This window comes from Lacerta agilis, chromosome 7, assembly GCF_009819535.1.
Source record: "Lacerta agilis isolate rLacAgi1 chromosome 7, rLacAgi1.pri, whole genome shotgun sequence".
NCBI classification, from domain to species: Eukaryota; Metazoa; Chordata; class Lepidosauria; order Squamata; family Lacertidae; genus Lacerta; species Lacerta agilis.
The window spans coordinates 57,323,778-57,395,866 of record NC_046318.1 but is presented as its reverse complement, the minus strand read 5'-3'; positions in this window follow the sequence as shown (position 1 = coordinate 57,395,866).

The following is a 72,089-nucleotide window of genomic DNA, read 5'->3' as shown; positions in this document are numbered from 1 at the left end:
TTGACTTTTTTTCTTTCTTTCTTTTGCACCCCCCAGTGCTGGACATTTTTACTCTAACACAAAATAGCCATAAAAGAGAGTGTTTTGATTTGCAACTGGCAGATGGTGTTGAGCAGGATTTTGCTTGGAAACGTTTGCTTCCCTCTCAGATCCAATATAGAATATGTATATTAGAGTGAGAGAGAGAGAGAGAGAGAGAGAGAGAGAGTCAGAAACTATGGCTTGTAAAACAGACTTGCGCAGAGAGGGATGGGCATCGGTTAAATTTCAAATGGAAACTTCTATCCAGCCTCCCGCTCCCTCAAGAAGCCAAAAACTTTTCATGGGAAAGACTGCCTTGTAAAGCAGCTTTGCAAAAGATAAAATGTTCATGATTGTTGCCATAACATTATGTTTGGTTGCATTTGCAAAAACCAAATGCTGCAATTCAGCTTGGCTGCTCCGACACGAATGCCTGAAATGGTGTTTTAATGTTTGAAGTTTTTTTTTTTTGCTTTTATTTATTTCTTTATTTTTAAAGTCAGAAGGCTTTTTTCGGGGGGGGGGGAGCATGTTGATTAAAGCCTGAAATGGCCTCACTTTTCTTGCAACAAAATCCTAATGCCAGTTTCAGCTGGAAGGAACCTTGGGTGGATTGTTTGTTCACTTAGTAAGGACCTGTGGCAGAAAGCAGGGGGAGCAGATAGAATTTTTAAAAAAGGGCGGGGGTAGAAGCATCAGCTCAAGGAGACTGTTATTTGTTCAGCTCACACTGCATAATTTCAATATTTGTAAAAAAAAGAAGAAGAAGTAAAACAGCTAGACTACAGCCAGTTACATTTTTATAGCCCTGACAGTTAAGCTCAAGAAGAACACATTATGGGTTCAACGTGATTGATGCTTCAAAGTGTTCCACCTTTTCATGGTGGCTTTTTCGTTTTTCTTCTGGTCTGAGCTGCACAGTTAATGCAGCAGAGAAACACTGCCTGCCCCCACCCCTGCAAAGAGAGAGAGAGAGAGAGAGAGAGAGAGAGAGAGAGAGAGAGAGAGAGGGGCAGGTAGAATCAGTATCATTGCTAAACAATCTCATCCATTTTAAATCAAAATGATGCTATTATGAAGCCCTGTTTCGTGGCAATTCCTGGTTCCTTGAGGTTTTGACAGCTTTAATAAATAAATAAATAGATACCCAGGGATTCATTCCCCCCCTTCCTCTTTTTTTAAAAAAGGAGCAGGGCAATAATTTCATATCTGATTATGGAATTTTTATCCTCTTGCAGCTCTCACGGCGGTGCAAGGAGAGAGAAGAGGACAACATGATGCTCCGACTCCCTCCCACCCTTTGCTTTTATAGCACCAGTAGTGGAATTGTGTTTTCGCCTCTGATTCCTCACTGCGCGCCATCTTTTTCTTAAAAGGCTCTCTTCTTAAAGTTGCATACTGTCTCTGTTGCTCCTGTGGTGTGTTTTTCCCTTTTGAATGTTTGTCTTAATGTCCTTCTTCCACAAGGCAGGTGCTCCTTTGCAGTACACCGTTTCCCATCCCCACCCCCCCTTCTTATTTCTTCCAGCCCACTAGCCCAGCTTTTAAAGAAGCATAAGCAGAGATTTGTCTCACAGCCCAGCCAGGGTGAAATCTGATTATCGCTTAGGTTTAATCCTGGGCCGACCTGTCTCACTTGCCTATCCTCTGCATGGGATGTTTTGGTGCTTGAGTTCATCTTAAGACTTTGAATAGCTAATTGCATGCCTACGTGCATAAATATATGTCTGCATGTACAACGACGTGTAGTAAGATTCTTTGGGTCCCATAAATCCAGATGAGGAAATCTGCAGTGAACGTCTTCCTTGAAAGAAAGGAATTGCCAAAGGGAAATTATTTCCAAGTGTCCTCTCTTTGTCTCCATTTACTTTTCAGGTTATGTTCCCTCATTCAGATTCTCCCCACCCCACCCCTACCCGACATTGACTCACAGACACTGATTCTATTCTATATTGTTTAGCCTCACTCGGAAAGAGCCATTTCTAGACATGGCGAAGATTTGTTTGCTTATAAGACTGTGTTCTCCTGACAGCCATGCTGGCTGAATCGCTTTCTGAATGCTTTAACATACATAAAAATGCAAAGTGCCTGGAACAGGAGTCGAATAGTAACATTATTAAAATACCCTCTAGGGGTCATATGATGCAGGATTGCCACAGTTAGCAGAATATGGTTGATCTAAGCTATCAGTCAGGGTTAGGAGGTTGGTTTTTAAAAAAGAAAGAATCCACCACCCACCCTTACCATGCTTGATAATAAGATACTGTGAGATGTTTAGGGGCAGGGTGTTTTTAATTGAAAGCTAGGGTGCAAATTGCAGAGGTTCAACAGTTCCTCTCTCTCTCTCTCTCTCTCTCTCTCTCTCTCTCTCTCTCTCTCCCCCTCTCCTAAAGATGCAAATATCAGTGCAGCTCAAGTTACATTTCAAAAATAGATACTGAAAACCAGCTTCCAACCTTGGTAGCTTCTGCCTAAATGATTATTACTCTCACAGGCAACCATTTTGGAAAAGCAACCAAGGAAGGTGGTGTCCCATGGAAATGTACTATATACATTTTCTCTGCACACAAACACACAAAAATGATGTTCCTCCATAGTGAGTCAATTGTCTATCCCTGTATTGTTAAATGCTTACAGAGGCATATAACCCTTAAGTAGAATATGTGTTACTGTCTTATTATCCTTATATTATTATTATTATTATTATTATTATTATTATTATATTATTATATTATATAACTACCCATCTTAAGGGTTGAAGCCATATTTGGAGGAAGTCTTGGAAAGAGGTGCAATTTCCCTCAAAACTGGCCACTGCTCCAGAAGCGCAGCTCATGAGGATCCCATTCAATGAGCATCATTAGTAGCACAAAGACGAGGTTGCTTTCCTGTCCTGAGAACTGCAGCCCAGAAGTCTCAGAGGAATGATCAGTCTCCCCTACATCATTGGAGTCAACTGGTGTTGAAGCAGGCAAGGCTGGAGAAGCTTCTCTCACCAGAGGCAGAGGTAGCCACGCAGATAGAGCTGCTGAGGTTTTGAAGCTTAGACCAAATTTATCTGTTCCTGAAGCAAATCATTTGAGGCTGCTCAGATGACTCTTCAGCAGAGCTTCAAATGGAGCTATCCAGGGTGCTGTCTGTTTTGCTGGGAATTTGCCTCACTGAAGCCTGACTTCTACTTGTCTTCTCAGAACCTGGACCTTGCCTTACCTTGATGCTGTATTACTGGAGCTTAGCCTAGGACTTGATTGACTTTGCATTACTTCCCATGCCAGAACCTGCTCTGCAACACCCCCTTCCTGCTCAGGCTATACGTCAATATGGCTGAGTTGCTTTCATAATATAAAACCAGATCTTGTTCAGCCACAGAATAATTTAGTAATGCCTTCTCCCATACAGACCTGCTTGTACGTTAAGATCTATAGGGGAGGCTGTCCTGGTGATGCCCTAATTTTGGAATTCTGCTCCCGCTGAAATATGGGTGGTGCATTTCCTGATCAGCTTCAGACAGCGGCTGAGGACAGAAGGCAGGAAGACCAATACTAGGTGGAGCCAGAGCCAGTGACAGGCAATGACTTTCTGACTGAAACAAGGGAAGGAGGTGGGTGTTGGTGAGGGCAGACTGAGGTTGGTGGGTGCTAATTTGTATGTGTGAGGTAGTCCCAAGTCCAGTCCCAACAATCTTCAATAAAAGGAACCCAGTCAGCATGATAGGAAATCACTTCTTCCCGAGGTTGAGTTGCCATCAGCCAGGGTAAATGGTGGTGGCCTAGATGGATCAGTGTGTTGGCGCTGCATAAAGAGTTTTATATATTGGTCATATGTACAAGAAAGAAATGTCACGTATGAGGTTCGTGTTCATCTGGTATTTTATAAACACTGGAATAATTTGCACAGTATTCAATGGCAGGATTCCTAGAATGGAATGGAATGAAATGAAATACAGCTTGGGCAGGGGGATCTCTGAAATGTGATATTATGCTATATTTTATGGGGGTGATAGGAGTTGTCTGAGTAATGTGCTTATAAAACGAGGCTGTTGTACACCAGCAGTTCAGCAAGAAAGATGGAAAGAGAGATCAGGGAGTTAAATCCCTCAAGCAAAACTTTTAACTGTCTTCCCTTTTCAAAGGCGATCATGGGGACTTAGGGAAGGTAGGAGAAGCTAGAATTACATAATGAAATGTTTACTTATGAAGCAGCACACATACACAGAGAGAAACTTTAATTACAGTAATTAAATATTGTGAATTATTTAACTTTTATGAATCTCTAAGTTTCACTCGCAACTGTTGAAGTTTTTTTTTGTCAGTTCTGAATTCAAGCATTACTTAGGGGAGTTCATTTGAGACATATGTAAGTACACACACACACACACACACACACAGGCCTTCTCAAAATTATGCTCCATCCACATGAGCTGATGGAAAAACCAAATGCCTACAACAATACAAATGGTTTGCACGGGGTTTCCATTACAATTAACTGAAATCCACCTCGCAGGAGTATGTTGCAGCTGAGCAAGTCAGGTTATTTTATCTTCATTTGCAACCCTTGAGCACACTGATATTGGTGATCTCCATCTCCCAAGCCTATTACACATGTAATGATCCTCAGAGACAGTGTGCATGTTGAATTTTAACTGGGTTGATCAGGAGCCAAACCTCCACTCAGCTATGAAGCTCATGGGGTGATGTTGGACCAGTCACTATCACTCAGCCTCTCCTACCTCACAAGGTTGTTTTATGAAGACAAAATGGGAAAACTGATATTCACATAATCCTGAGCTCAGTGGACTTGAAAATCAAACTGAGCAAACATTCAGCACCATGTTTTAGGATCACTCTTTTTAAAAAAATTAAAGACAAAATTATTGTTGGGAGGGGTGGGCTGTTAGGCTGTATGCCCGAGTCCCTTCTAACCCCTGGATCTAGCAAGGATTCAGTTCTTGGAACAGCCAGGCCAGGTTCTTGGTAACGGTCCTAAGTGTTGGTTGTTAGAGTAACAAAGGAAGTGGCTCTGTGCCTCAGGGCAATGGGTGCCCCTGCTCCTCATTCAACTGTCTGGTAGTTAGAAAAACAAGTCAGAGTTGTGTGAGAGAGACCCTGAAGCAGACGGCAGAAAGAGACATGCTTGATTTTTGCTTGAATCCAAGGCTGTGGCTATGGGAGAATCAAGAACTTATAGGGGTGTTAATCCTTTGAGGCTCTGAGTTGTAGGTTCAGGTTGTATATAAGTGCAAATAAACCATATACAGTGGTACCTTGGGTTACAGACACTTCAGGTTACAGACACTTCAGGTTACAGACTCTGCTAATCCAGAAATAGTACCTCGGGTTAAGAACTTTGCTTCAGGATGAGAACAGAAATCGCACGGTGGCAGCGTGGCGGCAGAGGGAGGCCCCATTAGCTAAAGTGGTACCTCGGGTTAAGAACTCAATTCGTTCTGGAGGTCTGTTCTTAACCTGAAACCGTTCTTAACCTGAGGTACCACTGTATTCTAATGACACCACAGTCTCTGCTGCCCCTCATTCTGAGGAAACTGAATCCCGGGTAAGTGCCTGGAACCCCTGGAATCTTGCACCCCTCGGAGATGGGGGTTGCATGCAATAATATGGTCTGCTTGAAGATGAAGATAATATAACAGGCAAGTTTTAAATTTTTGTCTAAGATATAAATACAGAAGATGTGAATGCCTAAAACATTATTGTGTGCAGGGACAATGGCAGGGGGGAATAGAGATAGGCAAATCTCTCAATTTTGACTTCTCCCAGTTTCTCATTTCCCTCAATCTTAAACTTAGTTTTTCACATTTCCACATCAGTTTGCATTTCCCCCCTAAAAAAATTCCTCATGAAAATTCACCAATATTTTAATATTTATATTTTTGTACATATTATTTGCAAGGAATTTCCCCATCATGCAAGGGATTTCTGTATATTAGTTTCACTAATATATGCATATTTGTGCACACTTTACCACTACATATTTATTTGCATACACAATAATTTGTTAGAGGACTGAATTTCAAAATTCAGTGATGTGTGAATGTTGACAGATGGCTGTGTTTCAGATCACGTATTGTTTCAGAGAGTGTAAATCAGGTAAATTCGCCTTTAAATGTGAAGTGAATCATCTCTCATCTATAGCGGCCAGTTTTCAGTTCACCCCCCTGTGATGTTCTGTAGGGTGCCGTGAATACAATTTCCCCAGGTGATCTAAGCTGGGGAGAATGTGAGTTTGCAGGACAAAAAAAATCTGTCTTCTTCCCTACCTTCCAAATTCTCTGCAAGAATCACACAAGGCACACCCAATGCAACCACTGAGTGAGGTACCACTTTCTTATTCAACTCAATGCTGCTCATTTGGATGACAAGGAGTGCGTTTCACCAAAATCTTCAGCACATCACCTGCTTTTTTCCTCTTTGAGCATTGTCAAATGCAAAGGCATTTCAGTAGTTGAGGGTTTAGCTCATGCTAAACTAGACTGTAATGTGTGGGCTTTTGTGTGGGGGGGGGGTTAGGCACAGTGAAAGGAAAGAGTAACATTTGTTTCAATGGCAACGCAATCGGAACAGTTCACGTGTATAAAAACAGGGAGGGGGTCATTAACTGTGAAGAGCTTAAGCAGCTTAAAGAATGACTGATCCACAGTGTTTGGTATTGTGACACTAGATTGGATTCTAACAGTGCAGTCGATCTGGTAACATATGAGCGCCTTGATCGTTCATAACACCAAATAAACCAATTTTCTCCATTCCCAACTTTCAGAGATTCCGGTGCTTGGACCTGAACTCTAGAACTGGAATCTAGGGGGCATTCAGAAACAGGAAATACTGTGCACGTTTTCCTGATTATCATGCTAGCACTTCTGTCCCCTTTTCTAAAGTTCCTCTCAAACTGCAGTATCTGTTGTGTTATGGAACTGAGGCTTTTTGATTGATATACTGGCATGTCATGCCCAGTGAGCGTGGTGGGACACAACAAATGCCATTGGACAATGCTGTCCACACTTTCTGTTCTCCTGTGACTCCCCAATGAAAACAGCAGGAAATAACTTGTTGCCAGCATACCATTCCAGATCTCATCTATACCCTCCACCCCCCAATGATTTTCTGGGTTGAGGGGGCTCCAAATGGGGTTTTTCTGGAATCAAATAACACAGAAAAGAGCCCTAAACATGGGGGCTATATCACATTAGTTTTCCAGAAGTGGCTTTTATATCATATGAAAGGTCACATGCACAGGGAAGGTGTGTTTGATGAGTGGGCACAACACATGGGAATGGGAGAGGGTGGCAGAGATGGCAGAAAAGAATCTGGCTCATATTTTAATCTAAGACAGAGGTTCTTAACCTTTTTGGGATCATGGATCCATTTTAGAATTATGTGAAAGATAAAGACCCTCCTCCCCAGAAAAATGTATCTAAACACACACACACACACACCATTTCCCATACAATCTATTTTATTGCATTGGAAATAATATTTTTTTGGTGCTTGGTTCATGGACATCTGAATGCAATTTAGGTGGAACAACCCTTAATGTAGCCATTCAGTCACTGAAAAAAGTACTTAACCAGGAATACTAACCCCACTTACCTGGAAATAAGCCCACATTCCAGTCTGGGCAAACCTTCTATAGGTGATATGACAGTGGTTGGTGGGGCCAGAGACAAGCCAGTACATTGCATGTGAAATTTACATTTGTACAGAAAGCTAGTTTTCGCACACACACCTTTACCAGAAAAAGCAATATGTTTTTCCAGGGTTCAAAGATGTAAAAACACTTGGAGTGCAAAGTATGGCCTTTGGGAAATTATAGTGGCAGATCGTAACATGTTACCATGCCTGGTTTAGATTTTAGATTTTAAAATGGAAGTAGTAAGACTATTGGTCTTTCTTGGAGAAGGAATGTGTGATAATCTAGATTAAGAATTTAGCTAGGATAAATCACTAGCCAAGGGTGAAATGAATTCTCCTTTCCAAAAAAAATTCTTAGAACACATAACTGTATTGTCTTCTTCACCAAAAGACCAAGATACTGGAATCTATAATTGGAAGGATTTTATTTTAAACTGAGAGAGACCCGGGCGGGGTGTGGGAGAGAGAGAGATGAGAGAGGAGAGAGAGAGAGAGAGAGAACTTCTTTTTTGTTAATTATTTCCTCGGCTAAAAAGTCTGCTGTGCTGACACAGGAAAATTAGAATAATCTATTTGAATGCCAAGATTTTAATTCATGCACAAAGACTGTACACATATTTTCCAGATATTGTTGGATAATTCACTTTACTCCAGAGAATGCATTCCCCCTTTGTCCCTTATCTCAGCTTTTCTCTTTGACCAAGATACCAAAAAGAACAGAAAAAATGCAATCACAACATGGTGTGATATCAATATAAATGACAAAAGGTACAATGCTGACATATACTAAAAATATATAATTACACAAAAGGGGGAAGTAATACAATTGTGTGAAAATCCTTCCTTCCTTCCTCTTTCTCGCCTTCTCTCTTTCCTTCTGCTAAGAAAATAATAGTGAGGACACATAGAGTAGATTCCAAAATTGTAAGGAAGACATTCCCCCACACGATAGGTTTCTCATATCCTCTCATTGTAGATCTTTGCCATTCCCAAATGCCGCTCTTGAGAGTCAAGGGACCCTCGGGTAGGCTTGAGATGTGGCACTGGGAGCAAATTATATCTCTCACTCTAGCTCCCCACACCCAACTCTCATCCTAAAGAGAAGCTCTTCGATGATTCAAGTGGCTGCACTAAGGACATGGGTGGCGCTGTGGTCTAAACTTCTCCCATATGGCCGAGCACTTCTGACATTATCTTTATGGTGTATCAATAATGCGATGATTCCCAGGTGACAAATGTCCCAAGAGAAGTGGGCCTCACAAACCATTCTTTAACATCATTCTGAACATCCTTTTAGTCATTACTCAAATATATTTTCCTTTTTAATTCTTAAAACAAGGCAGAGGCAAAGTAATAGAACAATGCCTTTGCAAGATCCCTGTGGGTTTGTTGCTGTTTCTGCCTTACAAGTATGCGTGAGGTCCATATGGGATAGGAGGCATATTTGATTTCTTCCTAGAGCTGCAGTCCTTACAAAGCTAGACTCAAGTTTATAAATCTGCCCATCCAGTCTGATTAAGTTCATCTAGCTTGTATCTTGCTATATTAATCCCTTGTGTTTTACCAAGCAATCCCTACATCCAACTGGCACCATCTATATACCGCAGTAACTACATGGAAGCTTTTCATAATGCAGAGCTCTGGTGGAGTAACCTATATTTAACATGTCAAGGCTTATTTGGTTGATGCTACAAATTCGTTCCATAGTTGCTGCATTACAGAACTGTTTTAAAACCTGATCTCAAGCTTTTTTAAAAAATAGCAATTGCCACTAACAAAATAAGATCAAGATGTAAAATAAAAAGTTATGTGTGGATATTTAGCACAGAGGTCATGAACAACATTCATATTCATGCTCTGTCCATCTCTCATTGTGGGCTGCATGTGTGTGTGTTTCATTACAGACACCCATAAATCAGGTAAGCTTGGAATGCTTGGTTGTAGACTATCTTGGAGCAATTCACTTTATTTTGCCCAAATTGTGTGGAGAAGGAATTGCACTTTGTATTAGGGCTCCACACACACACACACACACACACACAATGATCTGCCCTGTGGGCTCCGTCTGTGGCCCCATGCAAGGGAAGCTGCTCGCTAAGGAGCAGCACCATCACAAAACAGGATTGCAACCTTCTGCTTAACAGCTGTGGGGTGCTCCTTCCTGTATTATAGCATCAGGGTGCTTCCAGACCATTCTTTGACATGCTCTTAGTTGGCAACCCAATGAAGATTTACCACACCTCTGGAAAAACTGCTGAAATTAGATGGCTTGTCATGTTGCCATGGATTTTAGCTGACTTTCAAGCTGGTCAGATAGTAATGCAATCACACTCTCTATTTTCCAAACTCTGAATGGATTTACCCAACATACACTCATCACATCCAATTTCTCTAGGTAACTATGTTCTCAGTTCAATTTAGGCGATTCTGGGCAATATAAGCTTTATTCTGTAGGGTTACAAAACTGCCATCAAGTTAAAAAAAAGGGGTCACCAACACTAGCCTTGTTAGCATGCCAAGAATAAACAGCGATGGTTTGCTCGTGTATTTAACCACTTATTTTTAATTTGCTAATGGTCAAGCATGACATAGTTTTCTGGGTGATGTAGAATAAATTGTTTAATGGACAGAAATGGACAACCCAATGTAAACATGATGTGGATGTATTTATTTATATAGTGCCGCCAGTGTGCATGACACTTCAGAGAGTAAAGGCCACAGCCCTGTGCCAAAGCATTTGCTTGGCAGGTATCAGGTCCACAAGGTTCGATTCCAGGCATCTCTAGGCAGGGCTGGAAATGTCCCCTGTCTCAAACCCTGAAGAGCTGCTGCAACCTCAGTGTGGAAAGTACTCACCTAGCTGGACCAATGGGCAGTGCTCCTTCCTAAAGTACATCCCAGCTGTGTGCCAACCCCCAAACAGAAGTTTATTTCACATGCCAATATTACTTTTGAAACAGGGTCTCAGCCTTTAAAAATTAACCATAAATACAAATCTATCTTCCTTTTGGTAAATGTTGCTGGGTTCCCTCCCCATCTCTATATTTTCATACATGGTAAGGACAGATCTTTGGTATTTATTGTACAGTAAGAAAGTCCCTACTGAAACACTTGATTTTACAAATCCCACTGAGCACTGTTTTAATCAAACCAGAGCTTAATTTCCCCCTCACAATGTTTCTTTTAATGTTGTAATTTTATATTCATTACACAAGGCTGTGGAAGTAAGAGCAGAACTTAATTAAGTTGCACACTACAGCAGTGTTCCACAGCTCCTTGGGCACAACAGTGGGCTTCATGCATACAGCTTGTTGAACATACGAATGTGGGATATTTTATCCCATGTGGTACCCTTCTCATGTGGTACCCTATGCAGAATTCATCATGCGAAAGGCTGGACTGGATGAATCCCAAACTGGAATTAAGATTGCCAGAAGAAATATCAACAACCTCAGATACGCTGATGACACAACCTTGATGGCAGAAAGTGAGGAGAAATTAAAGAACCTTTTAATGAGGGTGAAAGAGGAGAGTGCAAAATATGGTCTGAAGCTAAACATCAAAAAAACTAAGATCATGGCCACTGGTCCCATCACCTCCTGGCAAATAGAAGGGGAAGAAATACTTTCTTGGGCTCCATGATCACTGCAGATGGTGACAGCAGTCACGAAATTAAAAGACGCCTGCTTCTTGGGAGGAAAGCAATGACAAACCTAGACAGCAACTTAAAAAGCAGAGACATCACCTTGCTGACAAAGGTCCGTATAGTTAAAGCTATGGTTTTCCCAGTAGTAATGTATGGAAGTGGGAGCTGGACCATAAAGAAGACTGGTCGCCAAATAATTGATGCTTTTGAATTATGGTGCTGGAGGAGACTCTTGAGAGTCCCATGGACTGCAAAAAGATCAAACTTATCCATCCTTAAAGAAATCAGCCCTGAGTGCTCACTGGAAGGACAGATCCTGAAGCTGAGGCTCCAGTACTTTGGCCACCTCATGAGAAGAGAAGACTCCATGGAAAAGACCCTGATGTTGGGAAAGGTGGAGGGCACAAGGAGAAGGGGACGACAGAGGATGAGATGGTTGGACAGTGTTCTCGAAGCAACTAGCATGAGTTTGGCCAAACTGCGGGAGGCAGTGGAGTATAGGGGTGCCTGGCGTGCTCTGGTCCATGGGCTCATGAAGAGTCAGACACGACTGAACAACTGAACAACAACAAACCCTTTGAAATGGCACCATGTGTTGATCATGTCCAATAAGGGACACTGCAAGTCTTTTCAGATCAGCTTCTCTTATTCACGAGTCTTTCTACATTGGTGGTGGCTGGTGCCAATTCAGAGTGGGTAGGGCAGAAATCAAGGAGACCAGAGCCAATGACAGACAAAGCCAACTTATTCTAGTTTTGCCTCCCCCCCCCCCAACTGCCTCCAACTTTGCTATGAATTAGCCAGTCACTGGGGACATATTCACTACAGAAAGCTGGAGTCAATGGTCAATAAAAGAGGTGGAGAAGCAGGGAACAGTGAGAATATTTGGCTTCAGTCCTGCACAGAATTGGAGTCAATAGGATTTAAGCAGTTGAACTGATGTGCAGGATTATTGCCTTTCTGAATAAATGGAGCTGCAGGGAAAGCCATACTTTGAGGCCCTTTTCATAGCTGATCTGTTACATCCCTTTCTTTCTTTCTTTCTTTCTTTCTTTCTTTCTTTCTTTCTTTCTTTTCTTTTAGGAATGTCTTATCAGAGACCCGTTTTGCAGCATGGGATTCGCTTTGATACTATGTCATTCAAACCAATACAAATTTTCTGAGCTAAGTCTGCAAAGTGATATGGGATCTCTCCCTCTCTCAATCTGCAGCCTGCATCATTATATCAACTCTACAGTTGTAGCACAACTTAAAGTAACTATAAACAGTAATGTTTTCAACTTATAATATCCTGAATAGGCTTCTTCTTTTTTTATCTTGTAATAGGTAAGTGCGGATCACCCCATAACCAGAGTGTAATGAAATTGTCAACATTCTCTTCATTTCTTCGTTTCCTGACAAATGGTGTGAACATATCACCTTTTTCTCCTAATGGAAAACCTAACTGGAATATATCAAAATGCTATTAGGTTTTTCATTTTCTACCACAATTTAATGCTGGAGAATGCATACAACCTTCATGCGTGCACTACTGTAAAATATTCCTTGTCCCCGATAAAATGACTGCAGTGGGGGGTGGGGTGGGGATCAAGCAGAATCGTTCTCTTGTTTTGTATTGCAATTCCTTTGTTGCACTCTCTCCCTCTCCACCAATTTTCTTTTTTAATTTTCTGCAGGGGGATTTCCTTGTCTTCACAATGGCACACAGATTTCTAATTTTTCTGTGTCAAGAAACATGTGTGTCTAATTTAAGTGTGTGTCTAATTCAAGTGTTTGTGGAGTCAATGGGACTGGCAGAAGAAGGAGAAATTTAGTCATTAAGAAGACAAGCCACCTTTTTAGCATATGGGATGAACAAAAAATGCAATTGCCATACATTACAGAAGCTTCTTATTGAAGTATTGTGAGGAAATAAGAGGGATCAAATCCCTATATTCTCCAGAGAAATCTATGCATCCTATTCACTCTTTAATTCATTCTGTCCTGGTTCTTACCAATAGTGGGACCTACAATAAATCCACACTTGCATGCATAACATCCACATGTCAGTGTAAGAGACAGATGAAGAATTTCCTTTGCCTTTCCTTCTCCTCTCTGATAGGATTGTACAATGTGATATAGATGCATAACTTGAATGCTGTTGTTATTAAGGTATTTGGGAATGTACATGTCATAGGGTTGTGGGTCTCTGCTGGTATATGGGTTGGATAGCATGGTTCTAACGTGTTCATTTCTTGCTCACATGCTAAATATTCTGGTGAATCACTTGATAGTTATACAGGATGTAGGAGAAACTCAGTTCAGATTGCATTAAAAGGCAAATCTAACTAATGCACACCAAGCAAGCCAAAATCCAGTCAAACCTTCAAAAATTGCACTTCTTTGAATTTTACAATGCAGTTCTCCAGCCAAGTAATATGCACACAACAGCATATACTAGAGTAAAGTATGCATAAAAATGCAACATTGGAAACAAAAAAACCAACCCTGTATATTAGGGCAAATTCAAACAAAAAATGTTGATGAGGACTTTTTAAAAAACCCAGCAATTTGATGTGGAAATGTGGAGAACTCAACCTAAGACTGGAAAAATTAGAAACAAAAAGAAGCTGAAACTGACAGATTTGTCAATACCTGCTTGCTTATTTATTTATTTATTTGTTTGTTTGTTTATAGCATTTGTACCCTGTTCTTCAACCAAAAAAGCTCCCAGAGTGGCTTACATCCAATCAAAGCAGTTCCTACCTGCAGGCTTACAATCTAAGAAAAAAATGACACACAAGGGGAAATGGACAGGGAGGGAAGAGGAAAATCAAAATCAAAAGTCAGGCACCAATCTCAGGCACCAAACAGCTGGTCCTACAGTGACCACCTGGCACAATCCAGGAGCTGGATGTGCTGGATGGAGCTGGGCCTTCAGCAAAGCTTTTCATTGTTGTTGAAGATGCAGCTAGCAACTAAACTCCAATGAGTGTTTGAGATGGCTGAAAATCCTCCATTTTTATACCGAATTGGCTTGATCATTCTGGGCATTCTAGGAAAATTCTTGGAAGAATCTCTGGGAGTGACAATCCAGAGTGTTCTTCTAAACTCCAAGAGAAGGAGTCTGAAAAAGCTACTCTACCATTAGCAGTCTGGTGTTGCTGGCTTCCCCTCTGCCACCATTCTCTACACTTTTCTCAAGTTGCCATGTTGTGAAGGAAGAGAGGAACCAGCAGCAGAGAAGACTGGCAAATACTGAAGGCTCATTCTAAATTCTTGTGGCCCTTGTTTACTGTGAAGTCTTTTCAACGTTTTCAGAGCTAAGGATGAGCCATAGCTCAGTGGCCAAAGAGAAACTTTGCATGCTAAAGATGCCAGGTACCATTCCTGGCATTTCCAATTAGAACTGGGAAAGGCTTTCATCTGAAACCCCTGGGAACTGCTGCTAGTCATTGGGAAAAAAACTGAACTAGATGGACTGATGGTCTGAGTCAATATAGATTATTAAGCTTGATTGGCATTGTCAATATTTATTCCTCATGGACTCAGTCTGAACTATTTGAGACAACCGGTGTGGGATATGCTCACAATGCAGAAAGGTCCTTGCATATAGAAAACCAGAACCACCAGAGAGTGGTCTAAGTTTTCTCCCTGAGATTCTAGTTCACAATTTGCAGAACATGTCTGATTTGCATTAGGAAGAATTAAGAAATGTGACGCTCGCCTTCAGCCTGAAGTGGTACTGTTCTAGAAGGCCTCCGACCTCCATGATGTGTCAATAAGACCTCACTACAGCTTCTACTATTTTGAAATTTAATTAGCACTATGTGAGATATGGAACTGCATATTAACCGTATTTACTCAAGTCTATTGTGCACTTTTTTTTGCAAAATTATACTCTGAAATACTGGGTGTGCATTAGAAACAATGGAGCATTAGACTCGAGAAAATATGGCATTCTGAAATGGTTTGACAGCCATTTGGGCATGCAAATACTATATAAATATAAATAAATAAACAAACAAACATTTTTTTTAAAACAAATATTGTATCATTTACTTTTAAAATCGAATGTATAAATAAGGGCTGGGGAACCTGTGATCTTCTGGATATTTTTGAATGCAGATCTTACTCGTTTGTGCTGTTTGGAGGCACAGATTCCTCATTTCTTGTTTATATAAAGAATACTCTTTTATCCCATGAATTTTCCTGTAATGGGTTTTTTGTTTTGTTTTTTTGGTTATACGAACAATAAATGCATATCGTGTTTTGCAGAGTACAGTAAAAAAGAAAGAGCCCCCAGCCCCGAGGACCTTACAATCAATGGGATATACACACAAACATGCAAAAGAGAAAGTCACAAGACAGGTCCAAGTAGCACAGGTTCAGTGAGTGAAACAATGTTCTAATAATACAAATGAGCAAATAACCTAATAAAAAGTTTGAAAGCACATTTTAGATAGTAGATAGAAAAGAGTACAATATTTTGATTAGCCTGTGCAGATGTAAAGGGCTGTGTTTGCAGCAGAGTTAAAATATGTCAGCTAGTAGATCTGTTCCACAGAGTCTCTGAAGACAGGTGTTTTACTCTTCTCTCTCATCAGTGCAGTGCAGCTATTGTCTCAGCTAGGGACATCATCAGGCCCTAGGAAAAGTCGAGATCAAATGCAGAGGTCATTAACTAGCACCTTTTGGTCTTATAATAATAACATCCCAATTGCACACATGGCAATTTACATAGCATTACCCAATGTACTTTGTGCTGCAATTTGGCTTTTAGAGGTCAGACTAACTTAGCTGTCTTTTTTCTTTCTTTCTTTCTTTCTCTCTCTCTCTCTCTCTCTCACTCACTCTCTCTCTCTCTCTCTCTAAAAAAAAAAGATTTTTCTCAGCATCAAAGCCATACATTTACGTGTCCTGCCGAATTCCTTCTTGGCAGCTTCTGCGAAACAAAGATATTGAATTGTACAGGGATGCTTGAAAATGTCCCCATTTTTAAAACACATACGCACAAACCATCTATAAAATAAAACCTTAGATGTGTCAGCCCAATTAACACCTGGCTAGTTTAGGTTTCCAGAACATTCCTCTATATGTAAACAAGCAGTAATTTTTATAATCCCTCTGTAGATAGTCTTTGTGTCTTATTTTTAATTAGTGATTTGATATATCTACCTCATTCGTTTTCTTCAGGCATACTGGATGTTTCATCCACTAGATATCTGTCAGAAATTTGGATTGGATACCCATTACCGAGATTGATAGCCATTATCAAACCTCAAAATACGTGTGTGTTCCTTTTTAAATATTAGCTGCCACACTGTGATAAGTTGTGTTTGGTTGTATGTTACATGGCATAATGCATAACCCAATGGGGCTGAGTTTTGAAAAAGGAGCACAATTTATATTTTAGAGCTCCACAACAGAGAACAGAAGCAGAGTGGACAACAAAAATAACAAAAAGGAGCAATATGTGGAGAGAGAGAGAGAGAGAGAGAGAGAGAGAGAGAGAGAGAGCATGGATAATCAAACCCTACACAGCTTCATCTTAATACTGAAGATACATTTTTGACATCATTTTGGTGGGCAATAACATGTACTGAAAATAACTATCTATGCTCCACCTGAATAGGGCTGTGTTGTGCACATATTCTATTTTTTAAACAAAAAAGTTGGATTCCTGCTGAACAGTAGTTTGCTAGATTGGAGAGGGCAGATGTGGCACTGAATCAAGCCCCCTGCTTGACTTGTGGCATTTCTGGATTTTTGTGGTATGTGCTTTTTTAAAGCATTCCATATGATAAGCTCTGGTTTTTGACAGGTTGAGGGACCTATGGTTGCCATCCATCTGGAATTTCCCGGACATATCCAGAATACTGCTATCGGCAGCAATGTCCAGACAGAAATTGCAGTGCCGTTTTTGCTGATTTTCCATAAAAATATCTCAAGAACGGTAATTTTTTGCTATCGACAAAAAAGGTCAAGAACTTTTCAGTCTGGATTTTCGCTGTTTGAAATATGGCAACTCTAGGTTCACAAGAACTTTGCATTTGTGATTTCCCAACCAGTTATGTATATACAGTGGTACCTCCGGTTGCAGACGGGATCTGTTCCAGAGCTCCGGTTGGATCCCAAGGTTTCTGCAACTGATGGGAACACATCTGCACATGCGCGCGCGGAACCTGGAAAAATACTTCCGAGTTTGCTGCATACGTATCCTGAAGGATACATAACCGGAGGTGAACGTAAGTAGAGGCACCACTGTATGTGTAGCGGTAAATATGCAAGAAGGCTGCCTGTGTTTTTCACAACTGGTGCTATTTCCATTCCACTGCAGTTCAGTTTCTGCCAAGTATTGTCTTGCTGCCCACTACTTAATGTATGTTACATAACTTATGTAACTTGCATCACTTACATTCTGAAGAAGTGTGCATGCACACGAAAGCTCATACCAAGAACAAACTTAGTTGGTCTCTAAGGTGCTACTGGAAGAATTTATTTTATTTGTTATTTTGTTTTTATTCATTTCATTTGTTCATTTTATTCATTTCAGCACTTAGGAAAAATGTTGAGTAGCTGCCGGGTAACATTATCGTTAAAACTTGGTTCTGGAGGTTTTACTGCTGAAAACCAAAAGTAATATTGATCGAGGCACAATTAAGCGCTTTAAAACCCCCTTAATTTCAGTGGGAAATTATGTAAGAACAAGGTTCAAGAATGAAAGAATGGAAGTGATTTTAACTGGATACCGCAAACAGGTATATACAGAAAAAAAATAGTGGTGACTAAGGCCTGATTTATTATTCTATTGCTTCCATCAATAACTTTTGACTAACCTTTGCTCAATTGTGTCCACAATGGGAGTACAGCCTTTTGCTTCCGCTTGAAATCATTCTTACAAGAAAGAATGGCCTCAAGGCACATGATGGTGCAAGTTAAGCAGGTTTGGTCCTGTAACCTGCATAGAGGGAAGACCACCAAGAAGCCAAAAGCTTTCTGTGAACTGTTTGAGGAAAGAGAAGGCACGAGAGTAATAAATGAATAAAGAGAGACAATGGGCAGTATTCAACTAAATAATTGTGCAGGCACAACAGCTTGCATTTGTGCAACAGTACTTCTTTCCCCCAAATCAGTTCTGGAGGTTGGAGGAACCTCCAGAGCAGATTTAGAGGACACACATGGGAATGAGAGGGGAGAAAGTCTTGCTGTGCAAGCGTATGTTGTTGCAGATGAAGACGTTGCAGTTGTGCAAATAAATTTCATTCATTCCAAGGAGGCATGGAATATGGGAAGTTGCCATAAATCAAGTAATACTATTTGTCCATCTAGTTCAGTATTGTCTACATTGATTGGCAGAAGCTCTCCAGGGATTCAGACGGGGATATCCCCAGCATTAGCTGGAGATGTTGGTGATTGAACGTTGAACCTCCTGCTCTTCCATTAAGCTATGACACACCTTCCAATATGTCGAAGCGAAAAACCAGGATGCCACCTTCTGGGGCTGTGCTCCTGTGAGAGTCACACAACCTGCTTAAGATCACGGCCCTGAAAGAGTGCTTTTTCGGGTTCATGCTCTCACATGAGAGAACAGCACCTCAAAATGCGCATTTTGGGGCACCATGTGAGATCGCAACCCCGAAAAAGTGCTTTTTGAGAGTGAGATTAGAGTGCCTAAAATGTCACCATGCTCTCATGTGAAAAAAACCTGGATGCCCCACTTTTCCGAGGACAGTTGAGGGTTATGCTATGGCCCTTCCCACGTTGAAGATACACTTGGCCTGCATTTGTACATTAATGCACCACAGACGGTGCTCCTGCATTTATCTTTTAATCAGCAGGGTTTGAATGCACATCATAAGAAAACTCCAAAGGAGCTTTAAAAACAACCCCAAGCACATATTTCCTGGGACTTCAGAAAAGTATAAATTGATCCGTTGTTCAAACTGGTGATGACGAACTAAAAAACAAACAAACAGCATTCTGTTAATTGGTTTGATTGCTTTTAAAAGGTATCGGTAAAAAGAACTGGCTTCTGAAAAAAACAAACTCTGCTACTGTTTTAATTAAGTGACGAAACTTAAAAAAACAAAACAAAAAAAGAGAGGGAGCCACAAAGAGGAATCAGTTGCTTCTTTCAACAATTCCTTGAAAAAGAGCAGGGTGTTAAAACAAACCTCCTGCTTTTATTTTCAAAAGTGTAAAGGGGTGGGAGGGAAGAGGAACTCAGGAGCCAAATATAATCTCTCCATTAGTATTATTAATAGCATTTGGCTTGCTTCACATGCTTTAAATCAGGTGGCATTGTCATGAGCATTGTATTTGCAAGCACTGTCAGAGCTACTGAAGTCTCTGGTAAAAGCACAGAAGTACCTTCAGAGTAACTGCAAGTGGTCTTTGGGGAACAATAGGGTTACCTACAGTGCGCCAAGATATTAGGGGGAAAGCCCAACAAGTTGCGTTATTATCCTTCGATGGCTGCATACTGCTTGACCCAGCTTCATTTTAACAAGCGCTGAAATCAGTTCACAATCATGTGTTCTCTCTCCCCACCCCCTCCAGTTTTGCTTTGGGATGGCTAATTTGCACTGCGTTCAGATTCCAGGGGGTGTCTTCTTATTTTTGGTGCTGCCTCCCAGCCCCCTCTGCTTCACCCCTCACTTTCCATCTGAATGTCTGTTTTTAGGAAAGAGAAACTCTGAGAATTATTTAATTATTGCCAATGTATATCTCTGTCAAGATAATTAAGTAGAAAGAGGCCTTTGGCAGGAAGACAATAGCAAGAAGTAATGCAAGAATTTGGAAACAATGATAATAGTGTCATTAGTCCCATAAAATTCTCCAGGCTTGTCGGAATCATTCAGCACAAACAATGTGGGATGCCGTTATAAAAGCCTTGTCTAACTAGGAAGTAATTTCTGTTTGGAGTTTGCTGGGTTGTTTTGTTAATTAATCTCCTCAAGGTTGGTTGCCTTGTTGAATAAAAATGCATTTAGCATGCTGCGTGGATGCTTTGCACCATACTGGGCAAGCAGGACTCAAGTTGCATTAGTCTACATTGCCACAAGAGAGCCATGGGCAAGAGGACAATGAATGAAGCAGCTGGGTAATTAATCACAATCCTGCTTTCCAATAATGCATCCCTCTGCATTTTATATTTCAGAAAGCTTAAACAAAAAAAAAATCACCTAAATTTGCTTTTTGGCCTGTTGTAGGTCCTTTTGTCTTCTTCCATTGGAACACAACCTTTTATGCTCTGTTCAGTTTATATCACAGCTACGCATAGCAAAAAGCAAGTACTATATCCAAAATAACATACTACAATTTGGTATTCTGTTCCAGCTGAGTTTTTAATTAATTTTTTTAATGAATGTTTTGATTTATTTTTATCCCTCTTTTCTGCTCAATCTCATAAAATGGAGCACAGCAAACCAAATCAATGCAGTGAAGTTGGTATACTAAAAACAAAAAGGCAATATTAAAATGATAACCTATAAATTATAAGAGAGTACCCAATCGGTATGAGTGCCTGCAAAACAGAGGAGAGGGAATCTCTTTCAGCTGGGGGCCACATTTCCTCATGGGCAACCTTCAGTTGCCTGCATGCCAGTGGTGGGCGGGGCAAGAGGAGGCAACAAGTGAGCGGAGCAACGGATTCACAGATTCAGAGGGTACTATGCATCTCTTCATAGTGGCAAGTAAGTGGTACTATGAGAGTTCCAGATTTGCAAAAGCTCGTTGGGAGTACAGATGATCAGGGCAAGTGAGTGCTTGGCCTGGGAACAGCCTTGAAGGCCGGATAAAGAGGCATGGAGGTCGGCATGTGGTTCTCCATCCCATCTGTATAAGAAGTTGTGGGAATTTGCTACAATAGACAGAGAGGTAGCAGTTTTACCTTTTGAAACACCAATTTAAAACATCCATCTCAATGCCTGGATCAACAGCCAAGTGAGTTATTTCAAAAACATTTCTAACAGAGCTGGCCCTACTATTAGGCAGTGTGAGGTAGCTGCCTCAGATTGCAGAGGATGGACACAGCTGTGGACTCAGCCTTCCCTTTTCTCCCTAAGCCAGCAGCTATCCTCAGCTGCAGCAAGGAGCACTGTATGCCAGTCTGGTCAGCTTCTGTACATGGAATAGGCCGAGGTGCCATCTTGTTCTTTGCCTCAGGCAGCAAAATGTATTGGGCTGGCCCAGTAACAGAAGAACTCCAATTGAGAACAGTCCATCACACAAAACAATTATCAACCACCATGCCCCTCATTCTCCATTTGGCCAGTAAATGGGGGGTCCAAATTGGGTCCTCCATTAAAGAGGGCACGTGATGCGGTGCAACCTGGCCACCTGACACGGTGTTGTGGGTGGGTAATCCTGGAACAGCCATAACCCCTGATAGGTGGGTCCCACGTTGTTTGGGTGCAATCTGGCCATTGGAGTGCCTTGAAGAAGCAGCAACGCGGAATCTATATAAACCCATGTGAAGCTTACGAACTTTCTCTTTGGGGCTATCACATCGGGACACCCGCCCACCTCTCCCTATGTTTAGGGCTTGTGCTTGACCTTGCTATGCCATATTGTGTCGCCTGCTTTTGGGGCAGGGGCAAGGTAGGAGTTTTCCCCACTTGGCTGATTGGCTGGTTCCATTTGGGTTTCGCTTGCTGCGTAGCAAATCGTCACAACTTGTAAGGTTGCGGATAGGCTCTATATAATAATAATAATAATTTATTATTTATACCCCGCCCATCTGGCCGGGTCTCCCCAGCCACTCTGGGCGGCCTCCAACAAATATCAAAATACAATACAGAGTCACAAATTAAAAACTTCCCTAAACAGGGCTGCCTTTAGGTGTTTTCTCTAGTTCAGGTGATAGGTGTGGCACGTGACTATGGCCACGCCTATGAAATGACAGGATATTGCAGTAAAGGAATCCAGGGACTCACTGGTTTGGCATTCCCTGGAAGGGGTTTGGCCCACGCCCGAGTTCAGGGGACATCAGGGAGGCTGTTTGGTGTTCCCTTCATCAGCTGTCCCTGGTGTTCATCCATGGCTATCCTACGAACGTGGTTCTGGGACAGCACTGCCTGCATGTAATCAATAAAGTTGTGGCCTAAATTTCTGCCAAAAACCAAACCAAATATCTGACGCTTGTGTGAATTTATTTTGGGGAAAGGTAAAAGGTCTAAACACACAAACATAACTACATATGCATAACTGTACCCTATATGGTTGACTGATTTCTTAGCTATGCAGACAGAGGGAAAATATTTTTAAAGCAACAGAAATTTATAAAGAAAAAAAGAAAAAGTAATAGACTATATTTGTGTCTTTGAGAAACAATGCAAAGTATCATCTTAAGGAGAACAAGACACATTGTAGTCCTCAGTAGGAAGAGCAAATGAACTGATAACAAACAAGAGGCTGGAAGATATTCCCATGGTTTTTGAGATGAGGCTTGTATATGGAGATGTGTGGCTGAAAATCATTTTGTCTGTATTCATACAGTGGGGCAAGTATGTCATATACAAAAACTAGCAAAAAGGAGCCAAGTTCATTTGAAGGGAAATTATGAAGGGGTAGATTAATACTCCTTGGCCCCTGAGCCCCAAATCTACCCATAGAAATCCCTTGCAATTGAAGTACCAAATCATGATTATATAGCAATATATTAAACATTTCAACTGCATTGATTGCATTGCTATTAAAAGATGAACCTTTTAATTATCCATGAAAAGTGTCTGCTAATTCGCAGTGCCTAGATATTTGAGATGAAATGAAGTATGCAAGGGAATTTGAGTCTGCAAAGGGCTTCTTCTTCTTTTTTTAGCAGAGATCACTGGACCTGCCCCTACGGGCCCTCTTGTTAACCAATCCTTCACGTTACTTCCCTGCAGATAGAAGCCCTGCTCTAGAAATTGAGTTCCTCAGTATAAAAGAGAAAGCAATAAATATTTCTCCATCCATAAAGAGATTGTATTCTTTTGTACAAATACTAAAAGTGAGATCATCCAGGCAGATGTTACCTCTGCAATTAAGATCACTGAAGAGCATTCTCAGAGTGAATAATGAAATTTGTTTTATTATGCTAATTCCTCATTTTTAAAGAACCTAGCTATAGATTTTAAGTCCACTGATAGCTAAGGAAACTTTGCCGTAGATATGCATGAATTCAGTTTCTAAACGTGAGCACCAGGGAGAGCTTCACCTTGCGTGGAAACAATTCCATTTCATATATGCAGGATGAAATTGTTGGGCAATTGCTTTTTCTTACCGAGATTTAAGAAGTTCAGATCCCACTATTTCCTTCCCCGTCTTGCACTGGAAAGGCTAGACCCTCTCTCCTCAAAGCTGATATGTTAGTGGGAAACTGTAAGTGCAAAAAGAGTGCATTTCTCTCCCAGTCCACAAGCTGTACCTGGCTTGTGCATAGAGATAACAGCTTCAGTCCCTGTTGCTTCCAGTCTGCATTTTCTTGAGATGACTTAATTCATCACAAACAGAGGAAGCAATAAAAAAAATGGGAGAAGCAAGTTCTGCAGCACGGACATAAAATGCATCTTTTATATATTCAAATTCATATCCAGTTGTAGGAAATATTCATGACTAATATTAAACTAAGCCCAGAATTAGGTGAAATGCAACAGACATATATTGAAGTGAGCATTTTATTATGTGCCATGTCAGTCAGATTAAACAAAAGAGTGCATGACATCGACAGGATATTGCATGTATATCAAGCAATCTATTTATATATGACAGCGAGGGTTTGATTTCTGGAAAGAGTGACAACCCAGTGAAGTAACGGCTCGCCTTCGAAATTGCGATAGGATAAAATGTGTACACTTTAGAATGTGATTTTCTTCTTCTTCAAAATTACAATTAACAAAATGGGGATAAATAGGTCTGAGAATCAATAGTGACATGCAGAATAAGGGAAGAAGAACTAAGCTGCAGAGATGCAGAAAGGTGACCGGGTGTCTTCAGCATCCAAACTCTGGGGGCAGGGCAGGTGATGGATAGGACCGGGGGGGGGGGGAAATGTCTCTGAGAAATATTCCAGTGAAGGTAATTCAATACTGAGCAGTGGTGAGCTTTGTCTCAAATGGAATGATTGGGAAGTTAGGATGTTCTTTACTGCACACCTAAGAATACAGTAGGCTGGGGGTAGCCATCAGCACCAACGACAAATCACGAAACAAGTCTTATTTTGAGCACAAAGTGCTGGTGTTTCTGTGGCCTCAGTGCTGTCTGGTATTCCTTCAGCCAATGCTTTGTTACATTCATATTTCTGCTCCTTTAGTTTCTTCCCTGGTGTAGCACTGAGTAAACAATTGAGGAAATAGAGGCCTGACTCTGTTGCTAACGCTGGGCAATTACAGCATCATTTCTCTCCCTCCCCCTGTTTTTCTTCTTCTCCTTCCCTCCCCCCACCCCCACCCCCGCTCCCCTCCCAAAGTGGCCTTTGCTGGGTGAAAAATGAAATAGAAAAAGAGAGGCAGAAAAGAACTAAAGCTGAACCCGCTAACTTCATTACCTGCAAAGATAAAGTGCAGTGAAACAGAAACTCTTTGAGTTCACAATCATTACACTTGGATGCTTATACAAGGCGCTGGGATGAGGGGAAAAGAAAAATCAGTGGTCAATTGACTTTATTTCCTTTTCTAGAATGATAATTTGTATAACTCATATATGTTTCCAAGATTATCTGAGCAGAGCACACAGGGCCCATCTGACAAGCAGTCCATAAAATATGTTAAATGAGAAACGCAGAGATTCCACACAAGATGCATTCAAGCTGCATCTTCCAGGCCGTAATGAGAGTGACGGCAGTCAAATATGCCCCCGTCTTCTATTCTTTTGCAAGAGAATGCGGCAGTTTCCAGGCCGTACATTTGGGGGAGCTGCAGGACAGAAGCAATCAGCGCTGGCTTTCTACATCAGTAATTTCCAACTGTATTTCCTCATAACCTTTCCTTCTTTGTTCAAACGGGAACTTCCATTTTAAATTGCAATCTATGACTTTTGAAACGGATGTTAAAACCTCTTGCTGGCAAATTCTTCTGGTTGATTTTCTTCAGCGGCTGCTTCCACTTCTCGCTGTTTTTTATGCCCCCTCAAAAAAAAAAAAAAAATACCCATCATAGGAGAGTTATGTGGAGATGAAGGTGCCAAGGTTTTTGAGGTGACACCCCCCCTTCCCTACCCCAGTTTGGGTGAGGTAGCTGAGAAGATTATGTATTTATAAAATGCTAAACTAATGTTGAAATTCAATATGTTAGCTGCTTAGAAACAGGGATTAGATTCACTCCACAATATCCTACAGTGTTTGCATCTAGTCAGAAGACTTGTGATTTTCAAACCTCACTCTCCTTTAAGCTTAATTACTTGTGGCTTTGTAATGCATATGCTACGATCACCTTACTCTTTTGGTGGCATTATCAGAGTATTACACCAAGTGATGACCCAGATGCACGAGCTGCTATATTATAAGATCAAAAGCTGACAATACAAGGAAACAACATTATCAGCAAGTACCACGTTTTAAAAATAATCCTAACAACAATTATTTATCAAAATAAAATGCTGCTCTATAATTTGTTAACGGCAGGTCAAATCCAGCTCTATATTATTCCCCATTAATCACGGCTGTGGGATAAGATATCTTAATAAGTTTCCAAGTGGGTGCAAATGTGGCTTCTGCGTTGCTCAGATTTACTAGATCTGGGGTCCCCAAATTGTGATCCTGCAAGGTTCATTCAGGTGGATCATGAGCATGTCCGTGGATTTGTGGCTGAAGAAAGCGGATGGCACAACCAATTTGGATTCTATGGAATACAATAAAACACAATATATAAGAAATAAAATAAGCAACGAAAGTACAATAAAAAGTCATACGCCATCTAGCACAGTGCAATGCAGGCAGAAAAATCACTGAGGAGTCTGCCAAGACCCTCAGAAATTTTCAAGTGATCTGTTGAGAAAAAAGTTTGGGAAGCACTGAACTAGACAGAGACAAGCTGAAAATTTTGCCCACTTTTTTTTTAAAAAAACCATTCATCTAGGGCAAAATGAAACTCCTGCAGAAGAAACCCACCTCTCCCAATATCAAGGGATATTGCAACTTACCTTCCTTAACATGAGGAGGCTGAAGGCATGCTTTGTTCAGCCACTGAGTCTGTGTCCCTGCCCTGGTGGTTGGAGGAGGAAGAGGTGCAGAGCCAGGACACTGGAAGCTGAAGGATGGCCAAAGCCCCAGGACCACCAGGCACCAAGGTTGTGACCCTGCGGGAGAAATTGGCCATGCTGGAGGCACTGCTGGGCACCTGTCAGTCATTTGGAGTGGGAGAGGAAGCTGCACCTTAAAGCCCAGGCAATTTTCATCTGGGGAATGTTGGAGTGCATTGTCATTTACCTTGAGTCACAGAAATATACACAGAATTGTAAACAGCGAAGTCAGGTGGAAATTAAATGCATAAAAGTACAGACAGTCATAATTATGTAATAATTGGCTCCCCGATCTAGGTCTACTCTAACACCTCAGAAATCTTACCATCTCATCCTACTGCATGTGGAAACCATGACTTAGCTTCCCCACAAAATGGCATCTAGATTTGGACCTCGTCGAAAAGTCTTAAATTAAGCAATGGTGAAGGAAGTGTGTCCAGATGCACAGAAAGAAAAACCTTTCCCCCCCATCTTTACAATGCTATGAAGAGAAAAAATAACACCCGGTGAAACCCTTCATCTCTTAAAATTACAGAAGTCTGTATCTGGCAAACTCTAAAGAGGTAGAAAGACATAACAGGCAATGAAGAAAGGAAACTGAAGGAAATGAACTATTCAGCAAAAGGAAGGCAAGAAACACTTTGAACCAGGTCAGGTGTGGCATGGTCTAAGGAAAAGGCAAATCTACCCATTTCAGTTTCTCTCAGTTTCTCATTTTTCCATTTTAAATTCAGTTCTTCACATTTCCCATCAGTTTGTGAATTGTTTCAAAAGACAATAATGGAAATCCACCATTCCAGTGCAAATTTCTCTCAATACTGTATACATATTCTTCATATGCAATTTTGCCTAATGTACATATTTTTGTAAAGTAATTTCCCCTAATATAATGCATTTTTGTATGTTCTTTGCATGCATACAGTGGTACCTTGGGTTACAGACTCCACTAACCCAGAAATAGTATTTGGGTTAAGAACTTTGCTTCAGGATGAGAACAGAAATTATGTGGTGGCGAGACGGCGGCAGCAGCAGGCCCCATTAGCTAAAGTGGTACCTCAGGTTAAGAACAGTTTCAGGTTAAGAACGGACCTCCAGAACGAATTAAGTTCTTAACCCGAGGTACCGCTGTATATGCATTTTCATGTACCCTAGTGTTTGCATTTTTGTACATGTTACTTAGATGGAGAACATATCACAAAATTCAGAAATGTGCAAGTTATTAATAATGTATCTCAGTTTGCATATTGTATCAGAAATAATATTAATTATTTCTTCATGGATCACTGCCTTGTCGTGGCGAAGGGGCTTGAATTACTCAGGGAAGCTATGGACAGGTCAAGATGGACAGGTCATAGTGGAGAGTTTGGACCAAACGTGATCCACCTGGAGTAGGAACTGGCAAGCCACTCCAGTATCCCTGCCAAGAAAACTCCATGGACAATAATATTAATATTAATTAAATAGATACAATTCTATGATTCTATGGATCTATATGGCTACTGTAGGTCTGGGCCATGGAGAAAGCAAGGACACTTATACAAGTGAGCCAAATCATACACTGAAGGAAAAGACAATGTATACAAATCATTTTTAAGTTCCATTGACCACTAATTATGGGATGGCTCCTGTTGAGTCCAAGTTTAAGCTTCTGTGAAATTTCACTACACAAAAGCTGGATATGAAGGAACAGACACCAGTCCATTTCTCACACCCTTTAACATTTTGTTTTGATTCATCATAAATGAGTGAGATAAACTGATGCAAAGTCCCTGGGCTCTGACTCTCTGATGCATTGTATCTTTTTTTTTCATTCTAAGTTGTTATTTTCTTAAGTACAGCTATCAGACTAGTATACAATAAATTTAATAGAAAGCCACCATCAAAATAAATGCTAAGTAGTACAACAACACATGGAATCCATGCTATAAGTACAGCAGAACAGACAAACCTATTCACTGAGCCAGGCCACATTGTCTGCTGAAAGGTTTGAAAAATGTCTTTGCCTAGCACTGAAAAGATAAAATGAGCACCTGAAAAGGCTCCGTGAAGAGGTTACTCCACCAACATGGTGCCACAGCTGAAAAGTCCCTGTCTCTGGTTACCACCAACCTACTGTCAGAAGGTGGAATGACCTACAGAGAAGCATCAGGTAATAAACACAGTGTTTGGGCAGGTTCTTGTTATGCCTAGAAAAGGCATCTTAAGGTAGAATCTAATTTAGCTGAAAGAAAACCAGAATAGAAGCCACTACAGTGGTACCTCAGGTTACATACGCTTCAGGTTACATACGCTTCAGGTTAAGAACTCCGCTAACCCAGAAATAACGCTTCAGGTTAAGAACTTTGCTTCAGGATAAGAACAGAAATCGTGCTCTGGCGGTGCAGCAGCAGCGGGAGGCCCCATTAGCTAAAGTGGTGCTTCAGGTTAAGAACAGTTTCAGGTTAAGGACAGACCCTCCGGAACGAATTAAGTACGTAACCAGAGGTACCACTGTAGTTTTGAAGCAGAGAAAATCCTGTACTTGATTCCTCAGGACCAAACTATGTGTGTATAATTGTTCAAATTACACTGATATTATCTCCAATTAGGGACGTGGGTGGCGCTGTGGTTTAAACCACAAAGCCTAGGGCTTGCCGATCGTAAGGTCGGCAGTTTGAATCCCGCAATGGGGTGAGCTCCCGTTGTTCGGTCCCAGCTCCTGCCCACCTAGCAGTTCGAAAGCACATCAAGTACAAGTAGATAAATAGGTATTGCTCCGGCGGGAAGGTAAGGTGTTTCCATGTGCTGCACTGGTTCGCCAGAAGCGGCTTAGTCATGCTGGCTACATGACCCAGATGCTGTCTGCAGACAAACGCCAGCTCCCTCGGCCTATAGAGCGAGATGAGTGCACAACCCCAGAATATCAGTGATTGGACCTAACGGTCAGGGGTATCTTTACCTTTACCTTTACCTATCTCCAATTGGTGGGTGGAGACAGATACCTTTATTTTATCTTATGCCCCATAGCTGCTGGGGAGTGATTTCTGTGGGGAAATAGTGCAGAGGGACAGGGGTAGCCTCCTCCCAATGGCTTTTAGTGACAAAATATGTGATCAGGTCTTCTGGTTCATGTATTGCTTGGCCCTCAGTGACTGCTAATGATACTGGTGTCTACAACACTTGCTTAACTGGTTTTAGAAATCAGCAATGAATCTAACAGTTCAGCAAAATGTTGAGGCGGGAAACCCCCTATCTTGACCTGCATCTCTGACGATGCAGAGGAAGGAAAATAAATAAGCAGAGGAGCATTGCTTGCTTGGAGGAAGGAAAGAAGGAAGGATGAACTCTACTTTATTGTGTCTTTTTTTAACTGGTAGAGGAGTTCAGTCTTTTCTGCAAGGCGGGGGGGGGGCATGATCTAGTCAAAGTGATGTCCCTTTAAGTCCCACTGAAAAGGAACAAAAGAGTTAAGTATGAGCTTGAATTTCTCTCATTGAAATCAGCGCAGTGCTTAACTTTGCCTGGATTGTGTCCAAATATTTCCCCCTCCGCTGCATAGCAGCAGCTGTTCAATAAGACACATTAGAGAATCAGCGCAGTGGATGCAAGTATTCCCATTGGCTTCCATAAATATATACACAACTATGCTGTTAATATCGGTCACTAAGTCAAGTCAAACCAAACTTTCACCACATTAGCAAAGTGGAACACAAGAAATAAGACGTGCAACTTTTGGATTAATGAACTAAGTTGCAGGAGAAAGTATGTCTTTCTGACACAGGAACCGGAGAATGTTGGAGTAGAAACTGGGGTAGGAGGGGGAGGGGAAATAGCACATTGCTAAACTGTGGAACTCACTCCCTCAGGAGAAAATGATGGCCACCAAGTGGAACGGCTTCAAAAGAATATTGGACAAATTTATAGAGAATAAGGCTATCAATGACTACTAGGCATGATGGGTATGATTGGTCTCCATTGTTGGAAAGAGTAATGCCTCCATATAGCATTTGGTGGAAGAGGAGAGAGTACTCTTGTACTTAGGTCCTGTTTAATGCGTGATGTAGTGTGTCAGATACAGCACTGAAGCTTAAGCTAAGAAGTTTCCCACAGATCCAACAGGCATGTGATTGGCCAATGTGAGAACAGGATGCTGAACTAGATGGACAACTGACCTGATCCAGCAGGTTCTTCTTACATTCTTAAGAGAGAATCCTGGGATTTCATGAAACCATTCTGTGGTTTGAGCAGAATTGTAGAATAATAATAATAATAATAATAATAATAATAATAATAATAATAATAATAATTTTATTATTTGTACCCCGCCCATCTGGCTGGGTCTCCCCAGCCACTCTGGGTGGCTTCCAACAAATATTAAAATACATTAAAATATCACAGATTAAAAAATTCCCTAAACAGGGCTGCCTTCAGGTATTTTCTGAATGTCAGGTAGTTGTTTATCTCCTTGACCTCTGATGGGAGAGCATTCCACAGGACAGGCACCACTACCGAGAAGGCCCTCTGCCTGGTTCCCTGTAGCTTTGCTTCTTGCAGTGAGGGAACCACCAGAAGGCCCTCTGTGCTGGACCTCAGTGTCCGGGCTGAACGATGGGAGTGGAGATGCTCCTTCAGGTATACAGGACCGAGGCCATTTAGGGCTTTAAAGGTCAGCACCAACACTTTGAATTGTGCTCGGAAACGTACTGGGAGCCAATGTAGATCTCTCAGGATTGGTGTTATGTGGTCCCAGCGGACACTCCCAGTCACCAGTCTAGCTGCCGCATTCTCGATTACCTTCAAAGGTAGCACCACATAGAGCGCATTGCAGTAGTCCAAGCGGGAGATAACTAGAGCATATACCACTCTGGCAAGACAGTCTGCGGGCAGCTAGGGTCTCTGCCTGCGTAGCAGATGGAGCTGGTAGACAGCCGCCCTGGACACAGAATTAACCTGCACCTACATGGACAGCTGTGAGTCGAAAATGACCCCCAGGCTGCACACCTGGTCCTTCAGGGGCACAGTTACCTCATTCATAAAATACAATATAAAGGTAGACAAGGCTTTTTTTCCAGCCAGAACTCAGTTCCGGCACTTCTCAGGTGAGTGCCATTGCCATTCTAAGAGAATGAAGGAGGTGTTCATGGTGAGTTACAGCACCTCTTTTTTTTTTTTTTTTTTTTAGAAAAATAGCACTGCAGGTAGACATAGAAATCATAGCCTTCCTATTTTATTTGTTTCAATTTACACTTTCAAATGCAGGTGCTGTTGTAGGTACCTTGTTGGTGGATTCCTCACCACCCACACCTGGTATGTGCTTATGTGAAGGCTGAAGAAGCATAAACTCAGACCTAAATATTTTCATGAGTTTAAAAGGTTGCTCATTTTGCTTGATTTGATAGGACAAAACCGGATAAAACTTGGGACACGAGCAGCATGAGGCAATACTGTCACGCGATGGTGTAAGGCCTACTTTTTCATTTTATTATTGGTTGAAATTGCTTGAGATAGATTCAGTATTCAAGGAATTTCCTGCGACACGAACATGACTGGAGAAATAATTTTCAACATAAAATTTGGTGAACTGCTGAACTTTGTTAATATTTTTTGCAGTGTTCAATTCATTCCCAATAAAATGTGCAGCTATGGCAGTGGAATCAAGTCCAAAAGCCTAAAGACTGAAAGCCAGAACAGGTCAAGGAGAAAGGAGGGGAGGAGTTGCCTTGCAATGCTGAGCCTGTTAAAAAGCTAACTAGAAAATTAGGCAGGAAAAACAGTTAGAAAAATATCAAGCGTTTCTTTGATCAACTGGCTGAAGAGAAGTAATATGACAAACAGGAAATTGCAAAGAATAACTATTTTGACTGTAGTGGAAATAGCGACTTAGGTAGCTGCAGTTCAAACTAGATACAGAATATTTTCCTGGAACTTAATGGAAAGGTATCCAGATGTGTAAACATTCTACTCAATGTGGCTTTTATTTTGAGGTTGGCATCTCTTCAGAAAACGGGTAGACAAGTTTAGCTGGGAGACTTTTTCCAGAGTATTTACATAATTTCTTACATATTTTATGCTTCTGCATTACATTTTTTTAGTAGCACTTCTATTTATTTCTTGTATTCTCTTGAAGCATTGCATATATGTGTACAATTTATTGACATGCATCAAAATGCTTTGCGCCGTGAGCAAACAGACAAACCTGTGAATGTCTAAACCCCAGGGGAGGTAAATTTCTGAGTAAGAGACTAACACATTTTCAGAATATTTTTTTCTGCACAAAATGGAAACATATTGCCCCACCCCATACACACACACACACACACACACACACACAAATGATAGGCATCATACTAAGCACATATTTCATATAAGGTTTCTGGTACTGTCTTTAACTAGTGAGTTGTACGATCATAGCAAAGCTTCAGCTGTAATTCTTCTTTTGTGCATCTACTGAAGGGGGGGGGCGGGGAATCAAATATTCTACTTAAGATGCAGAGACAGACAGTGAAGGAAGGAAGGAAAGAAAGGAAGAAACGATACCACAACAAAGTCAGCCTAGTAAGTCTAAAAGCAAATAAGAAATAGCAGAGGAAATGGGCAGCTTATTTAAAAAAAAAAAAGATTTGCAAGCACAAGGAGTCATAATGCAGCTCTACGGGTTAGAGATTGTTATGAACATGGGAACACAGAAATGCCAAGTCCCACCATCGGTACACCTCATCCAGTATTGGGTTTCAGGTAGGCCCTACCTGGAGATGCTGGGGTTTGAACCTGGGACGTTCTGCATGCAAAGCACGTGTTCTACTACTGAGCTATGACCTTTCCCCTAATCACCTTCTTCTAACTTCCTCTAATATAGAAGATTCATTCATCTTGCTCAGTGTTGCCTATTCAGGGATGTGGAACCTATGGCCCTCCAGATATTGCAGGACCATAGCTCTCATCATCCCTAACCATTGGACGTGCCTGAAAGGGCCTGTGGGAGTGGCAGTCCAGCAAGATATGGAGGTGGCAGATTCCATACCTTAGTTATAATTGGCACCAGTTCTTCAGGGTGTCTTTTCCAGTCCTCCCTGGAGATGCTTGAGTGTCAGGGCCTCCTGCATGCCAGACATGTTCTCTGCCTCTGAGTTAAAATATCAGTAGCACCAACATATGTTGCAAGTGCCAATACAAACCTAGCAGGTGCTTGTATTACCTTGGGATGAAATGGTTTCCTTCATTCTATTATTGTATTTCATCCCCATCCCACCCCACCCCCCCACTTTTACTCGGCCCTGTCCAATCTTGCCCTGTGGAGATTGCCTCTTCAGTACGTTTTATCAACACGCACCTGAGCACCAGTAATTTAAACTAGAGTGTGGAAACATGAATAAAGGGAATCAATCGAAAGCTGTGAAATGACACCAGGTTATTTGGAATACCAAAACCCAGGAAGAAATTTGGATGAGGAAGAAAATTTCAGAAGGACTGCTAGTCCCATCTTTCTCTTTCATCACCATGTCCAGGGTTCGAAAACAGTGAGCAAAATCTATCCATCTTGGTTTGGGCTGGGCTTCTTCTTTCCAATAAACCTTGGAGGGGGAGGAGGAATATGAGAATAAGGATAGAAAGCTCCTATTTGGAAGCTCCTTACCTGTCATCTACCTTCGCCAGTATCATTTTTGGAGGGGGGGGGGGACAATCCCAGCATCACCCAGTGTCATACTTGCTCAGAGAGAGAATCTGCTTGATTTCGCCTTTGTTTAGAAAAGATGAGTTGGGGGTGGGGGGCTGTGTCCAGTCCTGGCATCCAAGCAAATGTTGGCATGTTTAAGGAGATGTGTTCAATATAGGAGAGGCTGAGTCTGCGCAAGTAAGAAAAGCAAACAGTTCTGTCATGCATTGTCTAGTTTTGAGGAAATATTAACAGAAACCTTTCACAGGTGCCATAGGAGGTACTGGGGTAATAGGCACTCCTAGACAATGCAGCTCTGTTCTTCAAATGAATGCATGGAAGTTCAAACAACACCAGACAGAAGCTATGGAGAACATATCACCAGGAAGAAGAAGAAGAAGAAGAAGAAGAAGAAGAAGAAGAAGAAGAAGAAGAGGAGGAGGAGGAGGAGGAGGAGGAGGAGGAGGAGTTTGGATTTGATATCCCGCTTTATCACTACCCAAAGGAGTCTCAAAGTGGCTAACATTCACCAGATTACGAGTCTACCACTCTTAACCACTACACCACACTGGCATGTATTTCGGAGATCTGGCTCAGTTAAGTCAAGTTAATAGTAACAGTAGTGAAGATGAAGAATAAGATGATGATCATGAATTGCCTGTCCTCAACCATTTTTGATTAATGTATGAACACATATTGAAATTAAAACTGTCTTTAGCATACTGCTAATAAAAGGAGAAATTCAAATATATACAACAGAACTAATTAGAATGGTTAAAACACACTTTGCAGGGCCTCACTACATTGAAATATTTTAGTTTACTTTAAATAGAAGTTTAAATTTATATTGATTATTTTAAAAGAGAGAGAAGAATGATATTAGATTTGATTAATCCTAATTTTTGCTTTCTTCGGTTACTAGAATATATTTTGTCTTGAAAGCTCAAAGACGTCTACTGTACTTTTAAAAGCAGACCCTTTCCCCTTTCAAACCTCTCAGAACTTTTAGCAGCTTCAATAACCGTGCACAATTTTTGTTACAGAACTGTTTTTGCCTTTTCAGTAAACCGTGAAGACCTTAGGAGAACACAGGGTTTGTTTTGCATAGGTTCTTTGAGAAAAAAAATCCCTTTCATTTTAATATTTTTGGAGGACTATTGATGTAAGATCAAAACTTCTTTAAATGCTTAGGACACAAATATTGAAGTAATACAATACAGCAGTTTTGGGACAAGTACTGCATAAATCAGCCGGTGTCCCTTAAAGCACATAACAGGCTGGCAAGACCAGGCCTATTTCAAAACTGTCATAACACCAGCTTGTTTTTCATTTCTCTAACTCAAAATGTCTGGATTTCAGTAACCTTCTTTTCCCTTGAGGAGACAACATAAATATTGTACCAAGAATCACTGAACATTCAATGCATGCATATGAGTAGTCGGAATGCTCCTGTTTCTGGGGATGCTTGGCTACGTGTGTGCATGCGCCCAAATGCACATTTGTTGTTGACAAACCCATCAGTGTTAGCGTCGCAAGACCCCTTAAGAATATAATGCAAGGACCTAAGGAGAGTTTTGCAGAATCAGATCAAAGGCCTGTCTAGCCCATGATTCTGCTCTCAAAGTGGCCAGTCAGATGCTTCTATGAAACCCAGAATTAGGATATGAGCTTAATATAGGGTTGCCATATATGAGCTGAAACTCAACTATGCTAAGACTAAGATTATGGTTTTCTCCACCCGAACAAAATTTCACTTGTGGTCGATGAATGGTATTACATTGGAACAGGTTAATAGCTTTAAATATCTGGGCAAAGTAATTCGATCAGATAGGTCCTTTTTCGCTCATAGAGAGTATATAATTGCAAACGCTTCTAAAGCAGCCATGATGATCAGATCTCTATATGCTAAGAAGCAGGCGCAATCAGTGAAAGTTGCCTTGAGACTCTTTCAAATGTTGGTGGGTGTGGGGATAGCCAGCAGATGGGACGACCAGTAATCCTGGAGTTCCTGCTCCCACTGCGTTGTGAAAGGGTCCGCTGGCTATGATCTGAAGGTAGTTGTCGTGAGTTCTGAAGGTTACTGAAGGTTTCCGAAGGTTTTCTGCAAGTATCTGAAGGTTCCGGAGATTCCGGAGGTCTCCAGATAGAAAGATAGGCTAAGCTAGGTAGTGGCCAAAACTTAGAAGGCCAAATAAACGCTTTTGAAATAAAAGAAATAAAAACTAAGAGACTGCAGTCAATGGTGAAGAAGCTCTCAACTGCTCTGTGCAGCTGGTTTTGCTTTCAGTTTCTCTCTGGCTTGTCTCGCACTGATGTTCTCTCTGGCTTGTCTCGCGTTCTCAACACACGCTACAGAGAGCGGAGGCTATTTATTAAGAAATCAAACATTGTCACAACATTTACAAGAACCAATCACAACCTTGTCTCTAAGCTAGTTTCTGGGCAGGAAACTATCAACTGACCGTTACATTGGCTAAATTGGTGTGCTTTGCCCCAAACGCGGAGGGATCCATGCAGCAAACTCTCTGCTGGATCCTTTGCCCTTCCTTCCTAGCGCGGAAGGTTACCTTAAAATAAACATAAACAAACAGGTGCAGGAGCACCTTAAAAACGTATTCCCACAGGTGGGCATATCCCTGGGTGCACGTAGGGATCTTCTTAGAAGCTGTTCAAACCCGATTTCTTAGAGCCATTCTCAGGATCCCCCTGTCTGTGGTGGGTGTGGTCATGAGACTAGAGGTGGGTTGGCAAGCTTTTCGATATGTGGCCTTGAAGACAAAACTCTGGCTATGGCTTAAACTATGTTTTAACCCAGTGGGCATGGCCCCCTTGATACTGAGGGATGACTTCCAATCATTGTGGGACTTTAAACGAAGTGCAGGCCTGTGGACTGTCACATCTCTTCCTGGAGTCTATGACACTCAGTCAAGCTAAAGTTGTGATCTCTCAAAGACTGAGGGACATTCTAGACAAGAGGATATTGCCCTTGTGAAACCTGGGATGTTTTGGGGGGATCAGATATTCCAGATTTCACCAGCCCCTTATCTGGCGGAAATCCACTATGTGGAATACCACAGACTCCTCACAACCGCTAGGTTAAATGTTCTGGAATCAGCGGTTTTGTGGGGAAGATATAGGGGAGTTCCATATGCCCAGAGATCCTGTCCCTGTGCCCAGGGAGCAGTTAAGTCAACTGAACATATCCTTTTGACCTGCCCATTTTATGCCGATCTTAGACAAAAACTTATAGCTCCACTCCTAGGCCAATTTAGCCTAGTAGGCAGAGAAAGACAGGTTTTGTTTTTGTTGAACAATTTCACTGGTACCACAACTTTCTTGGTGGCCAAATTTCTTTCTTTCTTTCTTTTTTTGGCCCTTAAACGCCGTAAGGTTAAAATTGACAGTATTGACATAGGTCTAAATGTATAATCTACTTCTCATTGTATGTTTTAGTGTTAAGCTCCTTGAGATGTTTAGACGTTTTAATTTTTGTGTGGATAATGATTGTGTACTGACTGACGGTCGAATAAATTTTATTGATTGATATTTCAAAAGGTGAAAATCCAGACACAAAAGTTGAGCTTTTTTGTGGCAAAGTTGTTGAGCTTTTTAGTTTTGCCAAAAGTTGTCCATATGTCTGGATTTTCCATATTCCAGCTGTGTTTTGAAAATTCTGGATGTATGGCATCCTTCTATCACCCTGTCCTAGAATAATATTATTTATTATTGCATTTATATGCCATCTTTCCTCCAAGGACTTCAAGGTTGTATACATGATTCTCCTCTTTACCATGTTATCCCAGCAACAACTCCTGCACAGAGTGTTAGGCTGGGAGTTGGTGACCAGTCCAATGGCCCCTAGTGAACTTCATGGCTGGCTGAGTTGAGCTTTGAATCCCAGGTCCTAGTCCAACAATCTTTACCATGATGCAGCCGCTCTTGCTTAATGAAATGAGTAGCAAAGGCCTCTGCATTCTCAGATGCTACTCAGTTTCCATTAAATCACTTTCCTAAATAAGTAGTTGATGACGAAGAACCCCATGCTGGCTCCTTACAAATACCCACTGACATCTTTATTATTTAATTTTGCAATGCATACCCCACCTTTCCCTGAGCATAGTCAAGGAGGGGAACACAATCAATGCTGCACGAAGCAGTAAATCAATACAAATAATTCAGAACAAAATTGAGAAATGTGAGGCTGAGAGCTGCCCACTGCCATCCGTGGCTGGCAACTGCTCAGAATTTCATTAAAATAATAAACGAAGAACCATAGGACTGATACACACTCTAGCTACTTGATGAAGGAACATCTGTATTTAGGCTATCTACATACCCTCCAACAGCCTACAGAGGGAAATAGGGATGCACATACAGTGGTACCTCAGGTTACGAACTTAATTCGTTCCGAAGATCCATTCTTAACCCGAAACCGTTCTTAACCTGAGGTATGATTTCGCTAATGGGGTCTCTTGCTGCCGCCGCGCCACTGACACATGATTTCCATTCTCATCTTGGGGCAAAGTTTGCAACCCAAGGTACTACTTCCAGGTCAGCGGAGTTTGTAACCTGAAGTGTTTGTAGCCCGAAGCATTTGTAACCCGAGGTACCACTGTATTCCTTAAACCACAGGTTTAAATGAAATTTAAGCACAGAAGCATCACCCATGAAAATCTATCTATACAAAGCCAGTGTGGTGGATGGTTGGGCAGACAGGTCAATATTGTACGATGATTTAGCTGAAAAGAGAAAGGGGCAGATATTGCTCTTTCCGCAATATTTTTCAGTTACAAAACTGGGCACACACACACAGCCTGACATCAATACCAGGAAAGATTCTAGAGCAGATCATTAAACAAACGGTCTGTGAGCACCTAGAAAGGAACGCTGTGATCACTAAAATTCAGCATGGGTTTCTGAAAAATAAGTCATGTCAGACCAATCTGATCTCATTTTTTGACAGAATTACAAGCCTGGTAGATGAAGGGAACGCTGTGGATGTAGCCTATCTTGATTTCAGCAAGGCCTTTGACAAGGTGCCCCATGATGTTCTTGTAAAGAAGCTGGTAAAATGTGGGCTGGACAAGGCTACCATTCAGTGGATTTGTAACTGGCTGACTGACCGAACACAAAGGGTACTCATTAACGGCTCCTCTTCATCCTGGAGAGAAGTGACTAGTGGGGTGCCACAGGGTTCTGTCTTGGGCCCAGTCTTATTCAACATCTTTATCAATGACTTGGATGATGGGCTTGAGAGCATCCTGATCAAGTTTGCAGATGACACCAAATTGGGAGGGGTGGCTAATACCCCTGAGGACAGGATCACAATTCAAAATGACCTTAACAGATTAGAGAACTGGGCCAAAGCAAACAAGATGGATTTTAACAGGGATAAATGTAAAGTACTACACTTGGGCAAAAAATATATATGAAAGGCACAATTACAGGATGGGTGACACCTGGCTTGAGAGCAGTACATGTGAAAAGGATCTAGGAGTCTTGACATGAGTCAACAGTGTGATGCAGCAGCTAAAAAAGCCAATGCAATTCTGGGCTGCATCAATAGGAGTATAGCATCTAGATCAAGGGAAGTAATAGTACCACTGTATTCCGCTCTGGTCAGACCTCACCTGGAATACTGTGTCCAGTTCTGGGCACCACAGTTCAAGAAGGATACTGACAAGCTGGAACGTGTCCAGAGGAGGGCAACCAAAATGGTCAAAGGCCTGGAAACGTTGCCTTATGAGGAACGGCTTAGGGAGCTGGGTATGTTTAGCCTGGAGAAGAGAAGGTTAAGGGGTGATATGATAGCCATGTTCAAATATATCAAAGGATGTCATATAGAGGAGGGTGAAAGGTTGTTTTCTGCTGCTCCAGAGAAGCGGACACGGGGCAATGGATTCAAACTACAAGAAAGAAGATTCCACCTAAACATTAGGAAGAACTTCCTGACAGTAAGAGCTGTCCGACAGTGGAATTTGCTGCCAAGGAGTGTGGTGGAGTCTCCTTCTTTGGAGGTCTTCAAGCGGAGGCTTGACAGCCATCTGTCAGGAATGCTTTGATGGTGTTTCCTGCTTGGCAGGGGGTTGGACTGGATGGCCCTTGTGGTCTCTTCCAACTCTATGATTCTATGATTCTAAATTGTTTCAACCTTATTTATTTATTTAGCACATTCTTTTTATGTAAAGCTCTTCAAGGTTGTTGAGGCTTTTTTTTACAGATGTTAAAATTTCATGCTGAATCCATATTTTTTCTAATCTGCTTCCTGATGCCTCTCACACCTCTTCCTTCCCAGAAGACAAGAGGCACAATTTGTCCAGCATTTTTGTAGCCAGAAAAAATTGTGTAAAAGCAATGACAGCTGAGCATAATGAGAACACCATTTCTGGGAACTCCTTCAAGGTGGGGGCCTTGATGGTGCACGTGGCCTGCACCTCTTAGAATATAGACCCCACCCCATCTGATCACTCCAAATAATCATCACTGCAAGAAAGGAAAGGTGATATGCCACCACCTCCTTCCAAAGCTTATCAACGTTATCTTTTATTCTTACGGGATCATTACAAGACCGGGGGGGGGGGGTAAAAAAAGAGAGAGAGATGAGACTAGTTATTTTGTGAAATGAATCCTGTTAGTGCTCATTACCTTGGGGACGTGATTATCCTCACCAGCATAATGTGCAATCATCCCCAAAAAGAAGCCTCAAATTAGTGGTAACTTTCCATTTATATTTAATCAAGACCAAATAAGGCCTGCGGAGCGTTTAATCACTTCCCGTGCTTCCTTTCAAAATAGTGTGCCATCTTTCAGCGCTTGTGAAAGTCAAGGACCGGCTGCACTTGACCTGTCACAGGTAGTGCTGCGAGGCAGTGCAGATGCCTTTTCTGCTCGGCTCACTCCATATACCTCTGCTTTGACCTTCCCAGGTGAGGCTGGTTCGTGGCTCCATCTCTGTTAAGCACAAACTGCCAATCATGTGGAATTGCGTGGCCATGTTGCACATCCACCCCTCCCCGATGTGCACAAATGAGAGGTCGGACGAAGCCATCAAACTCATTTTTATTTTTATTTTACTTTTGACCCAGCCTGATGTACTTCTGGTACTGACAGTTAAGCACAGGCCCCTTCCTAATAAAAAAATACAGGGCAGATGGAAGCGCCTCACTTTTAAAGATCACCTGGGCACCGGCACTATTAATTCCCATTTTAAGCAGCCTAGGTGATGTAAAATACACATTAGTATTGAGGACCTGGCCATATTGATAATGATTAGCAGGGCCAGAAGAAACAAGAAAAGGAAAGCATAATGAAGAGATTACAATCAGGAAGTATAACAAGGGAAGGCTTGCTTAATGAGCCTATTGGTACCAAACTACATTATTCATAGGGACTTCTGATTAGAGACAAATGTCAAACGTAACACACATTCCTGGGTGGCAAGTCTTCATTTACATTTCAAATAAACACTTACCCTTTCAGGCTTTAGCTGAGCAAACTGTAGTTTTAGCATTAAGTGACTTTTTGCCACACACCAAGCACACCTCTCACTCTCAGCAGCTCAAGACCTGGGCAAAGCCGTTGTGTGCAAAACCTCAGTTGGGCTTGAAAAATTGCCTCAATAACAGATAACAATGTAATCCTACACATTCCAATATTTATTGCACTGGAGAGTTTTCGTGTTGGTATGTACAAAAATGAATTTTCTATCCATGTGTACATATACTACATCACCTCCCTTTTGCTCCATTGTGCTTTCCTCAACCCTGGCCTATGACAACCTTGCTTTAGAGGATAGGCCTACTTGTGCACATTTGAGGGCTGAATGGGCACAGAATAGGCCTCACTGGTTTTTTACCTCCATTTCTGAAGTTCAGAGGTGAATGCATTCAATGAGGCAGTATGGTTGCAATTACCTGACCTTCCATCACCGATGTCCCTGTGGCTTTCTAGGAAGGAGATGAGGTTGGAGATGAAGCCTTACTGACCGCTTCTGGGTGAGTGCTAAGAATGGCACCATTCACAAATGGGAAGGTGATCCCACTAGGGTCAGGGGATTCCTAGGGTTTATAGAAGTGTACAAAAAGTCTTAAGGGGGAGAAACCCTAAGGGGCAGGGGGAAACTCAAAGCAAACCAGTTTAGATTGAGTATGCTCAGTGGCCACAAAATACTGACTGATGGTTGAGAAAGGGGAAGGAAAACTGGTGGAGGGGAGGAATAGAATGAAATGGAGATTTGTGGAGGAGAGCATGGCTGGCTGGAAGAAGAAGAAGAAGAAGAAGAAGAAGAAGAAGAAGAAGAAGAAGAAGAAGAAGAAGAAGAAGAAGAAGAAGAGTTTGGATTTGATATCCTGCTTTATCACTACCCAAAGGAGTCTCAAAGCGGCTAACATTCTCCTTTCCCTTCCTCCCCCACAACAAACACTCTGTAAGGTGAGTGGGGCTGAGAGACTTCAAAGAAGTGTGACTAGCCCAAGGTCACCCAGCAGCTGCATGTGGAGGAGCGGAGACATGAACCCGGTTCCCCAAATTACGAGTCTACCACTCTTAACCACTACACCACACTGGAACATTGAACAGGAGCAACATTTGGCTTATTTTTAGCCTTGTCATCTTTCAGTGTGGACAACCCCCCCCCCCCAAAAAAAAAGAAAGGAAGCACAAACATTCAGGTTGTCACCTGTTTTTTTGTTAACACCGAACATCATGAATGCAAGATCCACCACAGTCTGTGCAGCAGGCATATGTAGGAGAACTTAAACTTACATCTCCTCCTGTAAAATAAATTAATTGCTTTTTCAAGGGATTCATTTTTTCCACAAAAAACCAACCACAACAATGCTGCAACAATATACATATCTGATGTAAAAGGCCAGGTGAAGTGTGTCTTCAACATATGACCAAAGCTAAACAATGAAGGTGCGAGACATACCTGCATGTGCAAGACTGATAGAAGGTCTCCTCTTTCTCAGTCACTCTATTTTAAATTGATATGAACCCCTTTGAGAAACTATAACTGTCTAAAAGTTGGATAAAAATATAGTAAATACATAATATCAAGGTTAAATTATTTAGGCTTAAATTTAATAACCTGGATTTTACATATTATGGCTGTAGCATTTCCATAATTTGATGCTATTACTAAGTATATCAACTAGCACTCTTGTTTTAATTGAGTAGCTCACATGATGCCATTTGTACCAGCCCTGATTATCTCTCTTTGCTAATTGTTTGGCAACACTTTATTATGAGTAACACAATCACAGTTTTTTTTCATTGGTACTCATTGTTAGCACATGAATCAAGCTGAATTGTTTTGGTATTCGTGTGGAGGTAAAATATAATTCTGCACAAAGACCCCAGTGTAATTTGCCAAAGCCTTAATTAACATTGCTATACAAATAAGAACAGATAAGTTGCATACTGAGATGAAGTACAAAGCCCAAAGAATTGAAACTCCTAATTATAGTATTTAGAGTTGCAGTTCCTACCAAGGGTGGCTACACATGTAGAAGGAAATGTCAAATCTGTCAAAACTATAATCTCAAATTATAAGTCGACAGGAAAGCACCACAAATAAAGGCTGATTGATTGATGCAGATTTGATATTCCACCCGGCCCTGAAATTGGAGCACAGCTTAAGTAAAAAAATCACTTAAGTGGCAATTTAAACCAAAGTAAAACCATAATAATATACTACTAATTAACCAACACAGAGAGAGGGGAGGGGAGGATTAAAATAGATAACCTGACCTATGACCCAACCATGCAATTTTAGTGGATAAAAATGACAAAGATTCAAAGTAAGCATTTCAAAATAGTAAAGAATTTAGAAAAGCAGCAAGTTTTGTTGGTGTTGGAAACCATCTTTCTCAAGAGACAATAGAGTGCATATCTGGGGGTGAAGTCAAACCATCGTAAAATCATAGTGCTTGCTGGAGCTGCAGGAACTCATAACTCGTAACTGCTGCCTTCTGCGTTGTTTTTGCTGCATTAGCAGCACTGAAGTGACCTCCCTGGGCTGCAAGCCTGGGCTGTGTGTAAGGAGGTCCTGGGCTGCCCAGATGACAAGACCTCTATCTTGGCCTCACTGATGTGCTCCAAAAGAAAGCTGAAGAATATGCTTGGCACCAGCTTGGCTGCAGGAGTTACTGCAAGGAGACGTGCAAGGTGCAATCTAACCACTTTAGGGTCTCCAGATTTGTGTAGGGTTTACTCCTTAGCCTTTTCTTCTTCCCAAAGATGTTCTGCAAGGCAGCAAGTATTAAGCAAAATAAAAACAGGTAAATAAAGAGCAGACAAATCAACCTGCCACTAGAATAAGTGAATGAGTGGTTGAAACAAGCAAACAAGCATTTCCTGAGCACCTGTACTAGACCTCTCTAGGCAATGATATCATATATATGCATACCTCTCTTTTGAAGAAGCCCACATTAATGAAACAACATATTAATAATGGTTGATATAACCACAGCGAAACCACTTCCACTATCATATTCTTGTAGCTGTTGGAACCTCTCTTCAACAGACAGTATGGCCATGTCTCAGACAGCATAGTAGAAACTTACTTTGAATTTCTGTTTTGGATTTTGTAGTCCCTCTTCTTGGGCCTCATACTCAAACTGTTATTTCTTTCTCCTTTTTCTAACTTGTTCTGTCTCAAAGTTTGGTAGTATTTTCATTTCAACTTCTTGTGAGTTTTAATGAATTGTAATTCCCCCCCCCCCCCGATGTTATGGCTTTATCTTTTTGCAAACTACTTTCAGGTTTTTTTTTTTTTTTTGGTTTTTTTACAGTTGAGCTGTGTATAAATTTTATGAAATAAATAGATAGGTGGGCAGACAGACCGACCACAGAATAGTGATTTGAACCCAGTTCTCTCTAAGTACAGTGGAACCTTGAGTTGTGGACGTATTCCATCCCAGAGGCATGTCTGCAACACGAAGCGTTCGCATCCAGAAGTGCTGCGTCTACGCATGTACGTGGTGCGATTTAGCGCTTTTGTGCATGCGTGAGCGGCGAAACCTGGAAGTAACTATTCCAGTACTTCTGGGTTGCCATGGGACGCAACTTGAAAAGAAGTAACCTGAAGCGGATGCAACATGAGGTATGACTAACACATTCTGTTTGGGTCTCTCCAGTGTTATCTACTAAACATATTGGCTTTTAATTTGCTTTCTGCTGGGAAACCAATGAAGGTGTAAAATCTGTGTTCAAGTAAGGGATAATCTTGTCCCAGACATAAACATTTTGCCAAAATCTAAGTTATTTCAATATGCACAAACATTTAATGTGCATAGTGGAGCTCCCTTATTTTTTTGTACTCTTATCAATTCCTTACAGTACTCACCATAGGTTATTTCTGAGCCGCCTCGGGTTTCAGGAATGACCTGTTGAGTTGTGTAAGAAAATGACAGACCAGGGGGCCTTAGGATTCTCTTTGCCTGGCTAGAGCTGTCAGCACAGCTATTTGGATCTAGGCCATTGATTTTGGAGTTTAAGCAAGTGTCGTAAAGTGCTATTAACATAAAAGTATCAGCCTGAATTTTTAAAGAGAAAAAGAAAAGGTCAAATGAAGAATTATCCTAAAATGACATTTTTATTGTTAGAACCATTTTTAATAACTGCAAATGAAGAATTATTTTTCATTTGATGCTTTTAGGACCATGGTTAAGAGTAAAAACGTCAAAAGGCAGGTAGATCTTGAAATGATGTTTTTACTGTCATGGGGCTCTTGTACCAAAATGTCAGAGGAACTTGTATATGCACTGGGTGTTTTTTTAATGATGTCTAATTTAAAGTTCTAGAAGATGTTTTTCACATCACTGTAGCAGCAAAGGAATAGGATTTAGTGCCATTTCCCTGTTATGATCACACAAATCTTTTTAAAACAACAAATGATAGATTATATTATTTTACACATTGTATATGAATCTCCTAATTATGTGTGAAAATATTATCTGTTGTCATAAGGCCTCTCTCTCTCAGTGTGTGTGTGTGTGTGTGTGTGTGTGTGTGTGTGTGTTTGTGTGTGTGTGCGTATATATATATATATATATATATATATATATATATATATATATATAGCCGTCCTCACTATCATCCTCCTATACAAGTTCAACATAACATTTGAAAGAGCCAATGTGTAAACCAGTTGTATATATGTAGTAGAATTTCGCACTGGATTCAGACTAATTGCTAAAGAACGAAAGCGGGCAGAAATGATTCAGGGTGATTAGGAGACTTAGATGTTTAAAATACAACAACAACTCTGCAGTCTGGGGGGGGGGAATCTGAACATTTCTCACTCAGCTTGCCATATAAAGAAAACACCAAGGTGAGGAAAAGGGGGACAGAGACCCATTTCATGACTGACAGGACTAACTTCTAATTAGAGGGAATGGTTTTATGGGAAGGGGCACTGAAGTAATGTATAACCTTGTTCTTGTCTGTTCTGTGCTCTTTGCTAGTTCTGATTCTGGTACTTACTTAGAATATGCTGGCCATTCCAGTCCTGCTGTCTCTGCCATTTGCCCACAATCCATTCCTGTCAAATCACTCCTCTCAAATCGGCTTTACACTTAATTTCTGTGACTTTTGGTGCCAATTGAGCAGAACACAAGCCCGAAGCTGTTTTCTCTTTCATTCATTTATCATAACTCCCTAACTCTTACACACAACCTGCTGAAATCCTGCAGGCTGTTTTCCCAGGGACACTTCTATGTTGTAGGATATTTTCAATCATTACCCACAAAACCAAAAGGAAGGAAGTGAATCTTTTTTAGTTATCCCTTCAAATGAACTCGAACGGCATATAGCAGAAAACCAGAGCAAAATCCTGGACTTATGGTCTGCAATTTGGCAGGTCTCTTACCTAGGGTGACCTCTCTCATGAGTGCCATTTTCCTACAAATTGCCCACAAAACAATATGAGAGGTTAAGTGAATCTTTTTGAAACCACTCCGACGCATATAGGCTGTCCTTATAGGAAAACCACTACAGCTCATAGAAATTTGTGGAGATTCATCCTCTCAGAGAAGGTTAAGAAGCTGGAAAATTTCATACAATTTTGCCAAAAAAAGTGATAAAAGTTATAGAAAATTCCTTTACAAAATAATTAAAATGTGCCAGCACAAAAACCTGACATATTTCTCTGTTATTTAGCAGACTTAGCCACTCAGAAGAGGTGGCAATATTCCTGAAATTTTCATCCAGTTCTACCAGAAAGATAAAAAAGAAAAAGAAAAATAGCCACTTTTAAATTTTCCCCTGATAGCAAATGGAGAGGCACAAAGCTTCATTTTTCTGGATTTGGGGTCAGATTCAGATCTGATTCAGTTTGCCTCAAAAGATACTTCAGACTGATTTTGGCTACTTTCTGAAGTGTCTAAACTGAATATTGTGGTCAATGTACATCCCCATTATGTAGGTATTTGAGACCTTTTCAGCTAAGTAGCTATGTGAGTGCAAGAATTGCTACTAGTGCAAAGGGGTTTCCACAGGATTGGGGGAACACCCAAATTTGGGGATGGGTCCCAGAGCAAGAGAGTGGAAGACTATTCCATTGCACAAGGAGAAATCCTTCTGCTGATGGAACATTTGCCTTAGCCCCACTTCGACTTTTCCAGGATTCCTAATAATGTGAACAGAACACATGTAAAGTGTAAAAGGAAATTGTGAGGACAGTTGGCATGTGTTTACCATAGCATATATATTGGTCACCTTCAGGATTTACTGTCCTAAGGGGGAAAGTTACAGCAGAATTTGTAAGATCACACATTTATCCCTATCCCTGAGGCCACACATCTCTTCCTGGACCTTCAAATACCAAGAATGAATTTCTGCAACAGGAAGCCTTAACTATCTCTGGAGATTCTTTTGCAGCCATGGCATGAATTCTCTGTGAATAGAAGCTGAAGAACACTGCTCCAATTCTACAGATACCCAAGCAGCTGAACTTTGGTCCAGTAGCCAAGAGATCAAATGTCCTCCTCCATTGCCCAGAGTCTAAAAGTGATGTGCTTATATATGAGGATAATCAAACATTAAAGGGCATTCAGATGACCTGAAACCCATGCCAGATATAACTTAGAAATCATACCTCACCTTATTAATTCCAGAATAAGCCTTCAAAGAAATGCTAAAGTTGTGCCCCTCATTGCCAATACAGGAGCATTAAACATAAACTCTAACATTTAAACCAGCAAGATTACACTTACATTATATAATCGCTCGACAAAAGGCCCAATAATCACTTTGTTCAAAAGAGATAATGCCGAGTAATATAAGTGGTAGTTTAAGCAATTATCCGGTAGTACAGCTAATCATCACCCTCAGTTCACAGCCTTTTGTTTCTCACGAATACACATGTCAGATTGTAATTAAATACGTTCACACTGTTCAGTACTGAACAAGTTGCCTGGGATGAACAGTAGGACCAGGCTGGAAAACACAATGAAGACAAGTTTAGACACAGCTCTATGAATGTGTCAGCTTGGCATGGGGTCCTGGCTGACAAATTGGTTATGTAAGGCTGAAACTAAACTAGAGGATATGTGTGTCTCACACACACACACTGGATGTATGCAAAAAAAAAACTGCAGCTAAAAGGAATATATTTCTACAGCTTTTGAAATGTTTACAGAACTCTTCTCGCTCTGTGAATTATGCACCCAGCACAATAATTCCTTTTCCAGATTTTAAAACTCAGTAGCCTTTGCTCCTATAAGCGAAGAGACCATTACAGAACTTTTCAATGTCAAGGTTTAAATATAAAAAGCAGTTTTGAGCTTTGTTTTCCTTCTTGAATTGTTCTCAAAGAACAATTCGACTTGTAACGGTGCCAAGTTCTGCTGCACCCTGAAAACACACCCTTCATATATGATCGGATATATGGCAGGCTAATTTGAACAGAATCCTGAAGGAATGGGAACCTTGAGATTTAAAATAAAAAGTGTTGTCTTTTTGTACAATTATAGTTAAAGGGGAAAAAAACATTGAATTAAGTTGTCAGCACTAAGGGAGCAAATCATATGCAGAGAAGAAGAGCCCACTCAGTTACCCATGTAAAACAGGGATGGGAAATCTGTGGTTCCCTATGTGTTGTTAGTTCACAACTTCCATCATTCCTAAACATTGGCCATGGGGCTGATGGGAGTTGGAGTTCAGCAATATCTGGTGGGCTTCAGGTTCCCCACACCTCATTTAAATGCATATGCAGCCCAATTCTATCACATACACCACGGGGTAGCCAATAGGACACCTGCAGGTGCACATGTGACCTTAGATGCCTTACCTGGCACCCATAGAGTCCCATCCCTCCTCCAATGAAATATTGTCTTAAGAAAGCTTTCTGCTGTGATCAACGGAAATATTTTTCAAGCCTCATTTGCATAACAGAGGTATTTTCAGTGGGGGTTAAGGGGGTGACAATTATAACTGTAACAATCAGGCTTGAAAACTCTTTGATTGGGTACCCTTAGAAGCCTTCTTTGAAGTCACATTTCAGTAGGGCGAGGGGTGGGGGACCAGTTGCATTGTGTGTGTGCATGTGAGCATGGCTGTGGCATGAACATGATGCCTACAACAGTTTCTCCAGTTTATGACTGAGCCCATGGGCCACCAAAAGGTTGGCAATCTCCACTATATATATTTGCTCAGAAATTAATCCTACTTGAGTTTGATGGGACTTGCACCCAAGGAAGAATGCATAGGATTGTAGCCTGAAAGTGTCAGTTGCCCTTGTATTCTAATACTATTTAACAAGACAAGCACTTAAGTGGTGAGGTGGGAGCTAAAGTCAACATTTTACCCGTTACTCTGTTGACTTCAAACCTTGTATAGGAACATTCAAAGAATCATACACTAAACTAGACAGCAACACTCTTTGCAAGCAAGTATTATCTAGTCAGAAGGACAATTGCTTAATAGTACATTCTTCAGGGTGTGGCATTTCCTCCCTCCTTTGTTGTTTGGAGTTCATCAGTTGATTGGGCCCATTTTCACAAAATTGTGTTTCAGCAGTACTGCAGTTCAGGACTATTCCAAATGAAGACCTCCCTGGTTTTCTTCAAAAGAAAATTGACAGCTACAAGAAACCCATGATGCAGAAAAACTTGAGCTACAATTACCATTCTTATGACAGTAAGATTCCAGGAATCTCTGATATCCAGATCTGGATCTGTTTCTCTAGTTCATTGCAGACAGATTTCCAGAATACAGTGGTACCTCTAGTTATGAACTTAATTCATTCCGGAGATCCGTTCTTAACCTGAAACCGTTCTTAACCAGAGGTACCACTTTAGCTAATGCTGCTGCCACACCACCAGCGCACGATTTCCATTCTCATCCTGGGGCAAAGTTCTCAACCCAAGATACTACTTGCAGGTTAGCGGAGTTCGTAACCCAAAGTGTTTGTAACCCAAAGCATTTGTAACCTGAGGTACCACTGTATGGAGCTGTTGTTCCCAGAATACTTAGCAGATGGTCAGAGAATTGTGCTACATTTTGAGGGTCAAGTATCACAAACATTGTAATGTCACCGAATTTCATATTGACCTAATTTATAACATTAGTTTGGTGTATTTGCAAAGTGAGCTACAAAAGTCAGAGGATAAAAAAATCCTGTTAACTTTATTGCTTGTGGCAGCAAAAATGGATGCGGATCACTTTTGGAAACATCTCAAGGAAGCCAGGGTAGAAACTTGGTACAAGAAGGCTTAGTTCCTAGTAGGGAGGGAGGAGAAATTCTAGTCTGTTCACATTAAAATACGAACCTACAAAATCCACACTTTCTGAAACAATGTGAAAACTGAAAAACATCTGTCCTTCAGTATTCACATTTCTCTGAATTTTGCAACACAGTTCTCTGGTCAAGGAATGTGTACAACAATGCATATTTTAGGACAAGGTGTACATGTAAATGCATATATTAGTGAATGTAACTGCAAAAATGCATTATATTAGGTTAAACTGCTTAAAAATTTGTATAGTTGTCAAATCTGCATTAAAATGTGCTTATTTGGAGAATTCAGCATTCAAATGCTGCTGAATTTTCAAGGGTGGGAGATGAGAAGGGATGGAGGAGAAAGAGGTGTGGAAGAACACAGAGATAGTTTCTTAATTCCTCAACAACAGTCCATTAAGAAAGCATCGTAGCTCAGTGATAGAGAACCTGCTTTTCTTGCAAAACATCACTGGTTTAGTTCCTGGCATTTCCAGGGATGGGAATATTCCCTCCCTGAGACCATGGGGAGCCACTGCTGGATAAACCAATGGTCTGCATTGGGGAGTTCACGGAAGGAGGCATTTGTGCCTGATGTTACACTCCTGATGATGTCAGCAGGTGAACCCCAGGAAAGAAACCCTGCTTTGCATTGGACTCTGAATTAGCCAACCCCTTTTTTCAGTTTGGAGAGAAAGGAACAGCTTGATTTGAAAGCTCAGTTCTGAATTGAGCCACAGACCTGAGTCAACCATCACTATGCAAAAGGCACTGACATTATAAAGCCTTTGACTGCTCCTCCACTTGAGCAACTAGTCTTTTGACTAGGTCTCATCAGACTGCTCCTCTACCTCTAGCTTACAGTCTCTGCAGCCCTGTCACTGGCCAACACAGAGATTTGTCAAGCTCATCTGTCTGTCTTGTATCCCTTCATCCTTAACTTCTGTAATATTCTCCTGAGTGCAGGTGTCATTGCTAACAGACTGATCCATGAATCAGGAAGTTGTTCATTTCGATCTCACCTCTGCTAGGTGGCCTAAGGCAAGCCATTCTATCAGCCCTTTGTAATATGATCTTGACCTACCCTAGAAGGTTGTTGTACAAATTACAAGAAAGTAATGCTAATTATTATTCTTAGCTTCACATGTGTCTTATTGAATATCTATTCCTTTTTATGTACATGGGGTCTTTGGACACACATGCAGCTTCCCTGTTTGTATTCATGGGAATTGTGTATTTGCAGGAATGCATCTCACAGGTATCAACTACCTACTTCTAGCATCAAAAAAGAACAAAAAACGCTGGAAGGAAAATCTCTTATTTACCCAAGCAAATATTGTGCTGTTGCTTCTCTGTCCTTATTAGTAAAGGTAACACTTTCACAAATTGTGTTGTTGCCTTATCTTAGCACAGCTGTGCATAGTGAGTCCCCAAATACTGTACCGTGTTAATAATGTGTAGCCCTAGGTGATCACGGTCATGTGAACATTTCTTAAATGTTGATTAAATTAGCTGGAGGAAGATATTTTTAGATTAAGCTCTTGTATTCATTATGACAAAGTTTATTAAGACACTGGGAGCTCACTAAGCAAAGATAAAAATAATAATCATTACCTCTGTACAGGAAATTTAATTTGAAATAAACAAGTCCTTAAACATTAAATCAACACTGTTGTTTTGTTTCTTTCTATACATTTCTCAAAAGTCGATGTAATCATCTCTTTAAAAAATTATAAAAAGACCAGCAAGAAAAAGTGTAGAAATCAAGTTGTAGTGCAATGTACGATGAGTGGGTGCATTTATAGAGATATGAATAATCAAGTATAGGAAACTCACATTCAAACCCCCCCCCCCCCAAACTGGCAGCTTGGAAGAAGACAGTAATGTAGAAAGGCCCATCATTGTTTCCTCACTGCTTTGAAGTCACTCCCCTTGCTAATTTCCATTGCTCTGACATTAGTAATTGTTTCACTCATTTGTTCTAATTGCTCTGAACTCAACAGGATCATTCATCAAATGAAGAGAGAGCAAAAACATGCTGTATTGTAGCGTTTTTACATGTCAGACCTACACTGCTCAATCTTGAACAGCATGCATAGCATCCCAAGGTTCATGGGAAACATCAGTGAAGCTACTTTTAAAAGAAAAGGAGAAAGGAAGAAAGGAAAAACCACCCAAGGCTTTTAGCATGATAATATACACAATTAAATACACATGAAAAATGGTAGACAGAGCAGGCAGTTAAAATGACCTTCGATGTGAGAGATCTGCTGCCATGGAGATTCTAAAATACAATCTTTAAACATGTAACTTTAATTCATGCATTTACAGCAAGTTGTCTACAACTTTCCATGATGTACATCCACATAATAAATGAAACTCTAATTTCCACTGGCTCCTATGAAGGTAGCTTGGTATTTCATTGCCATGGGTTCCCTCTCTGTGTGTGTCTCTCTCCATATCAATGACAGTAGTTCTGAGCTCTGCCCGCCTACAGAAACAGGTTTCTGCACATAGAGCTGACATATTTGTTGAACGAAGGACAGGAGAACAGGGAGCAACAGAATATAACTACCAGTGGTGTGTAACACATGCCCACGTGCCTTCGCCCATGCAGAGTCCCATATGGGAGTGTGCACTCTAAGCACTCAGCAGACACAGCAGCAGGCACACAGCCTAATCCCATCCTTCTTGAGAATGGGACTTAGGGACACAATGCTCAGCTCTGTGGACACTGAGGCACGCACAGATCTGTACACAATCAGGACCTCAAACATTTTCTTCATCATCTAGGCAAGTTCACTGTGATTGTTTGCCAACACAGAAAAGCAGGTGGCAGCTGTTCTCATGCGCAGCTAAGTGCAGCCTTTGATGGTCCCTCATGCTCCCCACACTGGTACTTTACACAACTATATTTTAAAGCTGTGATTCCTGCATTTCAGGGAGTTGGGCTAGAGGTCCCTTGGGATCCCTTCCAACTCTACAATTTTGCGATTCTATGATTCTGTATAATACGATATGAACGCACAATAGAGTTTGCTGTTGCACCTAGAATGAGCAGTTCCAAGAAAAGGTGAACTCAAGCAACCAACTTAATCTACCAGCTTATAGCTTCTCTCCTCAAAAGGGCTTGCACAGAAATCTGCCAATGCTGCTCTGAAATAAAAGGAAGAAGCTGCAGATAGTAACACTGTGCGCTAGACAGCACCCACAAATCTTTCGCTCATTCGGTTCTTTTCCTAAAGCAGCGGCAATTGTCTAAGCGCTGCACTTGCACCGAAAGACAGTACCTTCCCTACACTTGGGTTCACAGTGTAATAAACAGGAGGGAGGAGGCACAAGCCGAGAAGTAAGCAAGCACTGGGGCACCTGCTCCTACGCTGGCTGATAGCTGAGGCCAGGTTGCTTTCATTGTGTGCCATGATATTCCTGGCATAAAACCCCAAAGATAAAATAACGAAGATCATTTCCCCTCACCTAGTATCTCTTCTTCTCTGTCTGCCAGACACACATAAAGCAGAAGAGGAAAAATACATTGTCTCAACCTGTTCTTTCCCCCCAATATACTCAGGCATGTGTGTATACTTCCAAGTCGCAGGGTTTTTTTCATATTTCCCCTCTATTAAAAAACAGATATTCAAATGCTTCAGGACTGCCACATGCCCTTATGATCTAAAAAAAGTATTATTTTAGTGCCAATAGTACACACACAGACACACACACACACACGCTCTTTCACTATGTTTCAATAAGAGATCTTCAGGAGTAAGGTAATTTAGATTTACTGTGGTCCTTTTAGTAGCAATTAATTTTGGATCTTTAGTCTAAGAGGCATTTTATAATTAATTTCTCAGCATTTACCACATACAGGCCATCGCTTTAAAGTGCTATGTCATTAACAAAACCCCATCCCACCCACCCCCATAAAGAATAGGCATACTGATCTACATTTTTCCATGCTGCCTTAGCCAGAATGGACTCAAGGGATATTATCTTATTCAGAAAGAACCTTTCAAGGTTGAATAAAAGAAATGGTGCAGGGTCCCTGGGAGAGGGAAGTGATCATCATTTTCACCTTCAACTCTTCTTTGATGTGGCAGAGTCAATTTTTAATCAGCAGCCATCAGACTGGGCTTCATTTCGCCTTACAAAGTCCTATTACGCTGCCACTTTCTGGAAGGAGGTGATAAGGACAATGCTCTTCTTTTTCTCTTCATAGAGCCCTGCATATGATGAGTCCCTTTGGAGAGGCTTGATAAAAAAAAATGACAGAGTATGTAGGGGAAAAGGTCACCCTCTCTGCCAGAATTAACTCTTCAAGACAACAAACTTGGAGTTTGGTGCATTTGTTTGCAGTGATCGGGAGGCAGTGTCTTGTAGCTGTAGTACCGATGAGGAAAGGGTTAACACCTACAGTGTGTTCATGCGATGGAAATGCAGCTCAGAATTATTTGTCTGTCAGGAGGGGGGGAAACATGAGGGGGGAGAATACAAAATAAGCAAAGAGATATATTATATTTCCACCGACGTCAGTGGGAATATGCTAGTTTTGTGGTTACACAGGGCTCTTCGTCATGAAGAATGCAAAAGTCAGTGATGGCATTTAATTGGGTTTTTGTGGAATAGGAATCCCTGTTTAAAATGGCAGAGGATAGCTGATGGAAATACTGAGAGAATGCAGTGCTGTAGCATAGAATATATTATACGTGGCGTGGTCCGCTGAGTCCCTTGAAAATCTTGTATATTCCTTCCCACAGATACTGGCCCAGTGGGCAGAATCCATCAGGTTTTTCTTTGTACGCACTGTTGAAATGATTTAGAGCAACAAAAGGTCATTACGTTCACTGAAAAGCTAACAACACAACACTGCCATCACATCCTCCTCCTCCTCCTCCTCCTCCTCCTCCTCCTCCTCCTCCTCCTCCTCCTCCTTTAAAAAAGGCCATGGTAGCTAATGACTTATTCAGAAATTAATAACACTTTAAAAAAACAATTAAAATGCTGCATTTGGGTAAATCACTTTAGCATAACCCTTGAATACAGCAACACGATGATAAATGTGTAGCTAAAATAAGAGGAAATGATTCCTTGTGTTCAGTCAAAGGGGGAGGAGAAGAAAATAAGACTAGTTCCCTCCCCTATATGTGTTTTTATATAACACATAATAAAACAAAGTTGTTGTTGTTGTTGTTGTTAAAAAAAAACCTGCACATTCATGCAGAAAAAGCTCAATAATCTCTTCGTATCATTTATTGTAGTCAGCAGTCTTAATTGCCTCCCTGAAATGGATCAGAGTTCTGGGAATTATGTGCTAAAATGATGTTACCACTCTCCAGTCTTCACATTCCTTGATATAATCTCATTAAAAATATCAAGCCTCTAGGTGAGGGAATACATATGGATGCTAAATGCATTTTAAACAGAAGCACCTAAACTGATGACCTAGTTATTACAGAACAAAGCATCAGAAGATGAATTTTAATGCTGGAATAAAGAAGATTTCTTTTCCAGGTAAAACTATAATTATTAACGTGGTTTTGGACTGAATTTCCTTGTTACCACTGCAGGCGACAGGGGGGGGGAGGGGAGATAATTTTTAACCAACCAAACTAGTGATTTCTCATTTTTATAGTAAGAGAGGCCCTTCTATATAAGTGTGTGTGTGTATGTGTGTGTGTGTGTGCACGCGCGCTAGCTTTTCTACTCTTATATTTTTATTTTCCAGAAGACCACACAAGTTTATAAAAAGCCCCCTTTCATTAGCTATAATTACTGAGGGGGAAATGTTAGCCAAGTTCTTTTCTCCCCCCCCCCACACCCGCCCCCTTGTTGCAGAAATGCTAGCTGTGTTAAAAATATAATTCTCCGGAGAACATATACTCATCACCCAGCCAAATAAGCGGGAGAAAGTCATGCTGAGTCCAACATATGAAATAATTAGATTTTTATAGAATTGGATTTCCTGTTATAAATTGCAAAGGATACTTCTGCAAAAGCTAAAGGGAGTATATAGCATGGGATATATCATGTGCTGTATGATCTGATGTGTCGCCATAATAAACCATTCTACGTCTGGAGCTGAATAATGGGGCAGAATGCTGCTTGGCCTAGAAGGCAGCAATCATTTAAAATTAAAGTGCTTCTTTGTTTAATTATCAGTGATATCAAACAAAATGTAAGAGCATGCCGTAGATCATATTGGCTACACGTGCTAATGCCATTTTACCTGATTTTTAAAAGAAGAGAATTTCATTTCTTTTAAGAGCTGACCACTGAAGTTTATGAAAAGAAAATAGTGTCCCAGTGGTTCAGAAAGATCAAGCATTTATTTATGTAGCAGATAGCCAGCATTTAGTAAGGGATTGTGATGTATGCTTGCTTGGAATGAGACCCGATGAACTTGGAGGGGCTTCCTTCTGTATTTTCTGTCAGATTTTAAAAACTGAGATTTTTTAATTATTTTTTGGGTGTAAACAAGGGGATTCAATTTTAGCAAGTGGTTGATTTGTTTAATTGGAATTAAAAGTACAATGGGCTTATTGTCGCTGCTGATTGAGGAAGAAAAGAAATATTAATCTGTCGTCTGGAATGGTGACGCAGACCAGTTGTATTACACCTTTAGGGAGGCCAGTGGCTGAGCATATGCCTGCGCTGCCCAGGGCGGGCACGCTCCAGAGGGGGGCATGACATAGAGGGTGCTCTCCCAGGCGCAGGATAGCCGCTCGGGTGCCCAGAGCGGTGCGCACGCCCTGCAGCCAGGGGTGGACATTCAATACGCCGCTCGCCCATGACTCCCAAGCCTCTCCCAAGCTGTCAAAACAAAGGGGGAAGGGGGGAATGCCGCTGGCAAAGTGGGAGTCGCGGGAGTGCAGCGTGCTGAATGTCACACCCCTCAGTGAGGGCACAAGAGGCGGTCCGGCCCCACACCACCCTTCCTACGCCCCCAAGGAAGGCCACTACCTGCCACAAGTTCCACCTGTGATGACCATTTAAAAGGTAGGGTACCCTACCAGGTGAGAATTACGTTGTCATCTTTTCAGAACCAGGTGAAGGGCTACTTCCCAGGCTTTCAGTCTTAAAAATACTTTGGTTCCCTAGTGTTATATTCCCTCTCCCTGGTTTTACTTGGGCTTTGTTCTGCTGCTTTTTTTCTGTATTGGATTTTATGTGTCACACTCTGGTCTACAGGTGAACGAAGTCCCAGCAGAGGATGTCAGGACCGGGGGCAAGATGGCAAGGTGGGAGCAGGAATGCAAGTCCAGAAACCAGGGGTCCGAGGGTGAGGAAGCAGAAAGTCACGAATTCAAAGGTCCAGGGGTCGAGAAGCAAGGAGTCACAAATGCGAGGGTCGAGAAGCAAGGAGTCCAGAAGCCAAGGTCCGGGGATCAGGAAGCAGGAGGCAGGAATCAGGAGGCCAGGCGCAGCAAGGCAGGAAGCGTGTTGCTGTGGCAAAGAGCTGAAGGGAAATGCTGACCTGATATCCCTTCCCGGCTCTTGCCACCAGGTGCAGTGAGTTACCAAGCAGTCTCACCTGTGCACCTGTGCACCTTGCCTCTCCGGAACAAACTTAGGAAGGCCCCAGTCCTGAGAAGCCCTGCTGGTCATGGGGCCTGGCTCCTGCACACACTCCTGACATGTTTATGCTTTATTTGTAGATTCTATAAGTAGTGTCCAGCAAAGTAGTTCAGCTGTGCAATAGAACTTCCTCTCCCTTCCTCTCCCTGCACGCCCTCCAATCTTTTCTGGGAGTTCCCTTAACCTTCCGGAGCAGATTTGGGGTGGGAGCTGGGGTGCAAGAGGAGAGGTCAATGGGAAAAAGCTCCATTGCACAAGCAGAAATCATTGTGCTGGCAGGACTGCCTTATTGGATAGCATCCTATGATATTAACTTTTACTGTAAACTGCACAACGCAATGTAATTGTGTGGCATATAGATATTGTAAATAGTAGTCATGATTACCAAGAAGCTGATATGGAGGCCACTCGAAATGATTTTGTGTGGCAACATCACACTTGAAAGCCACATAGAGCATCAATCTCTTATGAAGTCTCTATGCCACACATTCTGAAGGAGAGGCCACATGATGTACTGGAGCACAGACTCTCAAGACAATTTAGGATGTCTTTACACTGCCTGACTTTCAAAAATCTACAACCCCACATGGAGACAATGTCATATATGTTTCCAGAGGCATCCATATGGCAGCTATAGTGTTTGCTGAGCTACTTCTCATAATTTCAGGAATCATTTCTACTATAATTTTCTGTCTCAGAGATAAGGACAGAAGAACCAAAGGTTTTAAGGAGAGGAAAAAACAAAATTGTAATTGTTTTTGGGAACAGTGGTGACAATTTGCACCCAGCAAACTTGTAATTTGTGACTAATATCCAGTAGAAGTACATACAAATTATTCAGCATGGTAAATTTTTTTGACAATCACAATATGGAAACCAAGCCTTATTAGGCAAAGTTAAAGGAGCTGGGTATGTTTACCCTGGAAAAGAGCAGACTGGGAGGAGATATGATAGCCATCTTCAAATATATCAGGAGCTGTCACATGGAAGAGGAAACAAACTTGTTTTCTCCTGCTCTGGGGGTTAGTACTCGAATCAATGGCTTCAAGTTACAAGAAAGGAGATTCCAACTAAACTTCAGGAAGAACTTTCTGACAGTAAGAGCTGTTTGACAGTGGAACAGTCTCCCTTGGGAGGTTGAAGACTCTCCTTAGAGATATTTAAGCAGAGGTTGGATGGCCATCTGTCATGGATGCTTTAGCTGAGATTCCTGCATTGCAAGGGATTGGACTAGATGACCCTTGGGGTACCTTCCAACTCTATAATCTTTGATTCTGTAATTCTTCCCCTCTAGCAATGAACAGACCACACACTATTAAGTATGTTTAAAATGTGATACTTAATCAATCCAAAGGTCTGATTCATGTTGTTCCACACAGCAGCAAGGAGAACACAGGAAAATTACTCTTGGGTGCATATTATTATTATTATTATTATTATTATTATTATTTGTATATTGCCCTTCATCCATAGATCTCAGGGCAGTACACAGTGTAAAAATACAAGATAGAAAACACAAAATAATAATAATAATAATAAAAACAAAGCAATAACCATTATATATGATATAGTTTCAAGCATGAGGTCTGAACTTTGGAACAAGTTCAGACATGTTCATCTTCGTTGGTTACACGGCTGGAAAAGAGTACGGAAAAGAAATAGAAGCAGCTTCACTTCATCCCTCATGGAATTGAGGGGGTGTGACTTTTCTGAGTCTAGGAACAGAATACCATCTTATTAAGTGAAGCATTGACCAGTCTCTGAAACTGCTCTGTCCTACCCGGTTGATTTTCATTAGCTAAAGTGGACAGGGATTCCAGAGGTTAGGGTTGACCTCTCCAAGTACCCTCAGGCTGCAACAAAATCAAAACAAGGTGGTGTCCTGAACATCTTTACCAGACTTACATCATATGTACCAACAAGTGAATATGAGTGATTTCCTCTCAGTGTCTTGCAAAATCACACTACAGAAGAATGGACAGATGTTCCTGAGGTTGGCTTTTTACTCAATAGAGAACTGTTGGACAGCTATTTCAAGATGCAATGATATCAGAAAAGTGAGTATCCAGGGAAGGAGCATCGTAATCAGTCCCCACTCCTTCAAGGGGTAATTGCTACCAGCATTCCAGCTTTTGCCAATAACTCATCTATCCATCAGTAACAATGGGGGAACACATCATTGGATTGTTCCAAATCATCCTTGAGTAAAAACACTGGGGATATGAATAGAAATGTGTTTTGGTCCTACAATGTATTGAGATAACCCCATGGTGGACCACCATGGGCATAACTCCCTCCCCCAAAGCAACCATATCGGGTTTGCCCAACACCAACACAAAGATCACCTTTGCCCACTCAGGCAACGAGATTGTTGGGAGTGGGGAGCACCAAACAGCTAGTGTTCTGTTGCTGTGGCTCAACACTACACATCCAGCTCCCAGACTAATTGGTTTCCTGATAGATGGAATTACAATGACGGATGGCAAACCCACCTCTGCCCACTCCATTTCTTAGATCTAGACTGGTGCTGTACTGAATACTTAGATAAGGAAGTCTGGATGAAACTAGGGCTTTGCAGCTCACCTGCTTGGGCTTTGGTAATGCATATAAGGCCAGCCTGCTTAACTAGTATATAATCAAATCTTATATGAGCAAGGTCTTATTCGAAACTGACTTGGCATCAAAGCTTCAGGACCACCAGACCAGATGGCAAGTTTGCATGACTGCCCAAGTTTAAGAGAAATACATATAATCTAAAATAGGGGTGAGAAACCTCTGGCTCTCCTTATGTTGCTGGACTACAACTCCCATCATCCCTGACCATTGGACATAATGGTAGGGGTTGATGACAATTGGAGTCCAAAAACATCTCGTGGGACCAAAGGTTCCCCATACCTCATCTAAAAACAAACAAAAATCTTGTTCTTCAGAACAGCTTTTCTTACATGTGCATCTTTAATTGAATAATTAATTAATCATTAATTATTGAAATTTAGTAAGATTCATTTTCTAAGTGTCTTTTGATTAATAATAGCTCTAATTATTTATAGGAATACCAAGACCAGAAAAGATTGGTACCTTTTCCTGGATCAAACTCCGAAAATTGGTCTTCTGTTTGCACAACCAGCTAATTACTGAAAGTGAAATATCACCTTTAAAAAGATTGCTTTACAATGTGCCAGTACAATGCAAATGCAGGAACAGTTCTGAAGACAATGAACCCAATCGGTATTAAGATTGTCAGTGAGTCGAATTCTGCCTCAAGAAAATACAGATGTCAGGTGGTTTGTTCCTTCGGGTATCTGGTGACCTCCATGCTACTGAGTAAAAAGTCAACAGCTGCTTCAAGTACCACTTGTAAAGATGATGGACATTGATTAAATCCCTTTGGGAGTCTAGCAGCTAAAATAGCCTTGTGTAGAAAGAAGTAATCTTTGCCTAAGAAATCACAAATTGTCTGGGACTATTAACTAGCAATGTTACATAGATACATTACTGTTCATTTACACTGTATAATTTGAAGAAACTGGGGAATTAGTCATCTTGCGCTGTGCTGGAGAATTAAGAACTAACGGAAAGGAATCTGTTGAAGCAAAACATATTGCTAAGGTTTCAAAGGATTTTGGTAATGCAGTTGATATCACTTCTTTCACTTAAAAATAGTTGCTAGGAATTAATAGATCCATCTTCACTGGTGACTGGCAAAACCTCAAGGCAGGATGATGCAATCAAGAATATTGTAGACGAATGTATGCGATGGGATGGTTTTGCCATTCCACCATGAGACCTGTCAATGGTGGAGTTATGTCTGTACAGAACTATAAAAAAACAAACAAACTTGGGCCTCACTTACATTTAACTACAGCCCATCATTAAATGCCTGTAAAAACTGACAGCACTAACTAAGGGATTTGTATAAAGAATCTTTCATACAGATAACACTGTGGCTTGACGTGTTATGGAAAGAATGTTTGATCAATGCGTGCATGCATGAATGCCTGAAGGTGGAAAAGAATGCCTTAGGATAGTCAAAAGAAAAGCTGTATAATAATTTGGACAAGATGTTTCTCAAGGACCGACTACCAGCAGTGTAATCAGCCGCTGGCCGGAGAACACGCTAAGCGGAGATCACACAAAGCAAAGTGGCAACATCAGCAGAAGGCAGTCAAAGTGGAGGACATGATGTGATATAATGTATCATAGTTCTGGTGTTGTGGGCAAAGATTCTATCATATTTCAACATCTGTACAATGCAAAATAGTCTTATGCAGTTGATGGAAAATATCAGATACTCGCCTCTCTGTTAATATTAATGACAGGAAATAATAAATCAGTGCATCTGAATCATATGGAACACATAAGTTAAGAGTGGTTGTTACCAGTATGTATGTAACGACACAGGGTGGTATCTGACTAAGGCAAACTCAGAGTAGACCCATTGAAATCAGTGGACTTAAATTAGCCTTTAGCAGCTGAAATCCATTGATTTCAATGGATCTGTTCTGAGTATGACTTAGATACCACCTGATATCACTGCAATACAGTACTGTCATGTTTATCAGTAGGGTGCTTTTTTTGCCTTAGCTCCTAGCTAGTTTGTTTGGCTGCAGAAAGCTGCTGGAGTGAAACTAAGCAAAAAACAAAACGGGTGGTGCTGTGATCCAAACCACTGAGCTTCTTGGGCTTGCTGATCAGAAGGTTGGTGGTTCAAATCCCTGCAACAGGGTGAGCTCCCGTTGCTCGGTCCTAGTTCCTGCCAACCTAGCAGTTCAAAAGCACATCAAAGTGCAAGTAGATAAATAGGTACCGCTCCGGTGGGAAGGTAAATGGCATTTCCATGTGTTGCTCTGGTTTTGCCAGAATCGGCTCAGTCATGCTGGCCACATGACCCGGAAAAACTGTCTGCGGACAAATGCTGGCTCCCTCGGCCTGTAAAGCGAGATGAGTTCCGTAACCCCAGAGTCGTCTGCAACTGGACTTACCGTAACTGTCAGGGATCCTTTACCTTTACCTTTATTCTAGATCATGGATGTCAGATGCAATTTGATAACTAAGTGCTAGGTCTCACATGCACTTAAATGATTCAGCTCTCGATAACTCACAACTGGATGTGTCAACTGAGTAAATTGAAAAGTATTGAATCTTTCACCCATCATGCCTAATTCACACAACTACCACTTGATTCCACCTTCAGGTGATGCTTGATGTACATGTGACCTAGCCTACTGTTGAAGTCAGATCTATTCATTACATATACAGGAAGGTTGAAAACAGAAATGCCCACTCCATGCAGCCTGTTTATACTAATTTTATGAATTTCCATGGACAGGTAAATGTTCCTAATCAGAATGCAGTCACGGCTTGTGTTGTTGGGACTGGTTGATAAACATCACCACAATCATGTACATGTTGTCAGGAATTTAGCCTATGAAACTGCATTCTATTCATTTTACAAAGTGCTTAATTAATACAATCATACATACCAGAAGACTTTACTGAATCATGACTGTTGATAGGCATACTCTTAGATGAAAGAATATATGAGAAAATGGTGTATCTGACTGCACCTTTGGGAGGGGCTTTTTAGATAACACAACAACGAATCTGTGACTTTTATATTAAAAACATATTAATTCAAACATCTCTGTTAAGAGTTGCAAAATAAATGCATGATGTATATTTTTTAATGGGAATGACACAATCTGCATGCATGGTCAACATAAAAGACAATTCCAGCCCTTTATGTTTATGAGAACACAGAATCACAAGCTTTGGGTGACAGCTAATTTCCTCTAGTCTCTTTATGCCCTCTGGCTATTAATGCACACTGATCTTCAAGTATTATTGGGGGGAAATAAGCATAAACATAAAAAGAACAAAGAGAAAGCCATCAGTTTTGGGCTAATTTTAAGAAGATAATTTGGAAGACTGTACTTTGGTTGAAGAATATATAGATATAATGGTGGCCTAAAAAATATGTATGAAAAACTGCTTGTTATCACACGCAAAACTGTTATCGAGTACAGATGTTCTTTCTGAGCAAAAAAAAAGAAAAAGAAAAGAAAAAGGCCACTTTTCTCATATTTAAGCAAACCATATGGGATTCATTTTCATCATTTCAATGCTTTTTAGACATTTTGAACAAATGCTTTAGGAGTCTGGTATGCGAACGTTAAAAAGTCTCTAATGTACTTTTATTCTTTGGTATTAAAAGGCTACAAGGCAATAATTTAGGAACTTAATACTGACTGGATTAACTAGAAACTGAAGACTAGTAAAATTGAAAAGAACAAAATCTTGTTTCTTAGTTTTGTAAACATAGCCAAATTATTCCTTATATTATGGGCAAAGTTAACAAATTTTAGGGCCAAAGTTTAAAGAGCTCTGTTTCAGAGATAACCTCATTCATTATTTTCTAGTCAAACATCCATTGGGTTTCTGCCGTTGCGTATCCAAGTTTTCCAGATGCTACATTAGCATTAATGCATGTACACCAACCAAATATTTTTCTTCTAAGTCTTTCAATTTCATTAAACTTCCAGAAATCCTGACTGATTCTTGTCTAAACAACCACCCAGCATCTAGACTCTAAAAGAGGTGAAGTGACCTTCAGAATGTGGAACAATGCCGAACAAAATGAGGAAGGGGAAAGGTGGAGGACAGATGTTTCCGATTTAGTCAGTGCTCAATATTCCATACCTCTTAATATCTTTAGGATGTATCCAGCAAATTTACACCCCACCCCTTTCTTGGTGGAACCATCTGGATGCGTTTTACTAAACTTGTCCTACAGGCATCTCGAGCATGGCTCATTTTATGCAGTCATGCTCGGTGCTTGTGGCACCTATAATTTGAATGATATGGGATAATCTGTAAGGATTATTGGGAACAGAGGCTCCTGCCCTAGCAGTAGATATTACGCTAAATAACGCAATTCCCTGCCAGATCCACAGAACTAGGATGAGTTCCTAGCTGGTGACAATGCTGGTATCTATGCCTGTGTACAGAGGCTAACCTTGTGTTTTAGTATGTGAACATTCAACAACAAGCATGCACTTGGTTCTTTTCTGAGGTAAATTCTTACTTTGTCAAATCTCAAAGGTAGGTGCATCACACAGAAGCTGGAAAAAATAGCTTTAGAAAGCAATGGATGAGGAAGCTACTTAAAAGAAGAACATTGCAAGGGATCAAGCAACCTCAGAATTGCAATTTGAAAATGTTAAAAATTTAAAAAGCTTAATTTGAACTCTATGTAGGACTGATCCTCTTCCTAGCCCTAGCCTAGGATTCTATCTATATGTGGAGCAGGAAAGCAGGGCTATCCAGTGGGGCTACAGTGGGGCTACAAACTCCTGCAAGCCAGCATGCAGCTGCTTTTACCTGAGGAGGTTGCAGGAAGCTGCTGTTGTGAAATATGGGTTTCCTCTTTGTAAAGAACTTGCTTAATAATAGTCGTGGCTGGTTAAGTAGTTTGCTAGGCAAAGGCATTGGCCACCACAATCTGGTGATGGAGGAAGGAGGAGCCTTCCTGTTGTTACCATTAGGCAGCAGTGAAGGTATAATGTGCAATAGCCAGCACTGTACATGCTTGGTTGCTGAATGTCACTGAAGCATGAGTTTGCGCTATTGGTATCATTGGGGTGATTACCCAGAGGCTGTTGCACTCCATGCCTCCATCATATCTTCCTGGTGCCTAATAGTAGTGTCAGCCAAGCCACTTCACCTCAGTCACGATACTGTGGCAGATGGTGATTTCACCTAACAAAGAACCACCTTGGCCAATGCTATTAATAGGTTTGGGGGGAGAAATTTGATCCAATCTACATTTGTAGGTGAATATACCTAATTTGTACAAAACAGTACACAAACCAATCCTTTGAAATTCACATTCTCCATATGTTCTCTAGACAAGTAAGATGTACAAAAATGCATCTACTAGGGTAAAGTCTCCATAAAAATGCATTTATTATTAAAGGACAGCATATAAAATGCATTATATTAGGGGAAACCCTTTACTACAATGTGTATATCAGGCAAAAGTTCACAAAACTTTGTGTATATATGCATATTTATTGGCATCCATCTGTCTTGAGAGACAATGGAAGAAGAGTTTGGATTTGGAGTCTCAAAGCGGCTAACATTCTCCTTTCCCTTCCTCCCCCACAACAAACACTCTGTGAGGTGAGTGGGGCTGAGAGACTTCAGAGAAGTGTGACTAGCCCAAGGCCACCCAGCAGCTGCATGTGGAGGAGCAGGGATGCGAACCCGGTTCCCCAGATTACGAGTCTACCGCTCTTAACCACTACACCACACTGGATGTGAAGTCAAACCACTGCATTAGCAGCATTGAAGTGACCTCCCCCAAGGCACGAGCTTGGGCAGTGTGTATCCCTAGACAACAAGACCCCAACAATATTTTTGGCACCAGCTTGGCTGCTGGAGTTGCTGGAAGGAGGTATACAAGGTGCTATCTAACTGTCTTGGGGCTCCACTCCAGATTTGTGAAGGGTTTACTTAGCTGTTTCTTCTCTTGAAGATAGCCTGCAAGGATGTCTCGTGTTATTTCCTTTTTTAAATTCAAAAGGCCTAAGCACACAAGTCCTTGCAGAATTGTGAGACCAGCAATAACATCACTTATGATTACATGGTATCCAGTTGTGGTTTCTGTGTCTTTGGCATCATACATCACCACCAGGGCACAAAGCTATCCCCCTCCCTCCCCCATGATATGGATATATTTAATCAAGACTGTTACACAGAAATACTGTGTAAGCTCTCTGGCCATTTTTAAACACTGCAAACTCTAATGTATACATTATATAGGAGGAAATGCCACAATGATTTTTCCACATTAAGGACAAAGGGAATGTAAAATGTCATTGAATAAACCCCAGAAGCCAGGAGCCTGGATGGCTTACAAGCTTCGTAATCGGATACAGAGCTTTTCACCTCCAAGTCATTGGTGCAAATCCAGATCCATTTAATCATGTCCAAACATTTTTCAAATCTCGTGGTTTTTTGATGGTCTGTATGTTAAAATGGCTGCTCACAGACTGGAGCCCAGTGAACAGCTGACCACATCATAAACAATAACTGCTAATTTCCAGGGTAAGCAATTGACCAATAGCTGAAGAGAGACCAATATATTTTTGTTTTCTTTTTTCAGTGCCTATAGCCAGCCATTCCAAATCAGGCTTGAAGTAATACTTTTAAGGCAAGTTGCTGCATATTTGCCTGTTGCTTTAAAAAAAAATATCCACTGCAGTTAAACAGTACTTTTGTCACTAGTGATGTCAACCTGACTCATATCCCTAGCATTAAATCAATTCTATTTTTAAAACAACAACCCAGTTCTCCTGTTATGCTTACATTGTTGGCATATTGAGAAAAATAACTGAATTTGATCTTAGCTGAAATGCGTCAGCACTGGCAGAACCCACATTTTAAAGCTTTGCAAGTATATTATGTCTTCTTGACTGCCTGTTTTGGATTTTGTATCTTTGCTTGAACAATTTCCGCAGGCATGATCTGAAGTTACGCTTCTTTGGACAGAAAATAAAATCAATTTTCTGAAGCAGAGATGGGGAATCTGGGGCCCTTCAAACAGTTGTTGGATTGAACTCCCATTATTCCTGACTAGCAGCCATGCTGACGTGAAGTTCCCCATCCCTGTAGCAAAGGAAATAACAGCATGCATGCTGTTGTACATGAGCCTTTGTTGATGTATATTATGAAATAGTAGTTTTGAATTGAGAGTCCCATGGACTGCAAGAAGATCAAACCTATCCATTCTTAAGGAAATCAGCCCTGAGTGCTCACTGGAAGGACGGATCTTGAAGCTGAGGCTCCAGTACTTTGGCCACCTCATGAGAAATGAAGACTCCCTGGAAAAGAAGTTGGGAGAGATTGAGGGCACAAGGAGAAAGGGACAACAGAAGACGAGATGGTTGGACAGTGTTCTCGAAGCTACCAACATGAGTTTGACCAAACTTCGGGAGGCAGTGGAAGACAGGAGTGCCTGGCGTGCTCTGGTCCATGGGGTCATGAAGAGTCGGACATGACTAAACAACAATAACAACAATTTTGAATTAGAGAAACTTCCTGATATGGACTGAACCAGGAATGTAGGTATTGGGCCTATTTCTCACGGAAGAAGTAAAGTTGACTATTCCAGTTCAAGCAGCTTATTTTATATTTCATTTCTAGACATGTCTTTCCCCTATCTCAAGGTTGTTAATGCCCTCTCTCACTTCGTGGAGCCTGCTTGGCTACCTACTATAGTCCAGAGCTTAGGATGAGGAAACAAACTGAGAGATGGCATGAACGCAAGTGGAGGAAAAGTTCTGAACACTGGTAAGGGCTGATTATCAACCCTACCTAGTGGCAGTGAAGGCAGCAAAGAAGGCATACTTTGCTGCCTCCATTGCATCCTCACTATGTCGTCCAGCAGAGCTCTTCCAGGCTGTCCCAAAGGAGGTGGTGGAACCAATGGTAGCTTGCTGTGACTTGTTTGCACTTTGAGGATAAAATTGCTTGCATCCACTGGGGTGTTGACTCTGCTGTTATAACAGATTAATTTCATGGGGTGTCCAGAGCCCTGTCTAGCCCTGTTGTGTTGGATGAGCTTCAGTTAGTAAGGCTCAAGGATGTGGCCACCTATAATGCGTTTTTGGCAGTGTTCCAGTTGCAATATTTTTCTAATTGGTTGGCTGGCTGTTCATGAGGCATGTTTCTTCCTCTCCAAAGGTCAGAATCAGAGGTTAGTTTTCCCCAATAACTGGACTAACAATTTGCATGTTTAAAAGTCATTTATATGATGCAGGCACTGCTCCGTCATACTGGTTGTTCAAGTCAGGAGGACTCAGGAGGAAGAGTATTGTTCTGTAAATTACATACCCATTACAAAAAAAGTGTATTTCAGCAGTCAGTGAACATGCACCAATACAGCAGCTGCCTACTGGCTTTCTGACTACCTACGTCTGTGGAATGTAGATTGTGCTGGCAGAAAACAGGCCCACAATACATTCCTAGTTTAATATATAAGCGGATGACCACTTTTGGGGACAAAGGCATACATTTGCACAATTCCTGATATTATTGAACTTGGATGGCAGCACTATTTATAACCCTCATTTTAAGAAGAAACTCTTCACTAGTTTACTCGCCTTATAATTACATCCTCGGTGTGTGTAAGATTTTTTGAAGGTAGTTGTGTAGTTGTCAGTTGTTGAACACCCTTGATGACAGTCATTACACATTACTGCATTTAACGTTATTAATCCTAATTATGATACTTTATGCTATAGGAGAAAAATGAAATAGGGTGTGATGATTCACTTCTTTAGTACTTACACAACAGATTCTAAGCCACAAGACAAGGAGGAACCATGTATTATATATTAGTTCAAGCCTTTTCTTACATGGATCTGCCACATTTCAACCCACGCTCATTTTGCTTCAACCCACCAGTTACTACAAATAGCTTCCTGCTGCTCTCTTCATGCATTCAAAAGAATGCATAAAGTGTATATGCATAAAGTGTGTAGGAAGTGAGCACATTCATGGCATGATGGTCCTGCCCCGCTGCCTCTGGCAGTGGCGTATCATGGGTTGCCAGGGCCGCATGGAGGTGGTGGGAGGGAGAAGAAGAAGAGTTTGGATTTGATATCCCGCTTTATCACTACCCGAAGGAGTCTCAAAGTGGCTAACATTCTCCTTTCCCTTCCTCCCCCACAACAAACACTCTGTGAGGTGAGTGGGGCTGAGAGACTTCAAAGAAGTGTCACTAGCCCAAGGTCACCCAGTAGCTGCAAGTGGAGGAGTGGAGACGCGAACCTGATTCCCCAGATTACGAGTCTACTGCTCATAACCACTACACCACACTGGCTCTCAACAGGGAAACAGATGAAGTATGCACATGCACTCAACTGTCTAATGGCATCTGTGTCACCCAGTAGATCTCAGCCACAGAGATAAGAAAAGAAGAGCCGTTCCATTGTCTGGAGAGGTCATTTCCTGTTTTGCATTGGGGAAGCCACTTTCAGCAGAGCCCAGCAACGGAAGTATTGAGCCAGCAGTGGGTGTTGAAACTTTGCAACCCTACACTTTTGCGCCCAGGGCAACCACCCCTGTGCCACCCCACCCCCCCATGCTATGAAACTGGCCTCTGAATATACCAGGGACACTTGCTCTACCCCCAATATTTTGATACTGAGTGAGTTAGTCTGAAAGGGGCTTGAAGAGCATTCCAATGAAGGTGCCTAGGTTGGGGGGGGGGGGTAAAGCAGGAGGCAGTGGGGATGTTAGGGGTGCAACTGGCACATCCATGCCACCTTGCCCTACACACTTTATGCCCATGTGTGCTCTTTGAAAACATGAATAAGGTGTGCATCTTTAAGCGATGTGATGTCATATTAAGGAGCATTTTGTTATACTTCACAGGTTATCTTCGTCAGAAAGGGAATAGTGATTACTTTATATTATTTAATACCTCTAATCTACAAATGATCCATGTATTCTCCACTACTGGTTTTCTTATCATATATCTATTGTCTTGTTGGCCAGGGCATTAAAAAAAAATCCTAATACTGTGGCCTAGAACCAAAAATATATTGCTTTGCATTCAATTGCAGTATTTCTCCTGAGGCCAAAACATTATTTTCATAAAAAATAATGCTATGCAAAGTAACAGGAAACATACTGTGAATAATGTCTTACATATGAAACTCTCAGCACTGTTGCTGAAATATTGGTTGAGCACGTGCAAGCTTTAATAGCCACAAAAAAGAAGAGCTAGTTTGTGTGTTATTATGAATGAGTGAAGAGCTTTCTCTTTTAAAATGAACACATTAATGTGATACCATTTAAAATATTTTGTAAGTATTTCATTGTGTCCCTGGGGGCTTGGGGGCTTAGGGGCAAGTATGACAAGAAGCTAGCCTTCCTATGAACCATTTCTGGTTGGTGAATAATGATGAAACAATGGATTCTACAAAGAGTGGCTCTTCCAGATGTCTGTCTCCTTCCATTAACCTACCTATTGCCAATGGACGCTGCCCCTCAATCCTGCTTTCTAGGAACTTTGATGACTTTCATACATCTATATCTATATGTTCTGGCAGGAGAAATAATCATTTTTGTGGTGAATTGGTGTGATGTTAGGGGCCATGGGAACTTGTTATAGGAAACCTTCAAGTGTAGACTATGCTACAGGCATTAGCTCTCAGTGAGAAGAATACCTTTACTGTGTTCAGCGATGACTAGGTGGACTTCTTCATGAAAAGCAATCATCTTTCTGAACCTTCTTCCTAAGCTTTAGTAGCCTTTTTAGCCACCTCATCAAACCACAACAGTGGTACATGTTCTGTCATGGTCACCTTGACCAGAATACTTTGCTCTGAGAAAGGATCCCTCAGGGAGAGATTGGGGAAGTGCAACCTTGCTCATTCTTTTGATCCTGTTGATCATGACCTGGGCCAGCTCTGGGAGGTGGGGTGGGACACATGGTATTACACTGGTTCTGCTCCTATCTTCAAGACCATTTCCAACATAATATATCCACAACATGTGAATAACCACACAATAATCTGACTGAAAATATGCCCTCTATACAGCACATGAGATATTCTTACAGTTTGTGAGTTCATATTC